This window comes from Melanotaenia boesemani, chromosome 2 (genome assembly GCF_017639745.1).
Source record: "Melanotaenia boesemani isolate fMelBoe1 chromosome 2, fMelBoe1.pri, whole genome shotgun sequence".
NCBI lineage: Eukaryota > Metazoa > Chordata > Actinopteri > Atheriniformes > Melanotaeniidae > Melanotaenia > Melanotaenia boesemani.
The window spans coordinates 40,430,345-40,500,833 of NC_055683.1; the positions used below are offsets into that span (position 1 = coordinate 40,430,345).

The 70,489-nt window shown below is 48.1% G+C and overlaps 4 protein-coding genes and 1 long non-coding RNA gene across 9 annotated transcripts in view; 2 read left to right on the forward strand and 3 right to left on the reverse strand.

The window, feature by feature from the left end:
- Window positions 1-354: 354 nt before the first annotated feature.
- On the reverse strand, window positions 355-20,616 carry si:dkey-89b17.4 (zinc finger protein 646). 3 transcript variants are annotated; one of them, XM_042003291.1, is made up of 5 exons: window positions 20,482-20,616; window positions 8,365-11,141; window positions 5,082-6,191; window positions 4,899-4,994; window positions 3,334-3,466 (listed from the first exon to the last, which is right to left on the reverse strand). In XM_042003291.1, the coding sequence occupies exons 2-4, from the start codon at window positions 10,932-10,934 to the stop codon at window positions 4,916-4,918; spliced, it is 3,759 nt and encodes a 1,252-aa protein (XP_041859225.1). In that variant the 5' UTR covers window positions 10,935-11,141; window positions 20,482-20,616; the 3' UTR covers window positions 3,334-3,466; window positions 4,899-4,915. The 3 variants fall into 3 exon arrangements, with proteins under 3 accessions (XP_041859210.1, XP_041859217.1, XP_041859225.1); XM_042003276.1 differs by lacking the exon at window positions 4,899-4,994 and having other exon boundaries at window positions 355-3,464; XM_042003283.1 differs by lacking the exons at window positions 4,899-4,994; window positions 20,482-20,616 and adding an exon at window positions 13,704-13,735 and having other exon boundaries at window positions 355-3,464.
- Window positions 20,617-22,865: 2,249 nt separating this feature from the next.
- On the forward strand, window positions 22,866-29,739 carry thoc6 (THO complex 6). Its single transcript, XM_042003835.1, has 13 exons — window positions 22,866-23,011; window positions 26,191-26,282; window positions 26,360-26,424; window positions 26,514-26,617; window positions 27,145-27,182; window positions 27,254-27,302; window positions 27,377-27,448; window positions 27,547-27,649; window positions 27,732-27,781; window positions 27,852-27,914; window positions 28,138-28,248; window positions 28,324-28,452; window positions 29,620-29,739. The coding sequence occupies exons 1-13, from the start codon at window positions 22,997-22,999 to the stop codon at window positions 29,698-29,700; spliced, it is 972 nt and encodes a 323-aa protein (XP_041859769.1). The 5' UTR covers window positions 22,866-22,996; the 3' UTR covers window positions 29,701-29,739.
- A 3,007-nt stretch (window positions 29,740-32,746) lies between these two features.
- On the reverse strand, window positions 32,747-61,430 carry LOC121651343 (mediator of RNA polymerase II transcription subunit 15-like). The gene is given in 20 exon segments (XM_042003466.1): window positions 32,747-33,212; window positions 34,003-34,101; window positions 34,326-34,492; window positions 34,567-34,724; window positions 34,939-35,005; window positions 35,652-35,715; window positions 37,028-37,162; window positions 39,749-39,876; window positions 42,125-42,240; window positions 42,536-42,634; window positions 46,215-46,304; window positions 47,347-47,802; window positions 51,073-51,239; window positions 51,427-51,591; window positions 51,710-51,733; window positions 53,296-53,347; window positions 57,651-57,735; window positions 60,818-60,843; window positions 60,845-61,158; window positions 61,296-61,430. Coding segments are annotated over 19 exon segments (2,277 nt in total). The 5' UTR covers window positions 60,887-61,158; window positions 61,296-61,430; the 3' UTR covers window positions 32,747-33,075.
- On the reverse strand, window positions 35,945-36,934 carry LOC121651749. Of its 3 annotated transcripts, none has more exons than XR_006012472.1 (5): window positions 36,839-36,934; window positions 36,534-36,788; window positions 36,392-36,472; window positions 36,045-36,218; window positions 35,945-35,973 (listed from the first exon to the last, which is right to left on the reverse strand). It is a non-coding gene; the product is annotated as an uncharacterized LOC121651749 (long non-coding RNA). The 3 variants fall into 3 exon arrangements; XR_006012471.1 differs by having other exon boundaries at window positions 36,045-36,248; window positions 36,371-36,472; XR_006012470.1 differs by having other exon boundaries at window positions 36,045-36,269; window positions 36,524-36,788.
- A 4,525-nt stretch (window positions 61,431-65,955) lies between the features above and the next one.
- LOC121628368 (nuclear receptor subfamily 1 group D member 1-like) overlaps window positions 65,956-70,489 on the forward strand; it is a 13,773-nt gene continuing 9,239 nt past the window's right edge. The window contains 1 exon segment of the mRNA XM_041967410.1: window positions 65,956-66,261. Coding sequence (XP_041823344.1) covers window positions 66,228-66,261 — 34 coding nt within the window. The 5' untranslated portion in view covers window positions 65,956-66,227.

The following is a 70,489-nucleotide window of genomic DNA, read 5'->3' on the forward strand; positions in this document are numbered from 1 at the left end:
AAAAATAAATAAAGTTCTGAGAAAAAAGTCAGAATTCTAACTTTAATCTCAGATTTCTAATACTCTTCCATACTTTTCTTTAACAAAAGCAGAAATGAAGGCTTTTATGAAGATAAACGACCAACATACAGCCAGTCATCAGGGTTAAATGAGGTCTGAACGATAAACAAGCTGAATGTTTCACTTCTCTTCTTCTGTGGTGGTGAATAAGCTTCAGGTTTAGGAAAAAGTCTGAAAAGTTCAGCTTCTGTGTTTAATGCAGATCCAAACACAATCTACACAAATTCCAGACTTTCCAGGACTCCTTCCAGGATTTTCCAGCCTTCTGTCCATCAATCAGACTGAAACTCAGACTTTTCTCAGCTATTTATTTTCAGTACTCAGCAGTAAGGTTATAGTATATGGACAAGTTTTCTGTTAAGAAATGAATTATCAAAACATAGTTTATAAAAGTGTATAGTAAGCATTACATATATATATGAATGGAAACAGAACGTTAGAGCTTCAAATAAAAAGGGTTATAGTTGCTCCAAACCTTCTTCTTCTTCTCTAATCTACTTGAAATGCAGGCAGGAAGTGTCCAAACAAACGGAGGTGGAGGAAGAAGACGGCGAATGTACAGTTAATATTTCTGTGTTCTAGATCACACGGACTCCTACAGCACTTAACGGTCACTGCACAGCTTTCACTTTTTTACTTTTTCTTTTTTAAACTAGCACCGGTGCTCCTGAACACGCTGACAGACACACAGAGGCTTCCAACAACCTCGTTAAATAATCCCAAGGAAAGAAACACCAATAAATACGACAGGTGGAAGGAGCCGAGTGCGCCCCGGCGTCCCTTTAACTCGGCCAGGAGATAAATATGGAAGAAGAGAGGGATGATGGGAAGGCTCGGCACGACGTCACGCAGTGAAGAAGGCAGAAGAAGACATCCCGCGTGGTTGGGTCCTCGTGGAGTCTGGATCAGTCCGTCAGCTCCAGGGGGGGCGGTTCACATCGACACAGCTCTAAACTCACACAGCCTACACACTACCGCTGTCCAGTACACGTTAATAATATCATCATCATCAGATAAATAAATGTGTTACTACGTCTTCTGTCCTCTTAGAAAACTGCATTACAACAATTACAATACACAGAGGCTCCACCCCCACAGTGCTCACCTGTGTGGGTTCGGATCAGGTCCATCAGATGTTCCCCGGCTCACACACCTGGACTCGGTCGCTTCGTGTCGCACAGCAGACGGTTTCCCATCAGCTCAATGTGCGTTTCTGTTTTATGGTTTTCTGTCAACACTCACAGTGAAACGTTCTGATTGGCCCATCAGGCAACAGTGAAATGTTCTGATTGGCCCATCAGGCCACAGTGAAACGTTCTGATTGGCCCATCAGGCAACAGTGAAATGTTCTGATTGGCCCATCAGGCCACAGTGAAACGTTCTGATTGGCCCATCAGGCCACAGTTCTGATTGGCCCATCAGGCCAAAGTAAAATGTTCTGATTGGACCAGGAGAGTTTCTGAGGTCTGACTAAGCTAACGGTTCATTATAGTCTGTTAACACATCAAGAAAACCTAAACTAACGAACCATCGCTGCTCGTATCCATCGATCCAGATGTTACACGATCAGCCGTGACGGATCACACGACCGGTCATGTGATCAATTAATTGATCGGTCATGTTATGAGCCAAGTGATCGGTTAATTGATCGACAGAGCCTGAAATTCATTTTTTATAACCCCCCCCCCCCCCCCCTTCACATGGGGGGGTTCCTCTTCTTCCTTTTAGTTTTAGGCTCTGATGCAAACCTTTGCTGCACTTATAGCACATCGCTGTATGCAGGAATTTCCCAAACTGTAAGAGCTGGGTTTGCAGAAATGGATCCCATTTTGGTGATTCCTGCGGTGAACTTCAGGCCCTGGTGATCGGTCATGTGACCAGTCACATGATCAACACGTTCTTTTTGTCTGTACTAACAGATGAAACACTGGTAAATGCTGCAGGAAAAACCTGAAACATCAGAGCCAATCTGTCAGCTCCGTTTGTGGAAACCTCGGGTAACGGGTCAGAGTTCTCAGCGTGCTGGTGTCAGGATAATTCAGATCTTCTGAAATGGGTCAGTTTACAGGACCCGGTGAAATCGGGACACTTTAACCATGGCGGTCTGTAACGGACTGTTCGTACCAGGTCCAGGTGTGTGAGCACCATGTCAGGAACACCCTCACATTTAAAGCAGCTCCTCAGTCTCAGTCCTCAGAGTTCCCAGAAGTCTTTGCTGCTCCAGAAAGAGAACGTAAAAAAGGGGAGCACCGCTCTCATCACATGACCCACAACTGCTGACGAAGGCCACCAGAACGTTTCATCCACACACACCAAAGAGCAACTCCATGTGAACCCTTAAACCCCCAACAGTCTCCACCAGGACCCAAGTGTCTCTCAGAACTAGTCCAGGTCCGGCTCAGGGGGCGGGGCCACAGTCAGAGGAGGCAGCATGCAGCAGAGGGGAGGCTGCAGCCGGTCGTATATATGTGTGAGGAAGAGGAAGGTTGGGCTACGTTTTGGCATCTAACCCCTCCTCAGCCTAAATGAAGGGCCCCCCAGGCATGCCCAGGTAGTTGGGAACAGCCACGGGCTGCGGGGGGGCGGAGCTGCTCCAGTGGACCTTCATGTGGTGCCTCAGGTTGGACTTGGAGGAGAAGCGCTTGTCGCACTGCTGGCAGGAGAACGGCTTCTCCTTGGTGTGGATCCGCCGGTGGCAGATCAGTTGCGTAGAAACCCGGAACGACTTCCCGCAGTCGGGACACTGGTAGCGTTTTGGCTCGGTGTGGATCCGCCGGTGGTTCTTCAGGGACATCAGGTTGGGGAACTCCTTCTGGCAGGAGGAGCAGAAGTACGTCCCGGTCTTGTGGCTGTTCTTGTGGTTGAGCAGGGAGCTGGCATGCCGGTAGGACCGCCCACACTGGTCGCACACATGGGGCTTGGCAACCTCACCGTCGCCTTCCCGGGCACGGGCCTTGGCCAAGCTACTGGGGTGAAGTCCTTGTTCCTGCATGAGTGTGAGGTCCAGGCCAGACCCCCAGCCCAGCTCCTGGGAGCCCCCCGGGCGCGGCTGCTGGGGTCTGGGCTGGCGGGGCTGCGGCGCCTGGCCATGGGTGATCTCCATGTGGAGCCTGAAGCTGGCCTGGGTGGGGAAGGCCCGCTGGCAGGACCGGCAGGTCAGCTCCCGCTGCTTCTGGTGGACACGGCGGTGGTTGTAGAGCTGCGAAGACACTCGGAAGGCTTTCCCGCAGTCGTGGCAGCGGTGGCGCCGCGTCTCGGAGTGGATGCGGCGGTGGTTCTTCAGGGCGAGCAGGTTGGAGTAGGTCTTGAGGCACACGGCGCAGTGGTAGATGCCAACGGTGTGGGTGTTCTTGTGGTTGAGGAGGGAACTGGCGTGGCGGTAGGACCGGCCGCACTGATCACATCTGTGCAGAGACAAACAGGGAGGGGGGGCAGATTAGCGACGGAAGGTGGAGGTGCAACATTTAGCTCGCTCATGTTAAACATACAGGTATATGATCTGAAATCCGGCTCAGAGCTTCTAAAAGCTGTGTACCATTTATCGTTGCTACACAGGTCACTGAGGGGGGAGTTCTGGGTGGGTGGGTGGGTGAGGGAGGGGGGACATGGACAAACAGCTGTGAGGAAGGTGGGAGGTATCTGCTGCTTCCTGCACTGCACAACTCACCAGCGTCCACCTCCTAACGTCTAAAAGCTGAAGGAATCCTGAGGCGAGTCTGCAGTGCAGCTAGCTGCAAATCCTCCTTATCTTCCCGGTCACGCTTCTACTCGCTAACTGACCATGAGAACAAAGACAAAGCCCCGTTTCCACCAAGGAGTCTGCATTCTGATCGGTTACGTTTCCACAGCAACCGCACCCTTACTTGGTTGGCGGGAGCCAGCCAGAAAGCGATAGATGTGTTAGCTACATAACAGCATTACAGCTTCCTGTCTGTACATAAATAGGGTCCATTTCAAACATCACGCCCCTCATACTCCCATGAGTCCTTTACGTTAGCATGGCTATTAGCCAGTACATCCGCAGAGTCCTGACGTCGTTTTCAGACAATAACAACCACGGTGACAGTGGAGGAGATCGTAATCATGGTCTGTGCAACCAGTTAACTTATAGCAGCGTCTTCTTTGTTCCTTTCACTAGCTGCATATCAGCTTCACTGCTCAACACTGCCACCACACGCTTACGGGGGTATTGTTTCGTTTGCTGCATCAATCTTTAGGTTTGAGTTGTTTTCCAACAGACTGTTGTCAAAATCTGCCCAAAGACTTGTTCATTTTAGTCAGGTGTGATGAAGTAGGAAACATCTAAAACCTGCAGAACAGCGGCCCTCCAGGACCAGAGACTGACATCCTTGGCATAGAATCTAAATGGGCGTTTAGCGGTGCCACACCTTCCTAGGATTACAAGGAAGAAAAACGCGACCCAGAAACAAAGAGGGAGAATAGTGGACATCGAACAGTCTGTTTCCTTTTTGGCATGTTCTTTTTGTAGAGTCACACAGGAAGGGACGATTCTCTCAACTAATCAACGGATTGCAGGGTTGGATGGCTAAGACTGGGTCCCAAACACCAGGGTCTCCAGAAGTAGGACGGTTCGTATGTTCTGGTACCCTTCCCGTATTCTGACTGTGGAAACAAAAGAATGCACCCTGAGTGGGACCGGTTGGTGGAAATGGTGCTGAACAGACCACAGCAGGTGGAGAACAGAAGGAAAACAACAACATCAACAGAATTCTGCGTCAGAGAAGAAAACAGCATGAACAAACATGACATGGTTGAAGGCAGCCTACAAACTACAGTGTGTGAGATATGCTAACTGAAAGCAAACGGGGGTGACTTATCTGGTCTCTCCACTAATTCAATCTGTCCAAACTTCAGAAAAATCCGAATTCCGGCACGCGTATGGTCCCAAGGAAGCCGGATTGGAGATCATATACCTGTAATAGACATGTAGAGACCTAAATTTATCTTCACTATTTGTTTGTTGAACTTCGAAGAATCACAAACAACTGACGAGAACTCACGTGTACCGACACTCTTCTCCCTCTCCCGTGGGTGCAGTGGCCTTCCTCCTGACTTCCATGCCTACCTGGTTGTCCCCGCAGCGGTGCCGAGCCAGACCGGACCTCCCCTGGAAGCTCTTCCCACAGGTGGGGCAGCCGAAGGGGGTGGCGCCCTCCTCGTGCACCTTCTGGTGGTTTCGGAGGAACCGGGCCAGCCGGAAGGCTTTCCCACAGGTGTGGCAGATGTGCTTCTTGCGCTGCGTGTGGATGCGCATGTGGTTGCGCAGCGCCATGTAGTTGGTGTAGGGCTTGTCGCAGAAGTTGCAGCGGAAGTTTCCGGTCTTGTGCGTATGCTTGTGGTTGAGCAGGGAGCTGGCGTGTTTGTAGGTGCAGCTGCAGAGGTCGCAGGCATACGGCCGCTCATCCGAGTCCATGTCCACTGAGTTCCTCTCCATGCTGACGCTGGTGGAGCTAGTGGTGGAGGACGACGAAGGCAGGTGCTGCGCCGGGCAGTTGTGAGCCGCCAACTCGTCGGCCGTGGCGAAGCCTTCGCAGCAGCCGTCGCACTCAAAATCCATCTGGGCCCCGGGGCCCTGTGGGCCCTTGCACAGGCCAGCTGTAGTGTGGGTGGCGAGCTGCCGCTGGGTCCGGAAGCCTTTGCCGCATTCCTGGCAGTTGTGCTTCTTCTGGGCGAAGTGCAGGCGGAGGTGGTTCTTCATGGCCAGCCGGTTGGGGTAGGTGGAGTTGCAGACGTTACAGTGGTACTCCCCGATCTTGTGGAGGTTTTTGTGGTTGGCCAGGCTGCCAGCGTGCCGGTACGTCTTCCCGCATTCCTCGCAGGCGAAAGGCCGCCGGCCGCTTTCTGCCGGGTCAAACTTTTGGGGCCTGGAGGTGCCAGCCGAGGAGTAGGGCTTTTTGAAGCCTTGATGGCTGTACTTGACCCCCATCACCTGGCCCTTCGAAGACTCCCCTCTCATAGTCTGCATCTGAGATGGGCCCGGCTGCTGGAAACGGGAACCGTTGGGGCCGGTCCGGACCAGGCCTTTGGCCCGGTGCTCCTCATGCAGACGGAGGTGGTTGATCAGCTGCTTCTGGATCTTGAAGGCTTTGCCACATTCCTCACACTTGTGTCTGCAGGAGGAACAGAAGTGAAGGAGACAAACAGGAAGTTAACAAATTTCAGTGGATCATGTGACCCTCGCAGGCCAAAGTTGTCCTGGTTTGGAGTTACCGGTCGCGGAAAGTCTGGATGGTTCATAGACAGGAAGCCTCTCATCAAACACAGCTGACGGATCTGTACGCTGACCCGTCGTCATATGACACGGGCAGCTCCTCCTCCGTTTTGTTACCATGGTGACGTATCTGCTCACTGGTTATCTGATTAGCAGAGTCCAGACACCCGAAGAGACATGAGCCCTGTCCACATGTACGGCTCCAGCAGATTTTTATCTACGTTTGCGCCTTTCATCCTCATCCAAACTCTTCGGTCGACATGCAGACGTCAAACTATAAACCAGCTTTTAAATTGCGTTGATAAACCAGACTTGGGCCGATACGGATACTAGCATCTGAAATACTCGCCGATCCTGACGCGGGTCACGCCTACTGTGTACTGCTCAGGGCAGATCGAGGCAGTGATTTTCAGGAAAATCCCGTATAAAAGAGAGAATTAGTTTAACTTCAGCAGAACAAGCACAGATTTCAATCAGGGTTGGTACAGTCTTGGTTTCGGGTTATTTCGGGTTTACATCGCTAGTGTGGGGCTCTGTCGTTAGCACCATCTCTCTACAACCAGTCGAGGCCATGAGTTAAATACATCTGATACCATGGAAATGGGATCAGGATTCCTTTCCCTGCCCAACACCACCACACAGACACGGGAAGCGACTGTTTTTGGTTGGTAAGCAGAGAAGCATCTACACGAGTCACTGCTAACATTTAGCATTAGCGTTATGTCTGCATTTTGCTGTTACTACTCACTAGCAGAACAGCGACCTGCCTCGTATGCAGGGCTGAAGCTTCCAGAGGCGGGACCAGTGCTGCCAGATTTACCACATGGGTGGTTTACAGCATGGGAATCCGTATCAGCAGATACCTAAACCCCAGGAATCGGAACTGAACTGAAAAAATGGTATTGGAAAATTCCTAAGTGAAACCAGAGTCATGATAAAACTGTATGTTACCGTCTCGTTTGGAGCTAGAAGAAACAGTAAAAACGAGTGAGGGCGCCGTTAACCTTTCCGAGAGCGACTCCCGACACGGCTCAAGCAAGTCCCACTTGGGATAGACTATAAAGTTTTTTCCTTCTTTCTTTTCTTTTTTCTTTTCTTTTTAGGAGGAAGAAGAAAAATCCTAGAAGACCCCTAACAACCCCACACCACCACAGCCTATCCCAGGTGTCGTCAGGTTCTGGGAGCCTTTTTCCCCATGCTCCTCACATGTGGAACAAATTCCCAGTAACCTGCAGGTCTACTGACTCAGCAGTTTTACATCAGGGTTAAAACTTTTCTATTTGTTGCCTTTTATCCGAGCAGCTGTCAATTCCCCACACTGGAACGTTACTTCTGGCTTTTATCTGGTTTATTTTAGCTTTTTTCTGTTTTTATTTAATTCCTTTTACTTGTTTTAAAGTTGGTTTTTAATGTGCTTGTTACTGCTTCCTGCAGCCGCTGTGATGCTGCGAATGTAAAGCACTTTGGCTTGTCTTCTACGTGAAATGTGACGTACAGATAAACCTGCCTTTATCTGCCTGGTGTGGTGTATGATTACATTTCCTCATGGACACACAACCAGCCACCTTGTTGAATCTGTCGCATCAGTGGAAAAGCAGATGTTAGAACTTTACGCATTAACCACGCCCACTGCAGATTTCTAACCAATCACACAATTATTCACGAAGGTCAAAAAGTTCAGCCCGGATGACGTGTTGAGAAGAAGCTGCAAGAACTCCCAAACCAGGAAGTTTCTCGCCACCTCGAGATTAGGAATGAATTCTCCGTTCTAGTGGAACACATATCTGCCTTAAGGGTTAGGCTAACCACACGAGTACGTCCCACCAATCAGAGCTCTTCAGCACCCCAAGGATTCAGGGGATTCTGGGAAGTCCTACTCCTCTACTCTGTTACTCCTCTACTCTGTACTTTTTAGGGGAGGTTTTTTGTTTTATTCCTGTAATGTTGGTGAAAATGCACAGAGGTTTTATAAAACTGTGAGTAAATGAAAAAAGTTCCTGCAGTGGAAATTGCAGAGTAGTTGATCTCTGAGACAGGAGTAGAAGCACATAAAAAGGCGGACATGAGCGTACCTCTTCAGGTCGAAGTGGGTCCTTTGGTGGTTCTTCAGGGCCAGCAGGTTGTAGTAGCGCTTCTGGCACACCAGGCAGCGGAACACGCCGGTTTTGTGGGACTTCTTGTGGTTGAGAAGTGAGCAGGGGTGTCGGTATCCCCTTCCACACTGGTCGCACTTGTGGGGTTTGTCGCTTTGATCAATCAGCGGCCTGCGCCCATCGGCTCCGACGTCACGGCTTCCTCCAGCCACACCACCACCGTCCCCACCCGACATGCCTTTGGCTCCATTCAGACCTGGCTTGTTCATGGAGCTGGACTGATTTTTTCCAGGGCACAAATGGGTGATCAGATGGTGGCGGTCCGCAAAAAACATGCCGCAGTCTACACAGATGTGGTTGCGGCCGTCCATCTTGCTGCCGTTGGCCGAGCTACTGGCGATACCTTGCTGCTGGCTGTCCTGCCTCTGGGGGCCGTGGATTAACTGGTGATTCAGGAGGTCCTGCTTCCTGGAGAAGCTCTGGCCGCATGTTGAGCAGATCATCCTCCAGTCCTGGTCCAGGTTGGAAGGTCCTGGTCCTGTTGGGTTATTGGCGTGGCTGCGCAGGTGGCTCCTGAGGGCTCTGAGGCTTGCGTAGTGGTTGCCGCACACCGAGCACTGATACACCTCCCCATCGTCATCATCCTCCTTGTCGTTGCTCCCCATCCTCTTCCCTCCGCTCTGGGAGAACTGTCTCTGGCTGCTGCCTTCTTTCATGCTGTTGGAGCTTCCGGATGGCAGCGAGGTCCCACCGGAGCCGTGGTAGGACATGTTCCCCATGAAGCCGTTGGACATGTTACCCTGCTGCTGTGGCGGCTGCTGCTGGCCGCGGCGAGGACACATGTGGGACTTAATGCCCGAAACGTCGCCGTACATCTCGCCGCAGTCGGCACATACGTGTCTGTCGGCTTGCCGGTGAGCCGAGCTGCTCTGGGACAGCGAGCTGCCGTCAAAACGATCGTGAAACTCCAGAGAGTCCAGCCCGCTGCTGTGGCCGCCGTCCGGCACAAGGTGGGTGGCGTCCCCGAGGTTTCCTAGTAGTGAGATTGGAGTGGTGGCGCCGCTGCCCTCCTGGACGTAGCTCTGCTGGGAGTCCAGCGTGAGCGGTTCTGGGGACAGCCAGTCGCTGCTGTCGCTGTTGATTGGCTGGTTGGTGGGACGGCCCTTGTGGCTCCGCAGGTGGCTGTGCAGGGCCGCCAGGTGAGGGTACTGCTTACAACAGATGGTGCACTGGTAGTGGCCGGTCTGATGGCAGCGTTTGTGGTTGACCAGACTTCCTGCATGTCGGTAACTTTTACCGCACTCCCCACACTTGAAGCGCCGCTCTTCATCATCCGGAGAGTTGGCCTGAGGCACGCGGCCTCCGGAGGGCGACGCCACCGAGCCCTGCGAGCCAGAACTGAGAGTGTCCGAGTTCAGGATGGAGCTGTCCTGACTGTGGGATGGCGGGTGGGGATCGTGGGTGAGATAGTGGACTTTCAAAGTCTCCAGGTCCGGGTGGCCTGCCCCACAGTATGCACATGTGTAGATGGGGTTATTTACCGGAGGGCCCATTATAGGGTCATAAGGGCCTCTTTTGTCAGAGGGGAGAGGTGGTAAGGGCAGAGGGTCTCCCAGGGCTGGGGTGTACGCCGGGGACCGGACGGCACTCAGGTTGTGAGGCATGATGCCAGGGAAGCTGCGCGGCAGTCCGAGGGAAGGCGAGGCCGTGTTGTGCAGCAGAATGTGCTCCTGAAAGTCGGCCTTGTTTGGCAGCGCGATCTGGCACAGGTGGCAGAAACACGAGGTGGCGTCATCGCTCTGGGATGACTGCGAGCCGGCGCCGCGCTCCGAGTCATGGAGGCTGCTGCTGCTACTACTGCTGCTCACCATGGAGGCCCCCGGCGTCTTGAACTTCGAATGAGTTCTCTCGTGGCTGTTTAGGGCAGCCAGGTTGCTGAACTGTTTGAAACACACAGAACACTTAAAAGTTCCTTGTTGGTGACACTTCTTGTGGTTCACCAGACTCCCGTGATGTCGGTAAGTCCTGTCGCACTGGTCACACTTGAACGGCCTATCCCAGGCGTCGTCAGATTCTGGGGAGCCTTTTTTCCCGTGGTCGTCTGTCTCGTGGCCTTGCAGGACACTATGTCCCATACCACTATTGTTCAAATGGGAGCGTCCAAACCCGTCCGAGAGGTCCTGGGCGAGGCCGTAGTCCCTCTCCTCCTGCCCGGGCTCCTCGGGCACCTCCTCGCTCTCCTCCTCTGCGTGGGCGCTGCTTGGGGACAGAGTATGAATCCGGAGGTGGTTCTTCAAAGCCACCGCGTTGGGCAGCGTACGTGTGCAAACCGGACACTGGAAGGATCCGACTTCGTGGGACTTCTTGTGATTGGCGAGGCTAGCTGCGTGCTTGTAAATCCTTCCACACTGTTCACACTCGAAACGGCCGTTCTCTTCCTGCTGATAATGTGCTTTCATATGCTCTAGAAGACTTGGTGTACTCGGGCAGACCATATCACATTCTTTACAGGGGAAACCCTTGGCTCGACTCATATCATGCATTGCCATAGTACTCTACAGCAAGGCAGTTGGAGGGAATCACGGTTCACAACACAGCAATGAACAGTGATGTCAGGGGAGGGGGGAGGAAACTGTGATGGTTAGTTGAGGGTGTCACCCATTCTTCCTGCCAGCCAAGGTCCAGCCAATCAGGGCCCGCCTAAGGAGGTGGCGGGCCTGTTGGAGGGTGGGGTCACGCCAGCCAATGAGGTCTTACTGTGGAAACAAGAAAAAGAAGAAGGAGAGAATTACTGACAAAGTTTAAACCCTTGAGTCGGCCTACCGTGGTTTCATCATTTCTGAGGTTTTTACTGGCCGGACTGAAAACTGAATGTAAACTCTTGAAGCCGACGTTTCACATACACACACCTCACTAGCATGTTTACATGAGTATGTTTCTCCAATCAGGTCCAGATCAAGTTCTGATCGTGATGAGTTTACAAGCATCATGGCTGCTTTTCATTCTAACACGCCTTTTCAGAAACAGCAGAAGAAGAAATGCTGATTCCTTGTGTAAACAAACACGCTACGCTTCTCCTCCTCCACCCTTTTAAGGTCCTTTCAGATCTAAAACAACGTGTCTGCATCCCGAACGGACCGGTTCGGTTTCTGTCCACCACGTCTTCCACCAGACGCCATGTTTTGTTTTTTTAAATTAACTTTATTGAGTGAAACAAAGAGTGTGAAATCCCGCGTAGACCTACTGCTGATGTAAGAGACATGGGATCGATCGCAATTCAACTTTGACCCGATCGAGTCTGATTAGATCAGAATTTTCCGATTGGAATGTTTACATGAAGCATTACATTACATTACAGGTTTGTAATCTGAATACTGGTATCCATGGAAACATGACTGATGTTCAGATTGGTACCTGGATTCAGGACTTATATAGTCTCCTGTGCCAGGACTGTATGCACCGCTGGGTGGGCATGGTCTGAATTTTTACCTTTATCACGGTAAGGTGGCGGCTCAGGGAGGAGGTGGCGACTTAGGGAGGAGGTGGGGGATCAGGGAGGAGGTGGCGACTTAGGGAGGAGGTGGGGGATCAGGGAGGAGGTGGGGGATCAGGAAGGAGGTGGCGGCTCAGGGAGGAGGCACACTAATGTGACCCACCCCGATGACTGACTCCACCGAGCACCACGACACGTACGCCCCCTCATCGACATTTATAAAATATATTAAACTCATTTTATTTGTTAAGCTTTAAAAAACCAGAATGTTGCATTTACATCAGAGAAGACATTTTTTTATTTATTCTAAAAATAAAACAGCAAAGGTTTCCTCCAGGTGTGGTATTACTCCAGCTTCTCTTACTCTGTTTACCAGTAATCAGATTACTTCCTACAGGATGTGGCAGATTAAACCGGGTCAGCTTTAACAGGCTGATCTGGACAGCCGATCATCTCGTTACAAACTCCAGGATTTACACACCCTCCTCACAAACAAGGACTTCCAATGACCCAAGGTTTCCCATCCAACCATGGATCAGAACCTGGAGGGGCTGAACACCTGAGCCAGACCATCATCATCATCGTCATCCTGGTTTAAGTTCTGCTGCAGCCAACCCAACATCCACCGAGACACCAAATCTTCCTCAGAACAACTCAAACATCCACCAGTTAAAACTCTAAAACGTGATGAAGTGATGATTAAAGATGAAAGCATGGTGAGCTTCCTCTCCTCATATTTATTTCCACTAATTAAAAGTCCCGTAAGCAGGAACAGGAGCAAGGCTAGAAGCCGTTTCCCAGACCAGGTAGCAGGATTAGCGCTGCCCTGGCGCCGGTGAGGGTGGCGGGTGGAGTTGGGCATTGGGGTGAATGTACAGTGAATGTTCTGCGTGTGGTCGGCTACGGCGTAGCGGCGTCTACGTGTGGTCGGCTACATCGTAGCGCCGTCTTCGCACAGTCAGCTACGGCGTAGCGGCTACGGCGTAGCGGCTTCTGCGTGCGGACGGTCAGGGCATAGCGGCTTTTGCGTGCTGTCGGCTACATCGTAGCGGCGTCTTCGCACAGTCAGCTAAGGCGTAGCAGCTTCTGCGTGCGGACGGTCAGGGCGTAGCGGCTTCTGCGTGTGGTCGGCTACGGCGTAGCAGCTTCTGCGTGCGGACGGTCAGGGCGTAGCGGCTTCTGCGTGTGGTCGGCTACGGCGTAGCAGTCTACTGCGTGCGGACGGTCAGGGCGTAGCGGCTTTTGCGTGCTGTCGGCTACATCGTAGCGGCGTCTTCGCACAGTCAGCTAAGGCGTAGCAGCTTCTGCGTGCGGACGGTCAGGGTGTAGCGGCTTCTGCGTGTGGTCGGCTACGGCGTAGCAGCTTCTGCGTGCGGACGGTCAGGGCGTAGCGGCTTTTGCGTGCTGTCGGCTACATCGTAGCGGCGTCTTCGCACAGTCAGCTAAGGCGTAGCAGCTTCTGCGTGCGGACGGTCAGGGCGTAGCGGTGTCTGCGTGTGGTCGGCTACATCATAGCGGCGTCTTCGCGCAGTCACCTACGGCGTAGCAGCTTCTGCGTGTGGTCGGCTACGGCGTAGCAGCTTCTGCGTGCGGACGGTCTGGGCGTAGCGGTGTCTGTGTGTGGTCGGCTACTGCGTAGCGGCTTCTGTGTGCGGTCGGCTACATCGTAGCGGCGTCTGCGTACAGACGGTCAGGGCGTAGCTGACGCTGGTGAGTTTGCTCTCGCACTCGAGGGTAAGAGGAACACGTCGTTTTGATGTTGTGTTGCAGTTTCTCCTCCTAACCTGAAGGTGGCAGCAGGGGTGGTATCGGCCGGTAAACTCACCAGGTCGGAGGTCTTTTGATGGTTTACTTCAGTTCGGTGGTATTTCCTGTTTTAAAACAACAATAGTGTCCAGTATATTTCAGTGTCTTTATTAGCTTGTGGAAGAAATAATTCGATCAGCCTCTCATCAACTCGATTCACTGGTTATTGTTTTTAAAAATGGTGGTTACCACACAAATTCAGCAAGAAGATCCAAATATCCAGCAACACGTGATCCCAAACTGACCAATCACAACCGTCTGCGTAGCAGGGATGGACGTCAGGTCTGGAAGAGGTGCACGTCGAGCCTCTGCGAAGCTACGCAGCACCCATGGTGGTGAGGTAGACGTCGTGCGACCATAAATCCGCCTTTAGCTTAATATTTTATAAAATCTAGAACAGTGGCTCCCAACCGGTTTTCCTTGGGGACCCCCTGCCCCACCCCGGGCTGAAACCATGCTGGTTTCATGCTTTCAAAAGTCTGATTCACACCATAAATACTGTATTCTGGCCGAGTCCTTTCCTTCCATCAAGCCAAAGTTAAATGAACAACATATGGCCCCCATTAGAACTTTTCTAGGCCCGCCCCTGCACATCTGAAGCATAAATCCTTTCTACCCCCTGTGTCTAGGGAAGAGTCCTGACAAAAAATGTACTTTGGGGTAAATCTGTGCCGGTGTGGACCATGGACCTCTGCTTTCCTCCTTATCTGCTGTACCATGAACACAACCAGAGCAACTGAAAGCCGATCGGCTGATCACAGACAGCTGGAAACTCAGATACTCATACTCAGATCCCTCCACAGAGCCGCCCCCCGCTGTCATGACAGAAATGACAGACTTGTCATGCCGCACATGCTTTCACAGTTAAATTAGTTAGCGCTGTTAACGCATTATTTTTGACAGCCTTCATTTTTTATTTCAAAATGGCAGTCTGGGGGCGAAGTCGGTGGTGCTGCGCCACTCGTTGGTCTATGTGTGGGAAACTCTGGAAAAGTAACTGGTATAACCAGAAACACCTGAAGGATCATTCCACAACTAATCAGGTTAACTGGCAGCTGCAGGGCGGCGTGTCCTGCAGACTAAAGAGGAGAGGGAGCATCCAGCTTGTTATCAGTGGACAGGTGAAAAGCTGCATCTCTGATGGGATGGGGCTGCATTAGTGTCTATGGCGTGGGCAGCTTCCACATCTGTGAAGCTCCATCAATGCTGAAAAGTACATGGAGGCTTTAGAGCAACATCTGCTCCCATCCAGACAACGTCTCTTTCAGGGAAGACCTTGCAGGTTTCAGCAAGACGATGCTGAACCACATCCTGCATCCATCACAGCAGCATGGCTTCACAGGAGAAGAGTCCGGCTGCTGAACTGGCCTGCCTGCAGTCCAGACCTTTCACCAGTACACAACATCTGGAGCATCATGGAAGCAGAAATCCAGCAACCAAGGTCCAGGACTGTAGAGCAGCTAGAATCCTGCATCAGACCAGAATGGGACAACATTCCTCTCCTAAAACTCCAGCAACTGGTCTCCTCACTTCCCAGATGTTTCCAGACATGTTAGAAGAAGAGATGCTACACCATGCTGAACACCACCCTGGAACTACTTTTTACACCATGCTGAACACCACCCTGGAACTACTTTTTACACCATGCTGAACACCACCCTGGAACTACTTTTTACACTATGCTGAACATCACCCTGGAACTACTTTTTACACCATGCTGAACACCACCCTGGAACTACTTTTTACACCGTGCTGAACATCACCCTGGAACTACTTTTTACACCGTGCTGAACACCACCCTGGAACTACTTTTTACACCATGCTGAACATCACCCTGGAACTACTTTTTACACCATGCTGAACACCACCCTGGAACTACTTTTTACACCGTGCTGAACACCACCCTGGAACTACTTTTACACCGTGCCGAACGTCACCCTGGAACCAGTCTGTAGCAACCAAAGCTTTAATCCCAGTATAAACCAGTCTGTACCAGTTTTTAATCCCAGTATAAACCAGTCTGTAGCAGCTTTTAATCCCAGTATAAACCAGTCTGTAACAGCTTTTAATCCCAGTATAAACCAGTCTGTAGCAGCTTTTAATCCCAGTATAAACCAGTCTGTAGCAGCTTTTAATCCCAGTATAAACCAGTCTGTAGCAGTTTTTAATCCCAGTATAAACCAGTCTGTAACAGCTTTTAATCCCAGTATAAACCAGTCTGTAGCAGCTTTTAATCCCAGTATAAACCAGTCTGTAGCAGCTTTTAATCCCAGTATAAACCAGTCTGTAGCAGCTTTTACTCCCAGTATAAACCAGTCTGTAACAGCTTTTAATTCCAGTATAAACCAGTCTGTAGCAGCTTTTAATCCCAGTATAAACCAGTCTGTAGCTGCTTTTAATCCCAGTATAAACCAGTCTGTAGCAGCTTTTAATCCCAGTATAAACCAGTCTGTAGCAGCTTTTAATCCCAGTATAAACCAGTCTGTAGAAGTTTATAATCCCAGTATAAACCAGTCTGTAACAGTTTATAATCCCAGTATTAACCAGTCTGTAACAGCATATAATCCCAGTATAAACCAGTCTGTAGCAGCTTTTAATCCCAGTATAAACCAGTGTGTAGCAGCTTTTAATCCCAGTATAAACCAGTCTGTAGCAGCTTTAATCCCAGTATAAACCAGTCTGAAGCAGCTTTTAATCCCAGTATAAACCACTGTGTAGCAGCTTTTAATCCCAGTATAAACCAGTCTGTAGCAGCTTTAATCCCAGTATAAACCAGTCTGAAGCAGCTGTTAATCCCAGTATAAACCAGTCTGTAGCAGCTTTTAATCCCAGTATAAACCAGTCTGTAGCTGCTTTTAATCCCAGTATAAACCAGTCTGTAGCAGCTTTTAATCCCAGTATAAACCAGTCTGTAACAGCTTTTAATCCCAGTATAAACCAGTCTGTAACAGCTTTTAATCCCAGTATAAACCAGTCTGTAGCAGCTTTAATCCCAGTATAAACCAGTCTGAAGCAGTAGCAGCTTCATAAAAACGAGTCATATTTGTGGAAGCTAGTCCGATTCATGGAAACGAGTCATGTACGTGGAAGCTAGTCCGATTCATGGAAACAAGTCGTAACCGTGGAAGCTAGTCCGATTCATAAAAACGAGTCGTATTTGTGGAAGCTAGTCCGATTCATGGAAACGAGTCATGTACGTGGAAGCTAGTCCGATTCATGGAAACAAGTTGTAGCTTTTAATCCCAGTATAAACCAGTCTGTAGCAGCTTTTAATCCCAGTATAAACCAGTCTGTAACAGCTTTTAATCCCAGTATAAACCAGTCTGTAGCTGCTTTTAATCCCACTATAAACCAGTCTGTAGCAGCTTTTAATCCCAGTATAAACCGGTCTGTAACAGCTTTTAATCCCAGTATAAACCAGTCTGTAGCAGCTTTTAATCCCAGTATAAACCAGTCTGTAGCAGCTTTAATCCCAGTATAAACCAGTCTGAAGCAGCTGTTAATCCCAGTATAAACCAGTGTGTAGCGGCTTTTAATCCCAGTATAAACCAGTCTGTAGCTGCTTTTAATCCCAGTATAAACCAGTCTGTAGCAGCTTTTAATCCCAGTATAAACCAGTCTGTAACAGCTTTCAATCCCAGTATAAACCAGTCTGTAGCAGCTTTTAATCCCAGTATAAACCAGTCTGTAGCAGCTTTTAATCCCATTATAAGCCAGTCTGTAACAGCTTTTAATCCCAGTATAAACCAGTCTGTAGCAGCTTTTAATCCCAGTATAAACCAGTCTGTAACACCTTTTAATCCCAGTATAAACCAGTCTGTAGCAGCTTTTAATCCCAGTATAAACCAGTTTGTAGCAGCTTTTAATCCCAGTATAAACCAGTCTGTAGCAGCTTTAATCCCAGTATAAACCAGTCTGAAGCAGCTTTTAATCCCAGTATAAACCAGTGTGTAGCAGCTTTTAATCCCAGTATAAACCAGTCTGTAGCAGCTTTTAATCCCAGTATAAACCAGTCTGTAGCAGCTTTTACTCCCAGTATAAACCAGTCTGTAACAGCTTTTAATCCCAGTATAAACCAGTCTGTAGCAGCTTTTACTCCCACTATAAACCAGTCTGTAGCTGCTTTTAATCCCAGTATAAACCAGTCTGTAGCAGCTTTTAATCCCAGTATAAACCAGTCTGTAGCAGCTTTAATCCCAGTATAAACCAGTCTGAAGCAGCTTTTAATCCCAGTATAAACCAGTGTGTAGCAGCTTTTAATCCCAGTATAAACCAGTCTGTAGCAGCTTTTAATCCCAGTATAAACCAGTCTGAAGCAGTAGCAGCTTCATAAAAACGAGTCATATTTGTGGAAGCTAGTCCGATTCATGGAAACGAGTCGTATTCAGGGAAGCTAGTCCGATTCATGGAAACAAGTCATGTACGTGGAAGCTAGTCCGATTCATGGAAACGAGTCGTAACCGTGGAAGCTAGTCCGATTCATAAAAACGAGTCGTATTTGTGGAAGCTAGTCCGATTCATAAAAACGAGTCGTATTCAGGGAAGCTAGTCCAATTCATGGAAACGAGTCATGTACGTGGAAGCTAGTCCGATTCATGGAAACAAGTTGTAGCTTTTAATCCCAGTATAAACCAGTCTGTAGCAGCTTTTAATCCCAGTATAAACCAGTCTGTAGCAGTTTCATAAAAACGAGTCGTATTTGTGGAAGCTAGTCCGATTCATGGAAACGAGTCGTATCCGTAGAAGCTAGTCCAATTCATAAAAACGAGTTGTATTCAGGGAAGCTAGTCCAATTCATGGAAACGAGTCATGTACGTGGAAGCTAGTCCGATTCATGGAAACAAGTCGTACCAGTGGAAGATAGTCCAATTCATAAAAATGAGTCGTAATTGTGGAAGCTAGTCCGATTCATAAAAATGAGTCGTATTCAGGGAAGCTAGTCCGATTCATGGAAACAAGTCGTATCCGTGGAAGTCCGATTCATAAAAACAAGTCGTATCCGTGAAAGCTAGTATGATTCATGGAAACGAGCCATATCCGTGGAAACAATCCAGATTTAAGGAAAATATTTTCATCAAACCGATTCAGATTCATGGAAGAAATCTGAATCACGAAAACAGGTCAGATTCATGTAAACAAGTCCGATTCATGGAAACGAGTCGAAACCATGGAAACGAGTCGGGTCCGTGAAAACGAGTTGGATTCTCTAAAGAGAGTCAGAACCACAAAAGTGAGTCGGATTCATGGATACGAGTCGGATTTGTAACAGTGAGTCAGGTTTATGGAAGCGAGCCGGATTCTTGCTAATGAGTCAGATTGACGGAAAATAGTTGGATTCATGGAATCGGGTGAAATAAGGGAACGAGTGGGCCTGATGTTTCTGATTGGCAGCTTTTCACCAGAAGCCGAGTGTAGACGGAAACCATCGTCCAGCACCAAGCTAAAAGACGTGAAGTTACTGATCAATAAAAATAGTTTTCAGGTAAACTCATTCCTTCTACGTCACACTGAATCAACCAATCAGCATTAATGATCAGGAAAAACATATATCTGCATCTTTTCTTTCGTCTGAAGCAGGTTCCAGTCCAGGCTCAGGACCTTCTGTTTGTATAGTGTCTAATCTGCCTTCCAGACGGGGTGCAGTATTCCTGCAGTCCGTGAAGTGTCCTCGGTGATCCGGATCAGACTGAAGCCGTGAAGCATCTCAAGTCAGATCTGAATCTGAGCTGCAGCCAATCACAACTTTTTCTTCACTTCTTCATGTAAACAAACCCTGCCGGAGCTTTTTACTACATTTCAGCCACAACACGGCCATCGCAGGCCGCGAGCACGCACGAGCAGAGGCACACACGCACGCATGCACTCTCCAACACACACACCTTGTTTTTATTCAACTATTCGGTAGTAAAAGAAGAATGAAATAAAATCCTCAGATTAAAGCAGCGTTCTCCTCCGCGGTGGAGGCGGGCTGGCCGCTCGCGGCCGCCGCGGGGCACCCTGACCTTGGCCCGTCTCCTCTCGGCAGGAATGAGTCGGGACAAAGCGGGGCATCCTCACCGAGGCTCGGCCGACATTTCCTGCCCAAGATTCCCCCACTTTTATCCGGGGTAGCGCCGCTCGAGCCCGGACAGCCAGGGGCCAGAGGAGAGGGCTGGCTGCGAAGCAGTCTCTGTTTTCAGCCGTGTTCCCGACATGATGCCCCCTCCCAGCAGGGCAGGATACCACCTGCAGCCATCAGCCCACTTTCACTGAGACCCCACTAACATCGGAAAATGGCTTTCCAGCAGCAACGAGCCATTTTCTCCAAGCTAACGGAGTCAGCTCGCTCTGCAACCCGAAAACACGCCCCGCAGCGAGGCTCCGGTCAGGTACCGGGCAGAGTCCACCGCCTGAACCGGGATGCTAGACCCCACCGAGGTCTACCGGGAACATTTCAGCCTGGAAACACCGAGCATTAGGCGGAGATCGCAGGCTGGTGCACGGCCGAGCTAACGGCAGCCTTAGCGCCTGGCTAACGGTTAGCAGCCCCCCTTCGCGATGACAGCGAGGGGGGAGGACGGAAGTTCAAAACATCCAAATGAAAAACAAAACACACAAACAGCGCTGCACGCGCACCCCCGCAGCTGCATTATGTTCACACCTAACATATTTTCAGGTGAAATCAGCCTATGCTGCAGCAGCTCTCCGAGGCTAGCATCCCAGCTAGCCCGGAGCTACACAAAGATCTCGACAAACACACCGCGGCCCCCCTTTGATGGAAAACCTCGGTTTTGCTCCGTTTTTCGCCCCACACTTACCCCCCAGTTGGCCTCTGTGCCCACACGGAGGAGTATGCACGGCGTGGAAGCGCGGAATGTGCGCGTTTCACGGCTTGGACATGGTTATTTTCCCTCCTGTTCAACACCGACTTTTGGTTCTTGGCTCTGTCCCCCCACCGCCGCTTCAGCAGCACACTTCCTGCCGCTGCTAGCCGAGCGGAGCGACGCGGCGCGGCGCGGTCACACGCGCGTCATCGGGCGCAGGACAAGACTTCCACGGCGGCAGCGCGACTCCCTGTCTGTCCCCCCTGGTTCACGTGTCAGCCTGTCCGCCGCTACAGAACCGAACCGAGCCAGGCTGAATGACAGTCTGAGGTCACCTGATGAGCCCATTGCGCTCCTGGACGTCCTGGGGGACAGACGGATGTCCACAGCGTCCAACAATCATCATCGACTCCTTTTAGTTTAATTTATCAGCCCCGCTAATGATCTGGTCCAGGGTGGCCCCTAAGAGGCCAGTTTTACCAGCCTAATACCAACCTTTACCTGCCGAGGGACCCCAGACCCCAATGACAACATCCTTCAGGAACTTGCTGCTGGTCCCCGGGGCCTATAAGGGCCTCTGTGTCTGTGTTCATATTTATGATGTATCATAAACAAAAACAAACATTTATTCATCGCGTGGTTTTCAGGTGTTTCTGTTCAACAGGAGAGACATCAATACATCCAGATCCATGAAAAAGACCCGCAGGTCAACTCTACGGAGACACAACCTCATCTCAGAGACAAGCAAAGGTCCACGAATGAGATTCAGAGGAACAAAGAGACAAAATATCACCACTTTTCTTCCAAATGAAAGGCTGAAATTACAGCACTAATAGATTTAAACTGTAATGACTGGGAGGTTAAAATATAGTTTTAATGGAAGTCAATGGGACATTTTTGTCCACAAAGGGCCCCAGTGGGAGTATCTGATACTACAGAAAAATATGACATCAAACCAGTTTTTGACACATCCAAGACTGTAATCTTGGGCAGACAAAGAGGATGGGAGGCTGGTGGGAGCTCCTCTGGCCCAGCTTTAAATCGCGTTTCATATCATAAATCAGATTTCATGGGTTACAGGACATTTTACTGTTGGGGACTAGATTTAATTCATCCTTGTCTTAACTGTTCTGCTGCTGTGGATGGTTGTTTTATACTGTAACTCATTCTGTATGTCAGTAACCCTGCCGACCACGTTTATTTGTGTATCTCTATTTGTTCTAACAATGTGGAAAATAAATAAAGATGTAAAATTGTGAGCCGGCTGCAGGTGGTTCAGAAAGCAGCTGCAGGCTGAAAGATCCAGTCTGGTTTTCAGCAGCAGTCAGGTCCATAGTTTAAAGTTCTAGTTCTTGTTTTCAGAGCCTTGCAGGGTCCGTGTACTGTTTCTGTCAAAGCTCTGCAGCAGCCCGACACCAGCAGCAGGACTCTGAGCTCGTCTGGTTGGTCCCTTTTCTCAGCATCTCAGGTTGAACCTCCCCCGGTGGATTTTACATCTCTGAGCTCCATGGACACGTTTAAAAAGCAGCTTAAGACCCATTTATTTAAACTGTCGTTTTTATTATCGTTATTATAAAAATAATTAAACATGTAAAAGGAAATAATTAAACAGACAATAATAAAAAATGAATATGATAATTCAAGATAACTGTTTACTTTGGATAATAAAGTTGATGAGCTAATCAGAACAGGGTGGTCCTGCAGCTCCAGGATGTAAAACATAAACCAGACGGGGGTCTGAGATCTTCAGCTGCTGGAACCTGGAGTCCAAGGACGGAAATGATCAGAAATCATCTGGCATATTTTCATTTGTATGGTCCCTTTTTCAGAAAAAACTCCACTTAAAGCAGATGAAAATGTTTTAAGCTGCAGGTGGATGATAAATACACCTGCAGATGTTTGGAGACTCAAACTGGAAACAGTTTTCTTCCTCCTCTGGCTCATCATCATCATCATCCTGACTGTTGATCAGCATAACATTCTTACATTTTATTCCAATGTGATGCACACATTTTATTACCATTCTTTCAGTGCATTGCTATTCTCTTAATGTAGTTTTCATTTGCCTCAGTAATTTTTTTTATTGTCCTCATGTACATAAGGTAGCTACTATAATATATATATATATATATATATATATATATATATATATATATATATATATATATATATATATATATATATATAAAGAGTAATGAAAATTTTAATTCACTAAATGATTATTATTGACTTTTTTAACATTAATTTTAAAATTGAAAGATCATATTTATACAGATTTATTAATTTATAAAATATTCTAACTGAGAACAACTGATCAGATCAAAAGCTAAAATATGACTTTTTTCTCTACTTCATGTCCCAGAATGCTTTGCGACCATGTGACGTCATATTCCTTCGACTCGCTCCGTGTCTTCCCCGCTGAGGCGCGCTCGGCTCTTCTCCGCTGGGTTTGGACTTGTTGGTGGTTTTCTTGCGGTCCCGGTGGTTCTGGAGGATTCCTGAGACCAGGATGGGTCCAGTGGAGGTGAACCTGGTTCCTTTCGTGTCTCTCGCGCTTCTGGCGGGCAATGAGAAACATCAAAGCGCTCGTTTGTTCTTAAATTCATGACTTATGTTAATTCCTCACATCCTGTTTGCTAAGAAAACTTTAACATAGCAAAACCCAGATAGTGTTTATGTTTTTACTCCTGTAGATTCCAAGCATCAGACCGTTTAATTAGAAAAAGACTTGAACCAAACTGCGTTTCAAATTAAGCTAATTTTAAATATTCTTCCTTATTAATCAAAGGAAACGTCAAATAACAAGTTTTAAAACACTATGAAAGTAAAGTGAATCGTCTCTTAAATTCCGGGTGGACCTTAGAGCAGTTTGGAGCTGATTTTACTCATAGATCTGTCTGGTTGGAGGAGACCAGCCTCCTACGGCTCTTTGTCTCGGTGGGGTCACGTGACCTGAGCTGACGTCAAAGGCTACGTTTACGCTGCAGGTTTTAATACTTAAACTTGACATCATCCTTTCCCTGCGACCCTCATCTCGTTGAAATGTGAACGGTGTGCGGCTCTGAAGTAACACGCATGCGCAGAGGACAACACGTAGTGTTTTTGGACGTACTGGATGCCTCACGTCTGTCCAGTGTGGACGTTCTTGCTGTCTGAACCGATAATTAAGGCCAACTGATGAAAGAAAGGAGGACAGCAGGTGTGAACCGTGGCCTTTGGTGGCGCAGTGGGGCCTTCTCCTGTACATAGGCATGAACAGCTAATGCAGCCCAGCTGGTCTGCAGAGTCCTGCACGGGTCCAGTTTTACCAGCCCGCACCCGTTAGGATGATCACCAAACCCGACCCGCACGCTAACGCATGCTAACTGTAAATACACCGCCCCTCTTTCACTGCTTTACTTCACTGGTTCAGATATTTACGGCCCTGCTGGCGTTTAGTCGTTCTCATTTCCAATCACGAAGGAAAAGACAACAACACAGGAAATATGGTGAAACGCAGAATTGTGACGTATCTCTGTGACGTCAGAGTTAGATGAAATGCGACATGACGGTTCAGACTGACGTCGCTTCCAGGATCCCATCTAGGACCACATAGGAAAGCGGTCTGGGTCGGACTGTAAAAACAAAAAATGGGGGGGATTTGCGTTCAGACTGTTGTTAAAAATGCGAAGTGAGTCACATGGACAAAAACATCGGAACCGAGCTGCAGAGCCGGAGTCTTCCGCTGAAAATGACTCGGATTTGTGCTACATTAATAATTTCCCTCCAGGAGTATGATGCTAACCAGATACAAGCATGCTAACCACATATAACCATGCTAGCCAGATATAACCATGCTAACTACATGTTAGCCAGATATATCCATGCTAACTACATATAACCAAGCTAGCCAGTTATAACCATGCTAACCACATACAAGCATGCTAACCAGATATAACCGTGCTAATCAGATATAACCATGCTAACCACATATAACCATGCTAGCCAGATATAACCATGCTAGCCAGATATAACCATGCTAACCACATATAACCATGCTAGCCAGATATAACCATGCTAACTACATGTTAGCCAGATATATCCATGCTAACTACATATAACCAAGCTAGCCAGTTATAACCATGCTAACCACATACAAGCATGCTAACCAGATATAACCTTGCTAATCAGATATAACCATGCTAACTACATATAACCATGCTAGCCAGATATAACCATGCTAACCACATATAACCATGCTAGCCAGATATAACCATGCTAACTACATGTTAGCCAGATATATCCATGCTAACTACATATAACCAAGCTAGCCAGTTATAACCATGCTAACCACATACAAGCATGCTAACCAGATATAACCGTGCTAATCAGATATAACCATGCTAACCACATATAACCATGCTAGCCAGATATAACCATGCTAACTACATGTTAGCCAGATATATCCATGCTAACTACATATAACCAAGCTAGCCAGTTATAACCATGCTAACCACATACAAGCATGCTAACCAGATATAACCATGCTAACCACATATAACCATGCTAACCACATATAACCATGCTAGCCAGATATAACCATGCTAACCACATATAACCACGCTAACCACATATAACCATGCTAACCACATATAACCACGCTAACCACATATAACCATGCTAGCCACATATAACCATGCTAACCACATATAACCATGCTAGCCAGATATAACCATGCTAACCACATATAACCACGCTAACCACATATAACCATGCTAACCACATATAACCACGTTAACCACATATAACCATGCTAGCCACATATAACCACGCTAACCAAATATAACCATGCTAGCCAGATATAACCATGCTAACTACATGTTAGCCAGATATATCCATGCTAACTACATATAACCAAGCTAGCCAGTTATAACCATGCTAACCACATACAAGCATGCTAACCAGATATAACCGTGCTAATCAGATATAACCATGCTAACCACATATAACCATGCTAACCACATATAACCATGCTAACCACATATAACCACGCTAACCACATATAACCATGCTTACCACATATAACCATGCTAGCAGGACGTTAGCATCCACAACTGATCAGATGTGTGACGTCATCCTGATGGCGCTGAAATGGACGTCTGTCGTATCTCATAGATATAAACATGTATGTTTCCTGTGCCTAAATAACAGATCCATTCCTCTTATTGGCTTTTTCCTGAATTCATACATTTTCTGCTTCATAAGGAAAAAAAGACTTCTGAGCCGGTTTTACTAGGTCGGAGGCTGCTGCTGTAGGATCAAGCCGGAGTCTCGGATCCTCGGATGGGTTGGTGCTGACCTCCACCACACAAATCCAGTCCGCTACCACTTAGTCTCTTAGTCTGTCGGAGGTGCTGTGCTCCGTGACGGTGCAGCATGGTTTCTAATGAGTACACCGTCCAGAAGGACTCGATCAAAGATCCAAACTTTACACGACGTTTACAGGAGTTCCGTTATCTCTGCCGGCGGCTGTGTCTGCATCACTCACCGCTTCCCTCCGAGCGCTGAGACAGGCAGCCTCGTAAAAGTTGTCTACATATTTATTACCGTTGTTCCAGTGCGTTGTTTTAAAGTGTTTATAAATAAAGCTGGGTTGAACCAACAATAAACCATAATAAAGATAAAAAACAAGGATAACGAACAGTGTGGACGTCTCGTCTGCAGCTCCTCCACATGTCGGTGTTCTCCCAGAGTTTCTCTCCCTGCGGCCGCTTCCTGGCAGCTGGAAACAACTACGGAGAGATCGCCCTGTTCAGGTGAGACGAAACAAGCGCACCCGATCAGACTCACCTGTCACTCCTCTGAAGCTCACCTGTGTGATGTTGTGTTTCAGCCTAACAGCAGCTTTGAGCCCCGACGCCACCGCTGCCCACTACAAACCAGTTCTGACCTTCACAGGTGAGTCCAGCACACCTGTGGGGTGCGTTTGATTTGAGTCCTGGCTGCTCTGGGAGTTGATTGCTGATAAGTCATGTGATCATCTCCAGCTCACGAAGGTCCGGTCTTCAGTCTTCTGTCCTCGGACGGCGTCCTGCTGAGCGCAGGTAACGGGGAAATCAGCGCCTGGAGTTGGACCGAGCTCATCAAGAAGGTGATGAGGACGTGGCCGGACCGGCTGAAACCGGTCTGGTCCACATGATGGTCTGGAGTCTGTGGCAGCTAGAACATTCTGATGTTAGAAAACCAGCGTTCCTCTACTCTGGAACCGTTTCCAGGATGGTGTCATGAAACATGTCCGACCCGTTGAGACATTATTACTAATTTAATGTTATTTCATTATATTCTCCTTTAATTATTTATTTATATCATTATTTTATCCTTGAAATTATTATTTCCATCAGTTTGTCTTTAATCATCTGAATAAACAAAGAGATCTCAGATAAAGGATGAACCAGTTAATGAATTACTTCCTGAACCAGGATAAATGTTACCTAACCGGTTAGTTTGCATTTTATTATCTTCATTTTTGTGGCTCACCGCTGCGTTTCCTCCGGCAGGTGGCGCCCTAGGCCGCCGCCCGCGTGGCTTAGAGCGGCGCCTCCTCTGGCAGGTGGCGCCCGTGTGGGTTAGCAAACAGGTGTGTCAGGTGTGTGTGACGTGGACGTTTTGTCTCCTCAGAATGTGAAACCTCTGTGGACGAAGAGACCCAGCTACAGGTGAGGAAGACTCCACTTCCTGTTAGTGATGAAGACACCGCCATCACTCACATGTCTGTCTGTCTCTGCAGGTCCAGTCTGGAGATCCCGGAAATTAACTCCATGGCCCTCAGCCCCAGGGTGAGAGCGCACACACACACACACACTCACACACACACACACACCAGCTGACGTTTACTGCATGTGTGTGTCAGGACAACAGTCTGGTGGTCGGAGCCGGAGACAACAACGTGCACATCCTGGACCTGGAACACGGAACTTTTAAGGTGCGTCCCCTTCGCCACCTGTGCTGTTGCCATGGTGACCAAACTACCCTCCCAAGGCTTGGGTTTTGTTGTCATAGCAACAGTGTGTGTGTCCTCAGGCGATCCTTCAGGGTCACACGGACTACGTGCACTGTGTGTGCGTGAGGGAGCGGGAGGCGGAGCTTCTGTCAGGTGGCGAGGACGGAGCCGTGAGGATGTGGGGTGAGTGACGGCGGCCATGTTGGATCTTCGTCAGCAGGCGCATGACGATGGTGATGATGATGATGATGATGATGCTTTGCAGACAGCCGGACGGGTCGGTGCGTTCACTGCCTGGAGATCTACAAGTACGAGGTGAGACTCCCACGATCAGCTGATGGATCAATAACGCGATCAGAGTGATGACGAGTCTGCCGTGTTTCAGGACTGCGCTCGGCCTCAGTTCGGGAAGTGGATCGGCTGTCTGACCACGGACTCTGATTGGATGGTGAGCAGGCATGATGCGTTCGGGTGCTGTTGAGTGGTGAATCCAGGTAGTTCCTTATCAGTCCTCAGGTTCCAGATGTTAGGCTGGAACGTTTCCCTCAGACATGAAACTGTAGATGAGTCCAGGTTCTGCTGGTATCAGTAATCAGCCCGGACTGGTCTGGTCGCTGCCTGCGGCCTCACCTGTGCAGGTGACGGTTCTGACCTGTGTCCTGTTGCTGCAGCTCTGTGGAGGAGGTCCGTCTCTGTCTCTGTGGCACCTCCGCTCCCTGTCGCCCACCTCCATCTTCCGTCTGAGGGGCTGCCAGCGTCAGGCCGCCTTCCATCAGGACATGGTGAGAAACTGGTTCCGATACAGAGTCCAGGAAAAATCTAGTATCCAACGACGACAATGCTGTGTGTGTGTGCAGATCCTGGCAGCGGGGGAGGGTCCGTTTGTGTCCCACTGTCTGCTGGGTGGAGATGTCAAAGCTCAGATCCCGTGCACACCTCAGAGCCTCAACACGCTGCAGTTCAACACCAACAGCTCAGAGCACCGGGTGAGTCCCTGAACGCAGCACGTACACCTCATCTGAGAGCAGCTAGAGCAGAATCATGCCGACGGGTAAATGCCTGTCTGTCTTTACCCGACGGGTAAATGCCTGTCTGTCTTTACCCGATGGGTAAAGGCTTGTCTGTCCATGGGGCCGACGGGTAAAGGCGTGTCTGTCTTTACCCGATGGGTAAAGGCGTGTCTATCGTTTGGGCCGACGGGTAAATGCCTGTCTGTCTTTACCCGATGGGTAAAGGCGTGTCTATCGTTTGGGCTGACGGGTAAATGCTTGTCTGTCTTTACCCGATGGGTAAAGGCGTGTCTATCGTTTGGGCTGACGGGTAAATGCCTGTCTGTCTTTACCCGATGGGTAAAGGCGTGTCTATTGTTCGGGCCGACGGGTAAATGCCTGTCTGTCTTTACCCGATGGGTAAAGGCGTGTCTATCGTTCGGGCCGACGGGTAAATGCCTGTCTGTCTTTACCCGATGGGTAAAGGTGTGTCTATCGTCCGGGCCGACGGGTAAATGCCTGTCTGTCTTTACCCGATGGGTAAAGGCGTGTCTATCGTTCGGGCCGACGGGTAAATGCCTGTCTGTCTTTACCCGATGGGTAAAGGCGTGTCTATCGTTCGGGCCGACGGGTAAATGCCTGTCTGTCTTTACCCGATGGGTAAAGGTGTGTCTATCGTCCGGGCCGACGGGTAAATGCCTGTCTGTCTTTACCCGATGGGTAAAGGTGTGTCTATCGTCCGGGCCGACGGGTAAATGCCTGTCTGTCTTTACCCGATGGGTAAAGGTGTGTCTATCGTCCGGGCCGACGGGTAAATGCCTGTCTGTCTTTACCCGATGGGTAAAGGCGTGTCTATTGTTCGGGCCGACGGGTAAATGCCTGTCTGTCTTTACCCGATGGGTAAAGGTGTGTCTATTGTTCGGGCCGACGGGTAAATGCCTGTCTGTCTTTACCCGATGGGTAAAGGTGTGTCTATCGTCCGGGCCGACGGGTAAATGCTTGTCTGTCTTTACCCGATGGGTAAAGGTGTGTCTATTGTTCGGGCCGACGGGTAAATGCTTGTCTGTCTTTACCCGATGGGTAAAGGTGTGTCTATCGTCCGGGCCGACGGGTAAATGCTTGTCTGTCCATCTAGTCGACGGATAAACTGTGTCTGTGTTTCAGGTGCTGACGGTGGGAGGCAGCAGCAGCCGCATTGACGTCTTCACCAACACGTCCTACAGGGCGTTCTCTCTCAGCTTCTAATGTTTCTACTAAAACCCAATAAAAACCTTTTTTATCTAACCTGTGTCATTTTTTTTTTACTGAAAACTAAACCAGGACCCCATTCAGGCTTAACCTGGAACACATTCAGAGACCAAAACACCAGAAAAAAGAAGAGAAACGTGGTGTTTCCACATGGAGAGTAAAGTTCGGTGCATCATGGGACGTCCCCCGGCAGTCTAGGCCTCTAGCTACGGGACGAAAGGATGGATCAGGGTCACCAAGCCAGACCTGCTATAAGATCTATCAGGAAGATGATCTGAAGGTGGAGAGGGTCTGGTTCCTGAAGCCAGACTGGGAGCCGGTTCCACAGAGAGGGTCCGATAGCTGGAGGTTCTGGTTCCTGGAGCCGGTTCCACAGAGAGGGTCCAATAGCTGGAGGTTCTGGTTCCCATTCTATTTGAGAACCTGTAGGAACCTCCAGTAAACCTGCAGTCTGAGTGAAGCTCTGATGGGAAAATGTGGAACGCTGAGATCCAGTGGAATTTTGTCAAGAGTCACAGTACCAGGGACCTGATGTCGAAACCTGAGCAAAGGGTCATAGTGGAATGTGCACAAATGTTTCACATTTCTCATCATTTCCTTGATTTTATTCTGGACCGTTGGGTGTCGCAGTTTTCCCAGATTCTGTGTGTACACCTGGGTCAGAGCAGCGTGGAGGTAGGAACATTCTCCCAATAAGTTTGGTTTTCATGAATTCCAGAGGCCGACGGATTGGCGTATGCTGGTTTTTGCTCCTATGCCAGCTTGATAAATGAGGCCCCTGGTCCTGGTCCAGAATAAGTCCAGGTTGCTCACTGTAGAACTGGAAGACGAGGTGAAGGCATCTGGTTCTCCTGGGACGTTCAGATCTGAAGAGTCTCCGTCTGTCTGAGGCTGGAGGAAACGTCCAGGTTTTTATGCTCAAGTTGATTAGAAACTGAATACTGATGAAAACCTCGTCTGGTAAAACTCCGCCCCCTGGTGGTCAACACCAAGGTTCCAACATGCACCGTTACCTGGTCTGGATGTAAAACCTGGAGGATCCGTTTGATTTGTGAGAACTTCTCTCCCAGTACAGCCGAAGTCGGCATTTTAACTGCACGTAAACTGGGCATCCTCTTTCCTCCTGTTTGGAATCACCATGGCAACATGGTGCTGGATGTTCTGTAGCATCGAGGCCTTTCGTTTAGTCCCGTTTTAAACTTTATTTCCACCAGTTTCTGACTTTAGTTCTGTCCTGAAGATTAAACACGTAACCAGCTGGAAGCAGAAGATGCTGGACGGACGATGGAACGTTCTCCCAAAGAAAACCACTCTGGTTTTTCTGAATTTACATTTTTCCTTCTCTTTACAGATTCCATATTTTTTTAAACCAACAGAATTTTACAGAAATCAGATCGATGGAGAAGCATCGATCGTTTTCATCAATGAGATGAAAGAAAAAAGTTCCACCTCATTTTCTCACATTAAGAAGTTAAAACCAAATAAACCAGGTCTGCAAATCCAGTCCCCGGTCGACATGGAAGAAATCTGGAGACATGACCAGGACATAATGAGGACATGGATACATGACCAGGACATAATGGAAGTCTGAGGGATAGACATGACGAGGACATGACGGATACATGACGAAAACATGATGGAGACATGACCAGGACATAATGAGGACATGGATACATGACCAGGACATAATGGAAGTCTGAGGGATAGACATGACGAGGACATGACGAGGACATGACGGATACATGACGAAAACATGATGGAGACATGACCAGGACATAATGAGGACATGGATACATGACGAGGACATAATGGAAGTCTGGGGGATAGACATGACGAGGACATGACGAAAACATGATGGAGACATGACCAGGACATAATGAGGACATGGATGCATGACGAGGACATGATGGAGACATGACCAGGACATAATGAGGACATGGATACATGACGAGGACATGATGGAGACATGACCAGGACATAATGAGGACATGGATACATGACGAGGACATGATGGAAGTCTGGGGGATAGATATGACGAGGACATGATGGAGACATGACCAGGACATAATGAGGACATGGATACATGACGAGGACATGATGGAGACATGACCAGGACATAATGAGGACATGGATACATGACGAGGACATAATGGAAGCCTGGGGGATAGATATGACGAGGACATGACGAAAACATGATGGAGACATGACCAGGACATAATGAGGACATGGATACATGACGAGGACATAATGGAAGCCTGGGGGATAGATATGACGAGGACATGACAAAAACATGATGGAGACATGACCAGGACATAATGAGGACATGGATACATGACGAGGACATAATGGAAGTCTGGGGGATAGATATGACGAGGACATGACGAAAACATGATGGAGACATGACCAGGACATAATGAGGACATGGATACATGACGAGGACATAATGGAAGTCTGGGGGATAGATATGACGAGGACATGACGAGGACATGACGAAAACATGATGGAGACATGACCAGGACATAATGAGGACATGGATACATGACGAGGACATGATGGAGACATGACCAGGACATAATGAGGACATGGATACATGACGAGGACATGATGGAGACATGACCAGGACATAATGAGGACATGGATACATGATGAGGACATGATGGAAGTCTGGGGGATAGATATGACGAGGACATGATGGAGACATGACCAGGACATAATGAGGACATGGATACATGACGAGGACATGATGGAGACATGACCAGGACATAATGGAAGTCTGGGGGATAGATATGACGAGGACATGACGGATACATGACGAAAACATGATGGAGACATGACCAGGACATAATGAGGACATGGATACATGACGAGGACATGATGGAGACATAATGAAAAAGATAGAATATGAAGACGAGCTATCGAGAAAATTTGACATTTTTTTTTTGTCATTAAAAAAAGTAAGACGACTTAAGTGAAAACAGGATGATCCAGAACCCTGATGGACCCTGAAGTTGATTCAAGACGATGAAGAACTGACGAGTGAAAGTGAGGAACAGGTTTTATTTGTAAAAGACAATCAGGGCAGTAGCTTCGCCGTAGCTTAGCTATAGCTTAGATGTAGCTTCACTGTAGCTACCGTCTTCTCCATCATATACAACTATACAGTGATGCATTCAGGGAACAGAAGACAAACTCAGCACACTAACTGGTTGCTGATTGGTCAGTGTGAGCAGTGCATCATTCACCCTGGAAACAAAGTCAAGGCTTTGGTGGGCCTGTGCTATCCATGGAAACAGAGGGTTCACCGAGGCAGGTTGGGCCACCCAGGTGGGTGGGGCCATCCAGGCAGGCGGGGCCACCCAGGTGGGCGGGGCTTCAGGCAGCGGACAGGCAGGCCTGGCGGACGCTCTGAGCCCAGGTGTTAAGCAGCTCCGTCACAGAGTGTTTGTCTGGCAGCTGCAGCAGTTTGGACGTCATGTTTCTGTGGACCGTCTGAAGGAAGTTGTTTGCACCTGGAAGACAAAGAGACGTCAACACAAAGCAGAAAAATCTGGTTCAGGCCGGTCTGAGGTTCGTCATCTGAAGATCAAAAGACCGCAGGAAAACTGACAGAGTTAACAACAAACCACCAGATGTAAACACCATGAAACTAGTATCTAAGGTCACTGACGACCTCTGGTTTTGGTGGACCTTAGCGATGGGTCTAAGGTGGTGGTTCTGGTGTTACACAGGGTTCTGAACTAGGACTCCTTCTGTTGTACAATGAAACTCAGGGGTCCTGAAGCAAAGACCTGGACCACATGGTCCCCGGCAGGTTAACAGACTTCATGTTTCCATAGCAGGGGCAGGTCAACACCGTCACCAGTTTCACACCAGAGATGGAGAGATTCCCTGTTACCGGTACCATGTGGACCCGATTCTGACAGAGCTGAACTCTGATTGGTTGGAGTAAACAGCAACATCCATGAAGCAGAAGGTTTATCAGCTGAGCCGCCACGGAGCAGGGACTCGGTTCTGACCTGGTTTCATTCCTTATTATTCTTTTATACCCAGGACTTCCTTATTTATCATCATTATTTCACTTTGTTATTTGAATACAGTGTTACGGTTTCTAAATTTTAGAATCAATAATGTAAAAAGCAAATCAGTTTTATCTTAAAAATGAATGTTTTTAACTAATTTTCTCTTTTTTTAAAAAAGAGAAAAACTGTCAAAGTGTTCAGGCTTTTGTTCTGTTTAAATAAAGTTGAGCGACGGTGACCATGGGTTCGTCCTGAACCCGGCTGGTTCTGATGGGCTCACCGTACTGCTCGCCGTCGTTGGCCCAGTGCGGGCTCTGATCCGGATAATCGGCAGGAACGCTGAGCTGCAGGGGAGGAACGCTGGGAAGATTCTTATCATCTGAGAGAAAACAAACAATGTCAGGGGTGAAAACTCAATTCACAGTAAACAGGAAGTGACATCACAGCTGTTAGAAATCTGACATGAAGAAAGAAGCAGAAGTTTTTCCCCCTGCATCCATGGAAACGATGGACACAGCCAAAGATCCTCTCCTGTAACAGGATGCCTCACTACAAACTGAAATGATGGTCTAAAACCCGATCTGAGCGCCGTGGTTGTCTCACCGAGCTTGCAGACGAGGTGGACGGTGCCGTTGTTGCTGCAGAAGGACGGGTCCAGGTTGACCAGGAACTTGACGTCCAGCCGAGCTACCTCTCCCTGCAGTATGTTGGGGATGGTCTGACGCTCTTCATCCTCGTGCTTCCTCTTCCTCCCGGAGACGTTGGGGCCCCTGAGGAGCAGAGAATGGGGTCAGACAGGTCGGGTAATGCAGAGCGTGGCGTTGGTGTCTGCGGCGACGCCTACGTGATGGGCGGTCCGTGGATGGCAGTCATGGCGGGGGCGAAGGTCCGGTACAGAGAGTGGTTGATGACCGGGGAGCGGATGTTGGCCATGACGGCATCGAGCAGCGGCTGACACAGGTACTGCTGCTTGGTGGCGACTGGTGGGGGAGGGGGCGTCGGCTAAAACACACAAAACAAGTAAACAACATGTTTGTAAACAACGTTAGTCTGGAGGTTTTTAATGACGTCATTTTCAGCTCGGGTTTGTTTTTTCCTGTTGAACACTCATGATGCATTTAGAGTCCATTTCTCCTCAGGAAATTTAAGTGATGATGATCCACCACAGTTTTTCTCTGGTAGCTGGTGGTCATCGCAGACACAGGAAGCTTCTCACCACAGCCATGTCGTTCTTCAACTTCTCCAAAGCGATCTCACATTTCTGCAGCGTCTTCAGAGGACACCTGCAGGTCACATGACACAACAATCACATGAGGTCACCAGTGACTTCTGACATCAGAGGACAGATGGAGGTGCTCATCTAACAAAAATATTTACTGCATATCAAACGTCTTCAGCTGAGGACCAAGTACTGGAACAATTCAAGGTACGCAGCAGTAGAGAAGGCTCGCAACTTTAAGTTTGGTTTTTAAATTATTTGTTATTTCAAGTCATCTAGGATGCAACCTCTTGTTAATAAGGTCTGTTTTACTGCCTTCGGTCTGAAAGGACATACCCCCCAAAAAATATATATCTACACAAGTACTGTATGTATTTACTACAAGGGCCCCATGTATAATCTTGGTCTCTAGGAAAGAGTGAGGTAATCCTTGGAATGAGTAAAGTAATCCTAAGAATGAGTAAAGTAGTCCTATGAATGAGTAAAGTAATCCTAAGAATGAGTAAAGTAGTCCTAGGAATGAGTCAAGAAGTCCTAGGAATTAGTAAAGTAATCCTGGAAATGACTAAAGTAATCCTAGGGAATGAGTAAAGTAATCCTAGGAATGAGTAAAGTAGTCCTAGGAATGAGTAAAGTAGTCCTAGGAATGAGTAAAGTAGTCCTTGGAATGAGTAAAGTAGTGCAGGGAGGAGGAGGAGGAGGAAGGTTACCTGGTGTTTGGATCAGTGAGGATGTTCAGCAGACTCTTCATCTTACTCAGGTCCTTCTTTCTGTCTGATGTCACACAGAGACAAACATCGATGACAAAACATCCACTTCCTGTTTATCTTTAACCCAGCTGTTAATGTCAACAATAAAGACAATCTTTACCATGCTCACCATTTCCATGGAAACCAGACACTCAACTAACCTGGACCAACCTGGACCAACATGGAAACAACCTGGACCACCCAGGACTAACCTGGATTAACCTGGACCTACCTGGACCAACACAGAAACAACCTGGACCACTCAGGTCTAACCTGGATTAACCTGGAATTACCTGGACCAACATGGAAACAACCTGGACCACCCAGGACTAACCTGGATTAACCTGGACCTACCTGGACCAACATAGAAACAACCTGGACCAGCCAGGACTAACCTGGATTAACCTGGACCAACATAGAAACAACCTGGACCACCCAGGACTAACCTGGATTAACCTGGACCAACATAGAAACAACCTGGACCACCTAGGACTAACCTGGATTAACCTGGACCAACATGGAAACAACCTGGACCACTCAGGTCTAACCTGGATTAACCTGGACCAACATAGAAACAACCTGGATCACTCAGGTCTAACCTGGATTAAACTGGAATTACCTGGACCAACATGGAAACAACCTGGACTACCCAGGACTAACCTGGATTAACCTGGACCTACCTGGACCAACATAGAAACAACCTGGACCACCCAGGTCTAACCTGGATTAACCTGGACCAACATGGAAACAACCTGGACCACCCAGGTCTAACCTGGATTAACCTGGACCAACACGGAAACAACCTGGACCAACCAAGACTAACCTGGATTAACCTGGACCTACCTGGACCAACATAGAAACAACCTGGACCACCCAGGTCTAACCTGGATTAACCTGGACCAACATAGAAACAACCTGGACCACCCAGGTCTAACCTGGATTAACCTGGACCAACATGGAAACAACCTGGACCACCCAGGACTAACTTGGATTAACCTGGACCAACATGGAAACAACATGGACCACCCAGGACTAACCTGGATTAACCTGGACCTACATGGAAACAACCTGGACCACCCAGGTCTAACCTGGATTAACCTGGACTTACCTGGACCAACATGGAACAACCTGGACCACCCAGGACTAACCTGGACCTACATGGAAACAACCTGGACCACCCAGGACTAACCTGGATTAACCTGGTCCAACATGGAAACAACCTGGACCACCCAGGTCTAACCTGGATTAACCTGGACTTACCTGGACCAACATGGAAACAACCTGGACCACCCAGGACTAACCTGGAGGTGGAAGCGCACCTGGACTCAGCAGCTCACCTTCGTTCTTGTCGATCTTGTTGATCATCCGGCGCAGCGGCTCGATGTATTTGGAGAGCTGTTTCAGTTTCTCCATGTACTGCTGGTCCTCCAGAGACGTGGCTCCGGCCGGACTCATCACCGAGCTGGGGTTACCTAGCAACAGGAGAGGACATGGAGCCTGGCTTAGTTCTTCACCTGACCAGCCTTGGCGGGTCCTCTGGATCAGAAACAGAGGCTCAACTAATAATAGCTGCTCCATGATTGAGGTGCACAGGTGGAGAAGGCCCCGTCCCCTTCTCTCAGAGCTGGGGGCGACCGGAGCAGCTGATCCGCTGACCTGAGGGACTGGAGCACTGGAGAAGCTTTATCATCATCTGCATCCCGCTGATCAACTCTGCCAATCTAATCCCAGAAAAACAGAAGATCCGGTCTCCATCTCCCACCTCCTACAATTTCCAGCCTCCCCCAAATCCTACTTCTTCAGTTTCCAAAGATATACAAGAGGAATGTTCAACCGGAGGGATCCAGAAACCGGAGGTATCCAGAAACCAGAGGGATCCAGAAACCAGAGGGATCCAGAAAGCCTTCTCTGTGGAACCAGCTCCCAGTTTGACTTCAGGAAGCAGAACCTTTTCTACCTTCAGATCCTCTTCAAGATAAATATACATACATATACACACACATATGTGTGTGTATACAGGTTCCAACATGCACCTTATACAGGTGCTCGTCATAAAGTTAGAATATCATGAAAAAGTTGATTTATTTCAGTAATTCCATTCAAAAACTGAAACTTGTTGACATTTGCTCCTCACAGACTGACATATTTCAAATGTTTATTTCTTTTAATTTTGATGATAATAACTGACAACTAATGAAAACCCCAAATTCAATATCCCAGAAAATTAGAATATTGTGAAAAGATTCTATATTTAAAAGGCACCTGGTGCCACACTCTGATCAGATAATTAACTCAAAACACCTGCAAAGGCCTTTAAATGGTCTCAGTCTAGTTCTGTTGGCTACACAACCATGGGGACGACTGCTGACCTGACGGTTGTCCAAAAGACGACCATTGACACCTTAAACAAGGAGGGAAGACACAAAAGGTCGATGCTAAAGAGGCTGGATGTTCACAGAGCTCTACGTCCAACACATTAATAGAGGCGAAGGGAAGGAAAAGATGTGTAGAAAAAAGTGCACAAGCACTAGGGATAACCGCACCCTGGAGTTGTTCATACTTTTCATGTTCGTACTTTCCATGTTCGTACTTTCCATGTTCGTACTTTCCATGCTCGTACTTTTCCATGTTCGTACTTTTCATGTTCGTACTTTTCATGTTCGTACTTTTCCATGTTCGTACTTTCCATGTTCGTACTTTTCATGTTCGTACTTTCCATGTTCGTACTTTTCATGTTCGTACTTTTCATGTTCGTACTTTTCCAAGTTCGTACTTTTCCATGTTCGTACTTTTCCATGTTCGTACTTTTCATGTTCGTACTTTCCATGTTCGTACTTTCCATGTTCGTACTTTCCATGTTCGTACTTTTCATGTTCGTACTTTCCATGCTCGTACTTTTCCATGTTCGTACTTTTCATGTTCGTACTTTCCATGTTCGTACTTTTCATGTTCGTACTTTTCATGTTCGTACTTTTCCAAGTTCGTACTTTTCCATGTTCGTACTTTTCATGTTCGTACTTTTCCATGTTCGTACTTTTCCATGTTCGTACTTTTCATGTTCGTACTTTCCATGTTCGTACTTTTCATGTTCGTACTTTTCATGTTCGTACTTTTCATGTTCGTACTTTTCATGTTCGTACTTTCCATGTTCGTACTTTTCATGTTCGTACTTTTCATGTTCGTACTTTCCATGTTCGTACTTTTCATGTTCGTACTTTTCATGTTCGTACTTTTCCAAGTTCGTACTTTTCCAAGTTCGTACTTTCCATGTTCGTACTTTTCCATGTTCGTACTTTTCCATGTTCGTACTTTCCATGTTCGTACTTTTCATGTTCGTACTTTTCCAAGTTCGTACTTTTCCATGTTCGTACTTTTCATGTTCGTACTTTTCAGCTGGCCAGAAATCCTTGTTTTGTGTCAGTCTTAAGTAATAATCTAATTTTCTGGGATATTCAATTTGGGGTTTTCATTAGTTGTCAGATATGATCATCAATATTAAAAAATAAACATTTGAAATATGAATGTCAACATTATACAAGTTTCACTTGTAATCGAATAGAATTACTGAAATAAATAAACTTTTACATCATATTCTGATTTTATGACGAGCGTCTGTGTGTGTGTGTGTGTGTGTGAGTGTGTGTACATATATAGTAGAGAATCTTGTGATTCTCTACTTGTTGTGTGATTCCTGACGGGACTGATGTGGATCATCTGATGGACATCATCCTGGACTGAACTGGACTGAGTCTGGACAAGCGCCTTGAGAGACCTGTGTGTGAACTGACACGAGTAAAGCTGAACCGAATGGAACACAAAGCTGCAGAACAAAATGGACGTTCCTCGGTTTTCCACGGCCACCTGGTCAGAAAGTTCCTGCTTCTATAAACTGAGCGCTCCACGACGCTGAAAGCTCAGAACAGTCAGAAATTACTCTGATGACACAACAAACAAAAATCAATAACAACCAACAGTAAAATTCTTTCTTCAGGAGGCACACCAGTCCGGATCCAGAGCGTTTCCAGGTCCAGCCTGGATGAAGCAGATGATGCTGTTACCTGGAGTGTTGAGTGGTCCTGGTGAGGGGACTCCATAGTTCTGGGGGGTTCTGGAGGTGGCAGGGCTGGGGGAGGGCTGAGGAGACGGGCTGGGCTGGAAGCTGCCTGGAGATGGAGTAGGACCAGAGCTGAAGAGAGGAGGCAGAGTTCAACTCAGATCCATGATAACATCATTTTTTATCACATGTCACCATAAAAACATCACCATCACTACTATGTTGCTAAGAGACCTCTATTTAGACCTGGACATGATGATGAAGCCACTTCCTGTCAGACTTTCCACCAATCAGAGAGCTTAGATTGACGATAACGTCCAATCAGGAGCAGCCAAAGATCAACCAGTGAGCAGAAAGTTCTATGTGTATGTGAAAAGAAGAAAAAAAAAGTCGCAAGCGACATCCATCGGGTCCGAGCGTCCTGGACCCCGGCACCCGTCTCATACACCTTTTCCTAGCATGTTAGCTAACGTGCTAACATGCTAGGCCATATGGGAAAATGGCTAGCTGAGAACCTGAAATGTTTATTTTCCTAGTTAGCATTTTTTGCTAATATGCTAGCATGCTAGCTAACGTGCTAACATGCTAGGCCATATGTTAAAAAGTCTAGCTGACAAGCTAAAATATTTATTTAACTAGTTAGCATTTTTCGCTAGCATTCTAATGTGCTAGCATGCTAGCTAATGTGCTAACATGCTAGGCCATATGGTAAAATGGCTAGCTGAGAAACTGAAATTTTAATATACCTAGTTGGCATTTTTTGCTAGTATGCTAAAATGCTAGCTAACATGCTATGTGATGTGCTTATTTAACTACCTGGCATTCTGGCTTGTTGATGGACGTAGTTAGCATTTGGCGCTATACAGACATTTCTCCATTCTAGTGATTGTAGTGTGTAATGGACCTAACAAGTATTAATGCTGTTAGTTTAGGTGCAGTTCCCGTGTATTCCTAAGGAGATATGAGCAAACCGTGTTTCATGGCGAGAAGGCTTTTTTTCCGTCGGTTGCCACGGTTACACGTTTTTCCTATTAGAAAGATTTTAGGAGCGTTTGGTCCCCAACTTGTCAGGAAGCTTCCGACAAAGTTTGGAGTCACTGGCACGAATCCCCTCAGACTAGTTCGTTCAAATACGATGTGTGTAAAGTGAAAAAAAATGGGCAAAAAATGGACGTACACGCCAAGATGGCGGGCGCCCCGTTGCCATGGCAACAGGTGTTTGACTTTTTTGCTTGACTCGGGGTGTTAGACGTGTGTGCCGAGTTTTGTGTTCCTACGTCGAAGTAGACTTTTGGGACGCCGTTCATTTGGGAATTTTTTTTGTGTCTAGGTGGCGCTGTTGAGCCAATTTTGTATTAAAGTGTATACAGACCTTAGAATATCGAAATTTTCGCCGGACTTGACGTGTGTGCCAAGTTTCACAACTTTTCATGGGTGTTTAGGGGGTCGAATTTGGCGTCGAAATGCTTAGAAAAATAATAAACATTTCGACCACAATGGGGTCCTTCCATACTTCGTATGGCTCGGACCCTAATAATGCTCCTCTATGGCTGGAATATACCCAAGAAGACGTTTCTGATGCACGGTGGCACCACAAAGCAGCTGAGCTGGAGTTGGTTTAGTGAGGATAGCAGGTAAATAGTAGCAGGAATAACTGGAAATGAGGAAAAAGTGAAAACATGGAAATACTGGGATTGAAAGCTGTTACACACTGGTTTCTACTGAGATTAAAAGCTGCTACAGACTGGTTTATACTGGGATTAAAAGCTGCTACAGACTGGTTTATACTGGGATTAAAAGCTGCTACACACTGGTTTCTACTGAGATTAAAAGCTGCTACAGACTGGTTTATACTGGGATTAAAAGCTGCTACAGACTGGTTTATACTGGGATTAAAAGCTGCTACAGGCTGGTTTATGCTGGGATTAAAAGCTGCTACAGACTGGTTTATACTGGGATTAAAAGCTGTTACAGACTGGTTTATACTGGGATTAAAAGCTGTTACAGACTGGTTTATACTGGGATTAAAAGCTGTTACAGACTGGTTTATACTGGGATTAAAAGCTGCTACAGACTGGTTTATACTGGGATTAAAAGCTGTTACAGACTGGTTTATACTGGGATTAAAAGCTGTTACAGACTGGTTTATACTGGGATTAAAAGCTGCTACAGACTGGTTTATACTGGGATTAAAAACTGTTACAGACTGGTTTATACTGGGATTAAAAACTGCTACAGACTGGTTTATACTGGGATTAAAAAACTGCTACGGACTGGTTTATACTGGGATTAAAAGCTGTTACAGACTGGTTTATACTGGGATTAAAAGCTGCTACGGACTGGTTTATACTGGGATTAAAAGAGTGAAAACCCGTTGTACCTGGCAGAGTTGGGCTGTGAGGTGGGGGGCTGAGGTGACGGCTGGGGAGGAGGCGGCATCTGTGGCGTGGGGACCTGTACAGGTGAGGGCGATGACATCATGGTGTGCTGCTGCACCTGTGGAGGACAGTGAAAGGATAGATGATCACCTTCATCTCTCTTGTTCCAGTTGTCACATCTGTCTGTGGTATCTTTGTTCGGTCATTCAGTGCTTGTTGCTTTTGGCTTCGTTTCGGTCACTGAATCCTTAGAGCGACTTTTAAAAAAGACTTTCATGTTTCAGTCCTGAGTCAGTTTGTGTGTCTTTATAAAAAATAGTACAAACAGAAGAAAAATAACGTGAACGTGGATATGTGAACTGGTTTCCATGGAGAACAAACTGCACTGAGGGGATGAACTGTTGGCTCAGTACCTGCTGCGTCATCGCCGGTCCTGTAGCCATAGAAACGGCGGGAGCATTCGGAGCAGCTCGAGGCATCCGGGCCAGATTCTGCATCCCAGGACGAACCAGCTTCAAAAGTAAACACACACATCAGAATTACTTCAACTATCCAGTTCCTCAGGAATTATATAGATTAAGGACCAACCGATTTATCAACGGGCCGATTAAATCAGCCGATATCAGCCCTTTTCAAAATGGTTGATATCGGCCGTTGTTTTGCTGATTAAACGCTGATTTATTCTTACTTCCTCATAAACAGGAAATGCTGTTACGTGTCGGAGTCGTGCAGAATGGTGTCCTTGCAGTGTTTGTCCACTAGATGGAGCTCTGACTCCATTCAATCCTACAGTCGTCCCCCTGGGGTAGCTAGTAGCTGCAGCCAGGTTACATTACAGCAGTGGGCTGAGTGGAGCTCCCCGATGGGTAAGTTTATAATAACGTGAAAGCAATGACTCAGCATGTCTCCAGTTTCAGTATATCGCTGTGGTTATCCCAACCTAGCATAGCATTAGCTAAGTAGCCAGTAACAGCAGAAATAACCTAAGTGTATAAAATATCTGAGCATCCAGAACGAGCGTCCATCACTCCGTCAGCTGCAGGTTGAGGCGTATTTTAGGAGGAGAGATGTGGATGCAGAGCAGAGGAGGTTTTATTCACTGCAGCACTGAAAACTTATTATTAATATTACAGCCTGTCTTCACCTCCGTCATGACGTCATGTCTTAGTTTTACTTTGTCAGAAGATACTAGCATGAGCGGCTGTAACAGCGACTCTGTGTTACAGTTAGTGCCTGACCATGGTGACCACAACGCTATCAAAGATGACGTCTTTCTGACATTTGAGGAAAGCATATCCGGTTTTTATTTTGGTTCATATATGATATATGGGGCGGCATGGCTCAGTGGGTAGAGTGGTTGTCCTGTAGACTGAGGGTTGCCGGTTAGGATCCCGGCCCGGACAGCTCATGAGCAAGACACCGAACCCCTACTTGCTCCTGATGGGTAAAGGTTGAGCGCCTTGCATGGCAGCGTCCACCATCAGTGTGTGAATGTGTGTGTGAATGGGTGAATGTGACATACATGTAAAGCGCTTTATAAGTACAGACCATTTATACAGACGATATTTACCATGATATTCTATTCTATTCTATTCTACAGTCATTTAGCAGACGCTTTTATCCAAAGCGACTTACATTTGAGAGTAAGAACAACACAAGCATGAATTCAAACAAGATGGACGTCCTAATTAAGTGTTAGTCAGACTGCTGGAGTCCAGTCGGACCAGGTGCTGTCATGTAGTGCTAGAGGCAGTGCATAAATTTATTTATTTATTTATTTTTTTTAAGTCATTTTATTTAAATACAAGATCACGATTTCATCACACAATATCATCTTGGTCATAAGTGCACACAGCTTCTTCAGTACCTGGTTGAGCCAAAGAGCTGGACAAATCTTTCTAACTCATTTAGTTAAGCTAAATGTGGAAATGCTCCTTAAACAACTGAGTCTTTAGCTTGCTTTTAAAAGTGGATAAGGACTCTGCGGATCGGACAGAGTTTGGTAGATGGTTCCACCACCGGGGAACAACAGAGGAGAAGAGTCTAGCTACTGATGTGGCGCCACCTTGTGGTGGGAGCACTAGGCGTCTTCCACTGGCAGAGCGTAACTGTGGAGAGGGAGTGTAGCTCTGGATTAAGGAGTGGAGGTAGACAGGAGCCGTTTGGGTTATTGTTTTGTAAGCCAGAAGCAGAGCTTTGAATCTGATGCGCTGCAACTGGAAGCCAGTGGAGAGCGATTAGCAGCGGAGTGACATGAGCTCTTTTGGGCTGGTTGAAGACCAGACGTGCTGCTGCGTTCTGGATCATCTGCAGAGGTTTAACTGAGCATGCAGGCAGGCTAGCCAGTAAGGAGTTGCAGTAGTCAATGCGTGAAATGACCAGAGCCTGGACCAGGAGCTGGGCCGTGTGTTCAGTCAGGTAGGGTCTGATCCTCCTGATGTTGTAGAGAGCAAATCGGCAAACGAGGCAACATGGTCCTTAAAGGTCAGCTGGTTGTCTACCATGACACCAAGATTCCTGGTTGAAGACGTAGACACAAGCGTGATGGATTCAAGCTGCACGCTTATCTGTGGCGGTAAGGAAGGATTGGCTGGAAAGACAATAAGCTCGGTCTTGGACAGATTTAGCTGAAGGTGGCGATCCTTCATCCATGCGGAGATATCAGCAACATGCTGATATTCACATTGAGACGTTGTGTCGTCAGGTGGGAAAGAAAGGAAAAGCTGAGTGTCATCTGCATAGCAGTGGTAGGAGAAACCATGAGAGCTAATGATGCACCGAGTGAGGAGGTGTATAGTGAAAAGAGAAGAGGACCAAGCACCGAGCCCTGAGGCACCCCTGTTGTCAGCCCATGTGATCTGGACAAGCCCCCTCACCAAGATACTTTGAAAGATCTTCCTGTGAGGTAGGACGTAAACCACGAGAGGACAGATCCTGAGATGCCAAGCTCCAAGAGTTTGGAGAACAGTATATGATGGTGGACCGTGTCAAAGGCAGCAGACAGGCCCAGCAGTATAAGGACTGAGGATTGACCAGCGGATCTGGCGACCCGTAGGGAATCAGTAACTGACAGGAGAGCAGTTTCAGTAGAGCGGGCTTGTCTATAGCCAGACTGATATGGATCTAACAGGTTGTTGTCTTGGAGGAACTGTGAGACCTGACTGAAGACGGCACGCTCTAGTAGTTTAGACATGAATGGAAGCAGTGAGACCGGCCGGTAGTTTTCAGGGCAAAGAAAATATTGGAGAAAAGAAAAATTTAACATTAAAGCATCAGCAAGAAGTACAATAAAAATGTATTTAATTCATCATTCATTTACACGGTTCATTTATAGATGGACTTTTTGAAGTTATTTAAAGCTTTGTTGCATGTTTTTGGAAATTTTTCGGTTGTAAAGTTAAACGTTTACTAAAGGACAAGATATTGTGAAACAGTAAAATGTTCCTTATGTAACTCATATTTTTGTTGGTGTAAGTATTAAGGAACCAAAAATTAAGGTAATTATTCGTTACATATTTTTTAAATTGATCGGCCGATTAATCAGTTATCGGAAATTTTTTCTGGCAAATATCGGAATCTGCCTCAAAAAAAATCCATGTTGGTCAGCCCGAGTTCTGGGCTCTTGGGGCTCGGGGCCTTTAGCTCTGGCCATCCTAGATGGCCGGTGCCTGGCGGGGCCCACCGGGGCCAAGAGGGGGCTCTGTCTCGGCCCTTCCTCTGCTGCCCTCTGGGTGGGCCTGGGGTGGTCTTTATGGTGGGGTGGCTTGGGTTGGTGCTCCAGGATTGCTGCTGATAACCCGGGTCTTGCTTTTGTCGTGGGCAGTGATGTTTTTCTGTCCGCCAATCAATGGACAAAATACACACAAATAAATTTCAGGTGCTTTTGCAAGGGGTAAAAAACCTAAAAATCAAACGTTTTTTGCAACTGTTCTAAAAAAGCTGCTGCAAAATGAGGAATTTTAAGCTGAAACAACCAGAAAAAATGCTGTGAAATTTCAGAGGGACTGGTTAACAAACATCTGCTGTGCGTAAGAGGCTGAAGAGGGCCCAGTGAAGGTTCAGCCCCTGAGCCTGTGGAGGCAGCGCTGTTACCTGTCCAGGTGCGGTGGCGGCGGCGTTGAGCTGTGCCTGGGCCTGCTGGGCTGCCTGCTGCTGCTGCTGCTGCTGGAGGGTTGCACGGGCCTGCTTTCACACATAGAGAGGCAGAGGAAGGGATGAAGATGGCTGCTCCAACAGTTTCCCACCTTTAATTAGAAAAGCTGGATTTATACGGGCGCGGCGTTACAAGGCCGGTTACAGCGCTGGTGGTATGTGCTCTCCAACCCGAGCATGGGGTAAAGGTCCATTTATGCTGGATGCAGAAGACAGATATGCAGACGGTTGGGCAGTTTCGTCCGTCTTCTGCATCGGTTACGTACTTGACGCAGAAAAAGGATCAATACCACCAGAAACCACGGGGGCAGTGCTGAGCAGATTAGCTGCCACGCGACCAAGGGAAGGGAGCAAAAGAGCAGAAGAAGCAGGAAGACGAGCACAACTGTAGAAATTGTGCGAGCTTTTGGATAAAGACAATGTGCGAGTGTTTAGGGCATGCTGAGCGGTTGGAAACAACTTCATGGCGATGCATTACTGCCGCTAACCGGTGTCTGAAACTGATGTAAGCTCGAGGCAGAGAAGTCTGAACTCAGCACTGCCACCTAGTGGAGGAACTGACTTAACATCCATGGCAGGTTGTCTTTGCTACTGTTATTACACCACATACGTACATTTTAGTACCAACATGCTAGTTAGCATACTGGTTTTTCTAGTCTTTCTTGCATTCTGGGACCTCCAAACCGAGGACTCCGGGAATCTCCTTCCATGAATTTCAGCTCATCTTTTTAGTGCCCAGAGGTGGCATCGTACAGATGCCCATATTTTCTAACCTCATGATCAGTCTCTCATCAACTTGATCCATTGTGTGTTTTAAAAATGGCAGATAATACACAAATTCAGCAAAAAAGCTCCAGAAATCCAAAAACATGTCATCACAAACTGACCAATCACAAGGGAGAACCTCTGTGTAACCACACTGCATAGTAGGGGTGCACGGCAGGTCTGGAAGAGGTGCGGGTCGAGTCTCAGCGGCCATACGTGGAACATATGGCGGTGACTCAGTAACCGGCCTTACAAAGATGCTGCGCGAGTATAAATCCAGCTACAGGCTGGGGATCTGAACACTCACCTGGAAGGCCTGCATCTTGAGCTGCTGCTGCTGCTGTTGGCTCAGAGAGTTGATGGGAACATGCTGAGCTGGGTTCATCTGTCCTGCCAGAGACTGAGAGACCATGCCGGACTGTTGCTGCTGAGCATGTGGAGGCATCTGTCCTGGCTGAGGCGGAACCTGCTGCTGGACCATATGTTGAATGGCCTGAACCTGGACCTGGGCTTGAGCTTGAGCTCGGGCTTGAGCTTGTGCTTGAGCTTGGGCTTGAGCTTGGGCTTGAGCTTGAGCTTGAGCTTGGGCTTGGGCTTGGGCTTGGGCTTGGGCTTGGGCTTGAGCTTGGGCTTGAGCTTGGGCTTGAGCGTGGGCTTGAGCTTGAGCTTGAGCTTGGGCTTGAGCTTGGGCTTGAGCTTGGGCCTGGGCCTGGGCCTGGAGCTGCAGCATCTGCTGTTGGTGCTGCATCTGTGTCGGGTGCATCTGGTGAAACCAACAGAACACAGATCATATGAGGGTACACGTAATCCAACAGATGACCCAAATCAGATACTGCCTATCAGCCGGGCGTTAATATCCAGTTTGGTGACGTGCTCACGAAGCGGAGGCAGATCTTTTTTACATTAAGGGAAGCTGGATGTAAACCTGTTTTAGGAGAGCCAAGTCTCTGGAAAAGGACTCTGACCAGAGAACTGGCGAGACCAAGACTTCCCTCCACCCTCCTTGATCACCGAGCTTCTCACCCTATCTCTAAGGGAGAACCCGGCCACCCTGCAGAGGAAACTCATTTCGGCCGCTTGTATTCGCAATCTCGTTCTTTCGGTCATTACCCACAGCTCATGACCATAGGTGAGGGTAGGAACGTAGATCGACCGGTAAATCGAGAGCTTTGTCTTTTGGCTCAGCTCCTTCTTCACCACGACAGACCGATGCAGAGTCCGCATCACTGCAGACGCCGCACCGATCCACCTGTCGATCTCCCGCTCCATCCTTCCCTCATTCCTGAACAAGACCCCGAGATACGTGAACTCCTCCACTTTGGGGCAGGACCCTATTGCAGACCCGGAGAGAGCACTCCACCCTTTTCCTGGCTGAGGACCATGGTCTCAGATTTGGAGGTGCTGATTCTCATCCCAGCTGCTTCACACTCGGCTGCGAATCGCTCCAGGGAGAGCTGAAGATCACGTCCCGATGAAGCCAACAGAACCACATCATCTGCAAAGAGCAGAGACCCAATCCTGAGGCCATCGAACCGGATCCCCTCAACACCTCGGCTGCACCTAGAAATTCTGTCCATAAAAGTTATGAACAAAATCGGTGACAAAGGGCAGCCTTGGTGGAGTCCAACCCTCACTGGAAACGATTCTGATTTACTGCCGGCAATGTGGATCAAGCTCTGACACCGGTCGTACAGGGACCAGACAGCTCGTACGAGGGGGTCCGGCACTCCATACTCCCAGAGATACATCCCCAGAGCAAGCTTTTGAGAGGTTAGTCAGTTTTATTATCTACTCTCCAGGACAGGAATGGGGAGAGTTGTTCCTCAAGGATGATTTGGATGTTTCCTTCTTGGAGCACACCTCAATCAGATTAAAGGGTCAACATGCTTGGGCAGAATTTATCAATAAGCTGTTGAGGAGAGACATTTAATGTAAAACTGGTTTGTTGGAACAGGGAAACATCTAAAACCTACAGGATTGCATTTTAGCAAAGCCCTGTTTCCACCAATGGAACAGGTCAGAAGGGGATCAGTTGATACGCATTGTTTCCATTTTCACAGGTAAAAAGTGGGAAGGACCCAGAAAATCTGAACTCAGTTTTACCGAACTGGATCTGGACACACTGCAATCCTGATCGGTGGAAAGAATCATCACTAGAGTACTGGTGCAACTCCGCACTAAGAACGAAAACAGCTCCATGTTGGACAAAGCCAACCTGCTGGATGTCCACCATTCTCCGCCTTTGTTTCTGCGTCATCCGGCTATTTACTGTTCAAGGATGTTCATTGTAATTATTGATCCAACTTTTCATCAATCAAATCATCATAAAATCAAAATGTATAGAGCCCTTTTCATGCAGAGAGCAACAAAGTGCTTTACATAATAAAAACAAATTCTACATATTAAAAACAAAACGTAAAAGCCTTCACGCACCAGATTATGTAACAGGAAATTAAAAAGCACCTCATAGTATCTCTTTTACACACACACACATAAACAAAGCACATGTACACAACCTGCTGGTTGGCTTCTTTCTTCCTGTTTTCTGGCTTCAAACAACAATTAATGCACCGTATAATCCCCCACCCTCCCCTTTCTGTACCAACATGACCTCCATCCGTAGCTACTGTGTCTTAGCTGAATGTAAGGCCCAATCCCATTTCACCCCTTGGCCCTACCCCTTAAAACGGAGCTAGAAGGGGTAGGGCTGAAAAGTCAACCCCTACGAATTGGGACACCCCTTCAACAGTCACATACGTCATCAGTAGTCACTAAAGAACATTTTACACAGGAACTAAAACGATTAAAACCTGATCAGTTAAAAGGCAGCTGCAGATTTCATGCAGAGACAATCAGAACAGAAATGTTTAACCTGGATTTAAAGAAAGTTTCATCTCCAACGCAGCATGACAGCTAAATGCTGCTGCTCCATGTTTAGTCTGGACTCTGGCCTATTCTGTGACTGACTGGAAACCAGTATAAACTGGAAATAATGCTGACCCTCTTCTCTTTCCACCAAACAGAATAATCTCAGTTTTGTCTTCATTTAATTGTAGAAAATTCTCCTTCATCCAGGTGTTTTATTTGCTCCAGACTCTGACACAGTAAGTCTGCTGGACTGCAGTCATCTGGTGACAGAGACATAAAGTTGTGTATCATCTGCATAACTTTGATAATTAATGCTATAGCTCTGTAATATTTGACCCAAAGGGAGCAGATACAAGTTAAACAGAAGAGGTCCAAGAACTGACCCCTGGGGGACTCCACAAGTCATGGCCACTCGTTTGGATTCATAGCTGCCGATCGTAACAAAATAACTCCGGCCTTCTAAATAGGACCTGGACCAGCTAAGAACCGCTCCAGAAGGTCCAACCCAGTTTTCCAGCCTGAAAAAAGGATTCTGTGATCTACAGTACAGATCTGATACCAGACCAGAACCAGGACTGATACTAGACCAGAACTAGGACTGAGACTAGACCAGAACCAGTCCTTTACCACTGTGACCAGAGCTGGTTCAGGGCTGTGATGAGGTCAGAAGTCGGACTGAAATTTATCCAGATTTCCACTTTGACTTAAAAAGTCATGATGCTGGTGAAATACAACTTTCTTAGTAATCTGGATCTAAAAGAGGTCCGAGACCGGTCTATAGTTGGTCATTACAGAGGCGTCTAGGGGAGGAGCTTAATGAAAGCCATCTTTAGAGCCTCATGCCAGCGAGCTGTTAACTATCAGTTTCTACTGAGGTAAAAACTGCTTTTAAAGTTGGATGGGATCATGTCCAGAGGGCATGTTGCTGGTTTCAGATGTTAAACTATTTCCTGTAGGAGTTTTAAATCGACCATATTAAACTGTGATATAAAGATAAAGATGGTGAGACAACCTGGACACCAGCAGGGTTCACATTCTTGTTGGAACAGTTTGAGGTTGCCATAACCAGTGATGATAGTAGCTGTACCGGTGTTAACCAGCAGGTGGCAGCAGCAGAAGCTGAGGGACAGGAGGCAGCTTCCTATGCTGGTTCTGGCAGGTGTACCTGGTTCTGCTGCTGCTGGTTCTGGGCCTGTTGCTGGTTCTGGTGCTGCTGCATCTGCCTCATCTGCTGTAACTGCTGCTGCTGCTGCTGCTGCTGCTGCTGCTGGGCCTGCTGGAACTGCTGGAACTGCACCATCTGCTGCATGGGCATCTGACCCGGACCTCCGACTGCAGGAAGAGGGAGAGGGAGGTGAGGGACCGGCTCGGCCTGCGGCTCAGACTGAAGACAGCAGTGGAAGCTCAAACACAAAACGTGCCGAGGCGGAGACTGAAAAGGAGCAACGCAGCTCTGACGGCGTTGGCCCGCAGCCGGCAGACGCATTCACAGCAAACATCACACGGAGGAAACACTCACTGGCTTGTGGGTTTCCAGCCACCCCAGCCATGGCATGCTGGCCTATCTGCATTGGCCCCATGGCCCCCATGCCACCCACTGGAGCGCCGGCAGGGCGAGGCCCCATGCCGATGGCGCCTGGGCCCCCTCCAACCCCTGTCAGGTTAGTCAGGGCATTCATGGGATCTAGCAGAAGGGTAGACAACAGACAACATTAGGCAGCTCCAACATGCACAGCAGAAACCATCCAGCAGAGGACAGAACACAGCAAAGAAACCCACACAGGAAGAACCAGTCCACTTACCTGGACCTCCCAGAGCCTTCTTATCTGTAGGAGAGTCATCAGAAAACCGGGTTAGTTCTCACATACAGTCACACATCATCATCATTATCATCAACATCAACATCATCATAATCAACATCATTATCATCATCATCATACAGGTTCACACTGGGCCGACTGTTCCAGCAGAAAGGCCCAACTAGCTGAGCCACCATCATCACAGCTTAATAACTAAACCAAGTTATCAGCTAAACCAGGTCAGATCCAGGACGTGATCCACTGAGGCCAGCACAGAGACGAGGGCTGGGCGATTAATCAAATTCTAATCACAATGATGATCTGGGTTTTCAACCATCATGAAAATGAAATGATCTGATTTTTATCTTTCACAGTTTCCTCTTGTGCCGTTTTCAGTTGCACATCGAGCGCCACTGCCATTCCAGCGCTCTGCTGCAGACTCCTCCCTCTGCTGCAGACTCCTCCCTCTGCTGCAGACTCCTCCCGCTGCTGCAGACTCCTCCCTCTGCTGCAGACTCCTCCCTCTGCTGCAGACTCCTCCCTCTGCCTGCAGACTCCTCCCGCTGCTGCAGACTCCTCCCTCTGCTGCAGACTCCTCCCCTCTGCTGCAGACTCCTCCCCTCTGCTGCCAGACTCCTCCCGCTGCTGCAGACTCCTCCCGCTGCCTGCAGACTCCTCCCGCTGCTTCATACTCCTCCCACAGCCACCGCCGCTTTGCTTTTATTTAACTCAAGTTGCCAAACACCTCGCCAGTTAAGGGCTGGACACACCGAGGCAACGTCACCTTCTCCATCATTTTCTATAGAACCTGCACGATGAGGCCGAAAATGGCCGCCCTTCTCCAGCAGCAGGAACCGCCCTGCTGAGAACTGGGGTGAACCGTGGAAAGAAAGCTGCCCTGTGGCGCTTACCAGCCGGATACTAGGACCTACTGCCACCTTCAGATGGGTTACAGAAACTTCAATGTGACGCGCGTAACCCTAACGCTCCGGCGCCACGGCACATTTCATCATGGTCAGCCACGCTGGTCCTGGGCTATAACCCAGCTTTAGTCAACTCTCCATCGTGGTCTCTCAGGTCTACAGGACTTCATTATTCAGACTGTCCTTTAAAAGGATTTGGGACCACTTTCATTTGCTTATCGTATAACTCGTTCTCCATAACTGTCTGTACAGGCTAGTGGCTAACTGAACGTCTTATTTAGCTATTAAAATTTGATAAATGACACATTACCGCCACCAAGTGGTGGGAAGCTGTATTACAACTTAGCGTCTCAGATAATCTCCAGATAATCTGTATAATCTGCAGATCTTTGCGTTTGCATCTCCTGGCCCTCGGGTACGAAAGTGAAAGTGTTTTGTGGCCAACGAGGTGGCGCTCGAGGCCCAAACATGGGCTGCAACCCTGGGGTTTGGAATCGCTGCTGTAAAGCGTCCGTGATGACTAGACCACCTCTGCATCCTCCATGCTTCTAGACCAGTTTGAAGTTCCTGCTGTGCTGCTGTGTGGGAGCTGCTGATTGTTGAACTGGGACCCTGAACACATCTTTAACTGATGTCATGATTAAACTGGGGGAATGTGACACTTACGGATGTCTCTGAAATGTATGATCAGCCTTGCCACCAGGGATAAATACTCCTCCTGGAAGAAACAGCACGTCAGCATGAGAAACATCAGGAATTAACCTCTTAGACATCCAAGCAAACAGTCATAAAGTACAGGAGATTTGCAGGAGATGCTGCAGAGTTTTGGAGGAGCTGCAGTTTCTGGAGGGATTTATTGGGGAGACCAAAGAGAAGAGAGTTGCTAAGTTAATCCAGGAGGTATACAAGATTGGATGAGGATGGCAGTGGTGTGGGGGGTGAGAGAGGGACGGAGACGAGAAATGTTTCTCAAGTGAAAATATGCAGACCGGGTGATACTGTAAATGTGGGAGTGGAAGGAAAGAGTGCTGTCGAGGACGACACCCAGACTCTTACCTGAGGGGAGGAAAGGACAGTTGAATTGTTTATGGAAATGGGAAAACTGTTGGATTTGGAGAGAGTGGGGGGCGTGGCTACCAGGAGGACTTCTGTTTTAGAACTGTTTGAGGAAGTTGGATGAAAACCAAGAATGAATTTCTTGTAGACAGGTGGTGAGGGAGGCTGGTGGAAGTGAAGAGGATGGTTTGGTAGAGAGGTAGAGCTGGGTGTCGTCCGCGTGACAATGAAAATTAATATTGTGTCTGCCAAGGATGTAACCAAGTGGAAGAATATAGATAATGAAAAGGAGGGGCCCCAGGACTGAGCCCTGGGGCACACCAGCAGAGACAGGAAAGAGTTTGATTAATGGGATTTTAGTCGAATGAATTGTGTGCGGCCAGAAAGGTGAGAAGTGAACCAGGTGAGAGGGATGTGAGTGATGCCGATGGATGATAGTCTGTCAAGGAGAATGCTGTGAGAGATGGTGTCGAATGCTGCGGTGAGGTCAAGAAGGATGAGAATGGATAGTAAACCTGAATCTGAAGCTATGAGAAGGTCGTTGAGGAGTTGAGGAGTGCTGTTTCAGTACTGTGAAGGGGACGGAAACCGGATTGAAACTGCTCATAAATATTGTCGGTGATAAGATGGTTATGAAGTTGAGAAAGCAACAGACTTTTCGAGGATTTTGGAAATGAAGGGTAAATTGCAAATCGGACGAAGGTTATTGAAATTAGTGGGGTCCAAGCCAGGTTTTTTCAGGATAGGTGTAACGGTAGCGGTTTTGAGTGCAAGAGGGACGGTTCCAGAGATTAGGGAGGAGTGAATAATGTTGGTGATGAGGGGAAAAAGTGAGGAGAGGCAGGTTTTAACAAGAGCTGTAGGGACTGGATTGAGCTGACTGGTAGAGGGTTTGGATTTGAGGATAAAATCAGAGATGGCTTGGATGGAGGGGAGGATAAAACTGGAGAATGTGGTTATGGGTGATGAGTAGGGGCGGTGAAGTCCACTCCAGAGACTACAGCTCTCCACGAGGCCAGATGTTGGTGAATGTCAGAGATTTTAGAGACTAAGAGTGAGTTACAGAAGTCAGTGGATTGCATGTGGTGGGAAGAGAGTCAGGCAGCTTTGTAATGTTGGTAAGGAGAGAAGAGAGTTCTGGAGATGTGCTGATTGACTGAAATGACACCAGAGTAATAAGCAGATTTTGCTAAGGAGAGACTGTCCTTGTATAGCATACATGGTTATTGTACAGTTCTTTGTGTATAGTGGGTCAGGTTTTGTTATAGAGTCGTTCCAGTTGTCATCTTTGGGATTTGAGTCGACGGGAGGGCAGGAGTGAACCAGGGAGCTGAGCGGGTGAAGGAGACGGATCTGGTTTTAAGTGGAGCATGAGTATTCAGAAGAGTATGGAGATTGTTGTTGTAGTGGGAAACCAGGTCATCAGGTGAGCAGTTGGCATGTGACTGGGAAATTTGATAATATGAGAAGAAAAAGTCTCAATGTTGATGTCCTTAACACTACGGGATGAGACGGTCCGGGGGAGAATGATTCTGGACAGAAGGAGGTTGACATTGAAAGTAATGAGTCTATGGTCAGTGTAAGGCAGCGTATGAGGTTTACAGTCGATGGAGGTGATACCAGAACAGCAGACTAAATCCAAGACATGACCTTTTACAGCGAGCTGGAAATTAACTTTTTAGACAAGATGATAAGTTTTTGGAGAGAGCATTACTGTATTACTGTCCATATGATCATTAAAGTGACCGAGAATAATTGTGTTTGAAGTCAGAGATGAGAAAAGTGTCAGGAGGTTGGAGAAGTTATTTAAAAAGTCCTTGTTGTGTTTTGGAGGACGGTAGATGGTAGCAACAATTGTAGGAGAGGGTCCAGGCAGCAGTGAGGCAGAGTTGCTGGAAGGAGGAAGACACGGGAGCAGCAGGCACACCGACTTTCCAACGCCGCGGTGTAACATAGCGAGACCCTCCGCCCGGCCCACGCCGAGGCACGTGGCGAGACCTCCGCTCCGGCCCACGACGAGGCATGCGGTGAGACCTCCGCCCGGCCCACGCCGAGGCCACATGGCGAGACCTCCGCCCGGCCCACGCCGAGGCACATGGCGAGAACTCCACCCGGCCCACGCTGAGGCACATGGCAAGAACTTGGTCGCAGAGTTATCCGACCTCGGCCAGGCTGGCCAGGACACTGTGCATTAACACCGCAGCCTGCAGTACGGCGATGACGGCGAGTAGTGGACCAAGTTGATTTTATGGAGTAAGAGTTATTTTAATGGAGCTTACCGCATAATCCACGGTGAATGTATCTCCGACGGGGCTGAAAGGCGATTGTCCGGGTGGATGTCAAGACCAGGAGCTGGCTGGTCTTGCAGGTGTGGCGCCAAAGTTTTAAATGTTCAGCAGCAGAATACTGGAGGACGTTCACTTGCTTGCAGGTGCGACAAGAGACACGAGGAGCCAGCCGACTGCAAACCAGCCATTTGGCGTCTGGAGAATCCACATCGCTTTTAGGAAGGAAAACAAGCAAGCCAGAGGTCCAGGGTAAGAATTCGTTGAAAATTAGCCAAAAGTAGGGTTGCCTACAGAAAGCCAGCGTAGGTGTCTCTTGAAGACTTTTAATTCCACAGCTTTTCTTGTAAATGATGCTTAACAGGAGCTAAAACAGCTAAATCTGAACACACTGTTGATGTTCCACCATTCATTCCACCATAAGTTAAAGTTTATAATTCTGATGTCTTCTTCTGGCTGAGATACACCGGGTGCGTGTGCGGCACGTTATGGCTGCTATCCGCGGCCTCCGCTGCTTCTGCTGTCTCCGCTGCCGTTTTAGTCAAAGGTTTGGTTTCCACCGGGTGCGTCGCAGCACGTATCAGAAGCGCCTTGTCGTGGCGCTCCGCTAAATTTACGCAGTGAGTCTATTTTTTGATGCTCTACGCACCAAGAATGCGTCAATTTCCGCAGTTCAGACAAGGACAGACAGGATGTCAGACACGGGAACAGTGTAAAAGCCCCCGGTATTTTTCAAAATAAAAGCTGCCGTGCAGATTCCGTGCTGCTGCAACCATGAAAACAGTCTTGAACCCGGTCCAGGGAGTCTCAGTGAGTTTTTTGTCATCACAGACGACAAGACGTTTATCCTGGAAGTGGAGAATCACAAGAGTCTCCACTTCTCCTGTGATCTCCCGGATCCTGTTAAGTGGACTGAACTCGTGGGCGCCCCACACCTGACTCGCTCCCCGGTATAAAACGCCGAGCCACGCAGGTCGCAACAAAACCTTGGTGCACCGCATCCAGTGTAATTCCGGCGTAAAGACTCAGCTTCTTACGTACTCCTACCCGAGAAGCCAGAACTTTATGAACACGGTGTAGCAGCCTCTAGTAGCGGACGAGTTAGAGGCCATGTTTGTGAAAGCTGCTAAACATAAAAACCGTCTCTAAATGTTAAACACACAGAAGCAGTCCAGACCTACTGGACCCTGGACTTCTTCAGCCCGGAAGTCTACTGCTGGAAGGGTAGACGCTCGTGCCTCTGAGGTTTCTGGACATGAGAACTTTTAGGGTCAAAGACGGGTGGAAAGACCGGGATCGCCGTATGAGCACCGTAGACTCTGCGAACAGGTCTTTGGTTTTTAATATATGCACTTTCATGGCTTTTTCTATCTTTGTTTTTTATAGTATGGACAACTGAGTCTAATTCATGCAATTACATTGTGTGTGTGTGTGTGTGTTTGCAGAAGTGTGAAATTTTGGACTGCTTGTGTTGTACAACAAAAACTATTTGGAAAAATGAATGAAATGTCTTTCTGAATAAATAGGTATATGGATAAATCTTTATCTGGAAATCCGTTAATCCTACAGATGGAAGGGTAGGACGTCCTCGCAGCGCTGCAGACTGGTGAATGGCAGCGAATGAACACCAGGCAGGTAAAAGGCGGAGCCTATCCACCTGTTCTTGGCTGCAGTACTCACTCTGGTTTTGGCTTTGACGTAAACGTGGTTCTCCATCTCAGAGCTGGACTTGTTCACAGTTCCTGCTTTTCTCATGGCGTCTTCACTGCAGAGAGACACAAACCGTTATCCCGGTCCAAGGGTCCTCCACGGCTGTTCAGGTAGAAACGCTCTCAAAACAGCCATAGAAACCCGAGTTCTACCGTAGAACCCGAGTTCAGCCATAGAACCCAGGTTCTACAGTAGAACCCCAGTTCAGCCGTAGAACCAGAGTTTCAGTCGTAGAACCCGAGTTCAGCAGTAGAACCCGAGTTCAGCCGTAGAACCCAAGTTCTACAGTAGAACCCGAGTTCAGCCGTAGAACCCGAGTTCAGCCGCAGAACCAGAGTTCAGCAGTAGAACCCGAGTTCAGCAGTAGAACCCGAGTTCAGCCGTAGAACCCAAGTTCTACAGTAGAACCCGAGTTCAGCCGTAGAACCCGAGTTCAGCCATAGAACCAGAGTTCAGCAGTAGAACCCCGAGTTCAGCCGCAGAACCAGAGTTCAGCAGTAGAACCCGAGTTCAGCAGTAGAACCCGAGTTCAAGCCGTAGAACCCAAGTTCTACAGTAGAACCCGAGTTCAGCCGTAGAACCCGAGTTCAGCCATAGAACCAGAGTTCAGCAGTAGAACCCGAGTTCAGCCGTAGAACCCGAGTTCAGCCGTAGAACCCGAGTTCAGCCGTAGAACCCGAGTTCAGCCGTAGAACCCAAGTTCTACAGTAGAACCCGAGTTCAGTCGTAGAACCCGAGTTCAGTCGTAGAACCCGAGTTCAGTCGTAGAACCAGAGTTCAGTCGTAGAACCAGAGTTCAGCAGTAGAACCCAAGTTCAGCAGTAGAACCCGAGTTCAGCCGTAGAACCCGAGTTCTACAGTAGAACCCGAGTTCTACAGTAGAACCCGAGTTCAGCCGTAGAACTAGAGTTCAGCCGTAGAACCCGAGTTCTACAGTAGAACCCGAGTTCTACAGTAGAACCAGAGTTCAGCAGTAGAACCCGAGTTCAACAGTAGAACCCGAGTTCAGCAGTAGAACCCGAGTTCAGCAGTAGAACCCGAGTTCAGCCGTAGAACCAAAGTTCTACAGTAGAACCCGAGTTCAGTCGTAGAACCCGAGTTCAGCCGTAGAACCAAAGTTCTACAGTAGAAACCCGAGTTCAGTCGTAGAACCCGAGTTCAGCAGTAGAACCCGAGTTCAGCCGTAGAACCCAAGTTCTACAGTAGAACCCGAGTTCAGCCGTAGAACCCGAGTTCAGCCGTAGAACCCGAGTTCAGCCATAGAACCAGAGTTCAGCAGTAGAACCCGAGTTCAGCCGTAGAACCCGAGTTCAGCCGTAGAAACCCGAGTTCAGCCGTAGAACCCAAGTTCTACAGTAGAACCCGAGTTCAGTCGTAGAACCCCGAGTTCAGTCGTAGAACCAGAGTTCAGTCGTAGAACCAGAGTTCAGCAGTAGAACCCAAGTTCAGCAGTAGAACCAGAGTTCACAGCCGTAGAACCCGAGTTCTACAGTAGAACCCGAGTTCCAGTCGTAGAACCCGAGTTCAGCCGTAGAACTAGAGTTCAGCCGTAGAACCCGAGTTCTACAGTAGAACCCGAGTTCTACAGTAGAACCAGAGTTCAGCAGTAGAACCCGAGTTCAACAGTAGAACCCGAGTTCAGCAGTAGAACCCGAGTTCAGCAGTAGAACCCGAGTTCAACAGTAGAAACCCGAGTTCAGCAGTAGAACCCGAGTTCAGCAGTAGAACCCGAGTTCAGCCGTAGAACCAAAGTTCTACAGTAGAACCCGAGTTCAGGTCGTTAGAACCCGAGTTCAGCCGTTAGAACCAAAGTTCTACAGTAGAACCCGAGTTTCAGTCGTAGAACCCGAGTTCAGTTGTAGAACCAAAGTTCTACAGTAGAACCCGAGTTCAGTCGTAGAAACCCGAGTTCAGCAGTAGAACCCGAGTTCAGAGCCGTAGAACCAAAGTTCTACAGTAGAACCCGAGTTCAGCCGTAGAAGCCGAGTTCTACGGCTGTTTTTTCTTCCATCTGATCACCCATCGCTCCTCTCAGATGTTTTTCAGACTTCAGTGTTCATGTAAATTGTTCTAAAATGACTTCACGGGTTAAATTGAAGGTTTTATTTATTTTGAGACGGTGATATTTTTTGCGTTACAAACCTCTGACGTGATTATTTCATGATCAGAATACTTGACATGCTTTCTGCTCATCAAACAGCTCAAATTAAATTCCTAAAGTCAACTATAGATGGTCAAATACATAAAACAATGTCCAGTAACATGAAAAAAACTCAAATTAATCACAGTTTTAATTATATTAATTAAAATAAAGCTTTTTGTCGATGATGATGTATTATAATTATTGATTAAAACACATCAACATGTTAGTTGAATATTAAAAAGGCTAATTTCTTTGTATTGCACATTTCATGTACAAGACAATTCAAAGTGCTTTACACAAATCCTTACAGCAGGGGTGCAGAAGAAAGCTTTACAAGTGCATTAAATAAAATAAATATTATTATAATATTACATTAGCTGCTTGTATTGACTGTCTTATCATACACCAAACCATGAAGCATAGTTTGTTTGTTATTATTTATTAATTAAAGATAAAGACTACAGATAATTCATCAGGTTCAAACTAATGAAATTTAATGTTATAAAGGATGTTTTAAAGCGAATAACTGTCAAATATTACCCACAAAGCCTTTATTATCAGTATTACACAGTTATCTGCAGCGTTTTTTACCTGGATGTGAGTGAAAGATTATTAGTTTAGTTGTTAAAACTGGTTTAAATGTGTGAAATGTTCATATCAGGCTGTAACAGATGCTAACAGCTGTAACTGCGGTATTAACTGTTTAGCTTTAGCAGCTAAAAACACATGAAGTGGACAGAAATCCTGTGGTGATGATTCTGGATCATCTACTCTACGCCGAAATAAAAGAACGGATGCCAGACATGTTAGCTGTATTCCCATCGTGTTCTCCAACCCACGTTATATGTAAACATCTCCTCTTTATTTCTTAATTTGCTGTTTGTTTCTCTACGTTCAGTCAGACGTGATGCTTCCCTAGCCGAGCTAACGCTAGCTTAGCTCATGTGGCTAAGCTAGCGGAGTTAAAACCGCAACCAAAAGCAAAGTTTCTCACATCTGAGCCACGACTTTCTGCCGGAACTGCGGGCTTCCTCCAGTCACTATCCGCTCCGGGGACGTCCATGGTGAAACGGATCTGTTTGTCTCTGCGGAGCGTTAATGAAACAGTGGAAGAAATGTTTTCCCTCTTCTCTGAAGATAATTACGGTTGCTGTTTTCCTGTAAAGAGACGCTGCTGACGCCTGCTGGACAGATCAGGAAACTGCACTGAACAGATACCGTGGAGGGTTCTGGTTCTGTCTTCGGGATGGGGGATAACTCTGGTTTCTGGTTCTGAGTCAGTCTGAGGCTTCGTCAGGTCCAACGTAAGATACCGGAGATCATTCCTGCAGCAGCCTGCAGAACAGGTTCTTATCTTCAGATTAATTAATAAAAGTAAAAAAAGAAAAGACTTCTCCTAACTTTGCTATTTTCCTCTGTGATGAATAAAGTATTTTTATTTTAATTTTCATTTCATGACATTTGGAGCTTACTTTGATGAAACCAGGTGAACCACTGGCTCTGATGCTCTCACCACCATCGCTGTATGGACTCACTGGCCTGACTGGTAGCTCTCCACAGATGATGCTGGTACAGCATCACTTACCAAGCTGGCTGGAACACGTGACATGGACGCTTTAGAAGAACCTGCTGGACAAAAAATGGTTGAGTAGAATGAAACAGAGCGTTGTCTACCAGGCCTCCATCGTGGGAAGGTAACTGCTCACAATATGATGACTGAAGTGGTGGCAGATGGAAGCTCTTCAGCAGCTTCAGCAGAGGACATGTCCACTGCAGACCAGAGTCCAAGACATGGCACATTTTAGGCTACTGAAAGGTGCTTTAGAAGTGGAGGAGGAATAATAATAATAATAATAATAATAATACACTTACTCTTTGGAGATGATCCGGGAATCTGAAGACAGATGGGATAACTCCATCTTTAAGTCTAATGATCTAAAGTGCTGTATCACCAGCAGGCTGCAGACTCAGGTCTTCTTCCTCATCTCTGGAGACTTCAATCACGCCTCTCCATCATCTGTTCTGCCAACATACACACAGTACGTAACCGTCCCACCAGAGACAATAAAATGCTGGACTTGTTTCATGTCAACACCAAGGAGGCGTATTCTGCATCTCCCTCCCTCCTCCAGGGAGAAGCGGATCACCGTGTTCTACATCTCCAGCCTGGGTATAAACCAGTTACAGGGAGGAGGTGGACAGCTGAGGGACTGCTTCAGCACCACTGTGTGGACGGAGCTCTGCGACCCGCATGGGGAGGGACATCACAGACTAGAAGATGTTCCCTCCAGGGCGGTGCCGTGCTTCGCTAACAACAAACTGTGGATTAGCCCTGATATTAAAGCTCTCCTGGAGGAGAAGAAGAGAGCTTCAATATCAGGGAACAAGGGGGACCTGAAGACTGTACAGAAGAAAGACCAGAGAGGGGAGGCCAGTTACCAGAAGATGGAGAAGCCTGAAAACTATCTCAGGCTTCATGATGTGCCACTCCCAGGCTAAGGGGACCTGAACTGGGTCAACAATCTGAATCTGGATTTCAATAGGTTTGATCAAGCATCCACTCCTCCCCCCACGCTGCTGCATTCAAACACCTTGACACCTGGACTCATTCTGCCATGCACTCCACATGTAAACCTGGAGGTTTACTTTTATAAATGAAAGATGAGCTGATTCAGTTTCAAACTTCCTCCGTTCATTAAACTGACGTGCTGCTGTTCACATTGTCACCAGCAGAGGGAGACAAATCACCATCAATGTCCTCTTCCTCCACTCACGTCTCTTCCAGTAGAGCTGAACTGAACATGGATCAATATCATTGATCAGAACAGACTCATCGGTGATTATCCAGAATGATGTCAGAGACCAGCTGATCGTGTGTCAGGTCATTAAATATGATTGACAGCCCTAAAACCACGTGATGATTCATGACATCATTCAATCCTGCTTCAGGTGTTTATGCTGGTCAGTGATTGGACGGAAGGCTTCCCTGCAGGTGAAGGTAGGAGGTCTCTGGGAGCAGCCAGGTCACGTGATCCATGGTGGCTTATTGGAGCAGCTGTGACTGCATCTGACTGGATCATCAGATACACACCTGGAGTGGTTAAAAGCAACCAATCCAGGTGTTTTTATAGAGCTGGAAGACCTGCTAGTTCAGCTGATTTAACCCGGATTACTTTTCTAACGTCCTGGTTTTGTGTCCTCCGAGTTCTTACCGGGTTTCTGAGTGAACCATGTTCTAACAAAGATTAGATTAGACTTTATTAATCTCACAGTGGAGAAATTTACTCGTTACAGCGGCTCTTGTTACAGAATAAAGTGCAGAAAGCAGACAGAATAAGGTGAACATGCATCACAACAAGAAGGTGCAATATAAATTATTTACAAGAAAAGAAGTCTAAGAAAAAGAAAAAAGAAATATGTAGCATTATAAATATAAAAAAGTATATATATACTATATATATAAAATATATACATATATATATAATTGACAGTGCAAGAAAACAACCTCACAGACTATATACATATTTACATGGTGATGGTGGATATGAAGAATATGATGATAGTGATAAATGGGGGTATTACACAGTAAAATATAAATAAATACTACACAGTAAAATATAAATAAATACTACACAGTAAAATATAAATAAATACTACACAGTAAAATATAAATAAATATTACACAGTAAAATATAAATAAATACTACACAGTATTATGACTATACAGATAAGTTGTACAGTCTGACAGCAGTGGGGATGAAGGACCTGCGGTAGCTCCTTCCTACACTGACGGTGTCTCAGTCTGCTGCTGAAGGAGCTGCTCAGCCCCCCCCACAGTGTGGTGCAGCGGGTGAGAGGTGGTTGTCCATGATGGATGTGAGCTTGTCCAACATCCTCCTCTCACCCACCTCCTCCACAGAGTCCAGCGGGCGCTCCAGGACAGAGCTGGTCCTCCTGTCCAGCTTGTTCAGTCTCTTCCTGTCCCGGTCAGTGCTGCTCGCTCCCCAGCAGACAACAGAGGACAGCAGAGGCTACCACAGAGACATAAAATGTCCTTAGCAGAGGCTACCACAGAGACATAAAATGTCCTTAGCAGAGGCTACCACAGAGTCATAAAATGTCCTTAGCAGAGACTACCACAGAGACTTAAAATGTCCTTAGCAGAGGCTACCTCAGAGACATAAAATGTCCTTAGCAGAGACTACCACAGAGTCATAAAATGTCCTTAGCAGAGACTACCACAGAGACTTAAAATGTCCTTAGCAGAGGCTACCTCAGAGACATAAAATGTCCTTAGCAGAGGCTACCACAGAGACATAAAATGTCCTTAGCAGAGGCTACCACAGAGACATAAAATGTCCTTAGCAGAGACTACCACAGAGACATAAAATGTCCTTAGCAGAGACTACCACAGAGACTTAAAATGTCCTTAGCAGAGAATACCACAGAGTCATAAAATGTCCTTAGCAGAGGCTACCACAGAGACATAAAATGTCCTTAGCAGAGGCTACCACAGAGACATAAAATGTCCTTAGCAGAGACTACCACAGAGACTTAAAATGTCCTTAGCAGAGGCTACCACAGAGACATAAAATGTCCTTAGCAGAGGCTACCACAGAGTCATAAAATGTCCTTAGCAGAGGCTACCACAGAGACATAAAATGTCCTTAGCAGAGGCTACCACAGAGACATAAAATGTCCTTAGCAGAGGCTACCACAGAGTCATAAAATGTCCTTAGCAGAGGCTACCACAGAGACATAAAATGTCCTTAGCAGAGGCTACCACAGAGACATAAAATGTCCTTAGCAGAGGCTACTACAGAGACATAAAATGTCCTTAGCAGAGGCTACCACAGAGACATAAAATGTCCTTAGCAGAGGCTACCACAGAGACATAAAATGTCCTTAGCAGAGAATACCACAGAGTCATAAAATGTCCTTAGCAGAGGCTACCACAGAGACATAAAATGTCCTTAGCAGAGGCTACCACAGAGTCATAAAATGTCCTTAGCAGAGGCTACCACAGAGACATAAAATGTCCTTAGCAGAGGCTACCACAGAGACATAAAATGTCCTTAGCAGAGGCTACCACAGAGACATAAAATGTCCTTAGCAGAGGCTACCACAGAGACATAAAATGTCCTTAGCAGAGGCTACCACAGAGACATAAAATGTCCTTAGCAGAGGCCTGCATACTCCAAAGGACAGGGGCAGGACAGAGCGCCAGTAAAAGCCACCCGCTGCCCGGCAGGTTTTAGCTCTATGCTGCTCAGGCCGGAGTGATGCCGACTCCAAAGCTCAGCCTCAAAGTCTGCATCCGGATCAGCAGACGGACTGGGCTCGGTTCTGATGCTGGCAGCACACCTGGGTCACCTGTCTGTCGACCAGCCTGGAAAATGATGACCATTTCTCATGTGTACAAGTAGATGTACACCCCCACCCTGGAGAACCCCAAGGTTCGGTGTTTGGACCTCTCCTCTTTATTCATTCCCTCTCAGGGATGTTTCTGTAAGGCTCACGTCCAGCGCTTCCTGTCCACGAAGCCCGCCTCCCTCACCGGGTATCTACCGGAAGTCAGAGCCTTTTCTCCCATCACCTTCTTCATGTTCTACGCTGTAGACGGAGGATTTTCAGTCTGAGGAACATTTTTCTGAAATTGTTCCACAGTTTTAGATCCAGTTTGTCTCAGATTGGTGAAGCTCTGATCTTTCCATCTGAGAGACTCTGCCTCTCTGAAATGCTCCTTTTATACCAGTCATGTTACTGACCTGCCTGCCAGGTAACCTGGTTAGTTTTTAACTAACCTGACCTGTTGCCAGGTAACCTGGTTAGTTGTCCAATGCTCCTGCAGGTGTTTCTGGTTTGTACCAGGTACTTTTTGTTGCTCCTGTTCCAGCTTTTTCTTTTGTCTCCGTTTTCAGAACGAGGCCGTTTAGTTTCCTGTTTCTGAAAGGCATTTATACATTTTACATAATTATTTAGGTTTTTATTTTAATTTAGAACATCAGCACTGGTTGGTTTGTGTTCGTCACGAGGAAAAAAACCCGCCTCCATTTCCCACAATCCCCTGCGAAGAACTGCGGCCGCTCCACGTGATTTAAAGCGGATCTGTACAGAGGAGGGGCTAGAAAGTGTGTCACTGGGGCACGAGGCGCCTCCCGTTTTCTGCCGCGTGCGAACACGGCGGCCCCCGTACATCATCATCGTCATCATCATCCTCGTCCGCTGTTTGAAAAAAGTAGAGCCAGAAGCTGGGAGCGCGTGCAGCAGCTGACAGGCTCCTCGTGCGACGGACGCCAACCTGACTTCTTCTGTGGTGTTTCTGATGTTCTACTGTAACGATGCATCCAGTGTACGGGACTTTTAACGTGCAGTCGCGTGCGTGACTCTACCCGGAGCTCGGGATGACGACGGCCATGGACACAAACAACATCTCAGGTAAACATCGGTGCGCGCGGCTCCTTGAATCGGACTTTTACCGAGCGGAACTGTGAGTTTGTGTGCGCGCGTGTATCGGTGCAGAGATCGGGGGAAACCGGAGGGGTGCTGTGGCTCGCGCCCTGTGAAAACGGGTCAGGAGTCCCGCAGGTGAGCGCTCAGAAATACCGGCTCAGACTGGTCCAACAGACCTGGACCCGCAGACCTGGACAGGTCCAACAGACCCGGACCTGCAGACCTGGACAGGTCCAACAGACCCGGACCCGCAGGTCCATGCTGAACCCCCATCATTTACAGTGACGTGTTTCAGACTGCAGGTCCAGCAGCTCGCGCACGATGTCAGACCCAGGTCGTCACGGGGACTCCCCATGTTTCAGGGAACTGGGTCACAATGACAGCGCGCGCTCGGATCGGTCGGTGTCTGGTGGACAGGTCCGCGTGTGTACGTGTATGTGCGCGTGCTTGCGCCACCAGTCCGGCTGATGCCGGTTCACATGGAGCCGCGAACCGAGCCATGTGCGCTTTGTTTTCACGGAGCTCCTCGCGCGCTGATTGGCTGCTGCTCAGACTGAGCTCATTACATAATTGTTCTGCTCCTCCTGCTCCTCCTCCTCCTCCTGCTCTTCCTCTTCCTCCTGCTCCTCCTGCTCTTCCTCCTCCTCCTGGTCGATTCTGCTCCACTGTTTTCATGGAAAGCAGCAGATCAATAATCGTCCACCGACCTGATCACCTGTGTGTAGGACACACACACATGTCCTGGTGATGATGATGCCTGGCAGGAGCACACACACACACACACACACCGGCTGAAGCTTCTCAGCCAATCAGAAGCCTCAGAGCTCCACATGTTGAATGTCCTATTTGTGGACGGGTGTAAACAGCGTGGTCACGTGACTCAAACAGTGAACTAAAGACCTGTGGTTGTTTTGACATGTGACTGAGCAGGAAGTCACATGATCCTGGTTCACTCCACTCTGAGCTGAAGCTGTAACACGCACACGCACGGACACGCAGCGGCTTGGAGGATGATGTCACACCTTCATCCTGCAGAGCAGCGTTCAGGTTCACCTGAGTTCACACCTGCAGCTTCCAGAGGAACATCAAGTCACTTCCTTCCATCCATCCCTCCCTCCATCTCTCCATCTATCCGTCCATCCGTCCATCCGTCCGTACATCAATCTGTCCATCCATCCATCCGTCCGTCCATCCGTCCATCCATCCATCCATCCTTCTGTCCGTCCATCCATCCATCCATCCATCCATCCATCCTTCTGTCCGTCCATCCATCCATCCACCCACCCGTCCATCCATCCATCCATCCATCCATCCATCCGTCCATCCACCCGTCCATCCATCCGTCCGTCCATCCTTCTGTCCGTCCGTCCATCCATCCATCCATCCATCCATCCATCCATCCATCCATCCATCCATCCATCCATCCATCCATCCTTCTGTCCGTCCATCCATCCTTCCATCCATCCTTCTGTCCGTCCATCCATCCATCCATCCATCCATCCACCCGTCCATCCTTCCGTCCCTCCATCCGTCCATCCATCCGTCCATCCTTCTGTCCGTCCCTCCCTCCATCCATCCATCCGTCCATTTGTCCGTCCATCCATCCGTCCATCCATCCATCCATCCTTCTGTCCGTCCGTCCGTCCATCCATCCGTCCATCCATCCATCCATCCATCCTTCTGTCCGTCCATCCACCCGTCCATCCATCCATCCTTCTGTCCGTCCATCCACCCGTCCATCCATCCTTCCATCCATCCATCCATCCGTCCGTCCATCCATCCGTCCGTCCATCCTTCTATCCATCCATCCTTCTGTCCGTCCATCCATCCGTCCATCCATCCATCCGTCCGTCCATCCTTCTGTCCGTCCATCCATCCGTCCATCCATCCATCCATCCATCCATCCATCCATCCACCGTCCATCCACCCGTCCGTCCATCCACCCGTCCATCCGTCCGTCCATCCATCCATCCGTCCATCCAACCGTCCATCCATCCATCCGTCCATCCTTCTGTCCGTCCATCCATCCATCCGTCCGTCCATCCATCCATCCATCCGTCCGTCCATCCTTCTGTCCGTCCCATCCGTCCATCCCTTCTGTCTGTCCGTCCATCCATCCTTCTGTCCATCCATCCATCCATCCTTCTGTCCGTCCGTCCATCCATCCATCCGTCCGTCCATCCTTCTGTCCGTCCATCCATCCATCCGTCCGTCCATCCATCCATCCGTCCATCCATCCATCCATCCAATCCATCCGTCCATCCATCCTTCCGTCCCTCCATCCATCCATCCTTCTGTCCATCCATCCATCCATCCATCCATCCGTCCATCCATCCTTCTGTCCGTCCATCCAAACTGAACACTGATGTTATTGATCATTGATTGATTTAACAGGTGTGTGTGTGTGTGTGTGTGTATGTATGTTTACCAGAGATGAGTTTATGATTAATGTTGTTATAAAAGTCAACTTCCCATGAGCCTCAGCTGTCAGCCTGTCTCCATGGTTACTACCGCCTACTGATTCCAACTGCTAAAAAAGTGCATTAAGGTTCTGTTCAGCTTCTGCTTTCTGATTGGTTGTTTGTGAAAGGTATTGTGGGAGTCGTAGTTCTGTCCACGGGGTTGTAGTAGAGACTCTGGTGAGTCCTGTTTGCTGATAACGGGTGAAGGTCTCTGCAAACTACAGCACACACATGTTACTCTGAAAACACCTAGAAAATGCCTAGATAAGGCCACCTGGAACAGCCCTGGACGGGGTAAGATGAGGACGAGGAAGAGGACGGAGTGGGACGAGCACAGAGTGAAAATGAGGACGGGGTTGGGATGAAGACAGGGTGAAATTGAGGACGGGGTGGGATGAGGACAGAGTGAGACGAGGACTGAGTGGGACGAGGACGAAGTGGGACGAGGACAGAGTGAGGGAGTGGGACAATGGACAGAGTGACACGGGGAAGGGGTGAAACGTGGATGGAGTGAGATGAGGGAGTGGGACGAGGACAGGGTAAGACGAGGACTGGGTGGGACGAGACGAAGTGGGACAAGGACAGAGTAAGGGAGTGGGACGAGGACAGAGTGACACGAGGTCGGGGTGGGATGAGGACGGAGTAGGATGAGGACAAGGTGACATGCGAACGGAGTGAGACGAGGAATGGGGTTGGACTGGACGAAGTGGGACGAGGACGAGTGGGATGAAGACAGGATTGAAACGAGGACGGAGTGGGGACGAAGACAGGGGTGAAATGAGGACGGAGTGGGACGAAGACAGGATGAGACGAGGATGGAATGGGACGAGGACGGGGTGAGACGACGTAGTGGGACGAAGACAGGATGAGACGAGGACAGAATGGGACAAGACAGGGTAAAATGAGGACGGAGTGGGACGAAGACAGGATGAGACGAGGACAGAGTGAGATGAGGACGAAGTGGGACGAGGACAGGGTGAAATGAGACGGAGTGGGACGAAGACAGGGTGGGACAAGGACAGAGTTGGACGAGGACAGGGTGGGACGAGGACAGAGTTAGACGAGGACAGGGTAAAAATGAGGAGCAGGGTGGGACGAGGACAGGGTGGACGAGGACGGAGTGGGACGAGGACGGGGTGAGATGAGGACGAGTGGGACGAGGACAGGGTGGGATGAGGACGAGTGGGACGAGGACGGGGTGAGATGAGGACGAGTGGGACGAGGACAGGGTGGGATGAGGACGGAGCAGCTTGTGAACAAACAGAAAGAAGACTTTGGGCTGAAAGAAGAAAAAGTGCTGAGTCATTCAAGACGAAGCTGCAGGTTGTGACTGAGTGTGATGATGAAGGGCAGGAACGTGAGCTTAGGACAGGAGGTGTGAATGTGGGCGGAGCTTCCTGCAGCCAGTCTCGTTGTGGAGCTCGATGTGTGGAGGGGCACGTGGCTCGGGGGCGTGACGGCTGAGAGAGCACGAGGAGAAGGAGAAGGAGGAGGAGGAGGAGGAGGCGGTGTGTGGTCTCCATGGTGTGGGCTGTAGTGTTTCCTCCTTTCTCTTCTGACCCTGTTGCCGTGCCGACTAGAGTCCTGGCTGATTGTTGTGTAACTGCTCTGATGTCTGACTTGCGTGATGTCACATGCCAGGTTGTCCTCTCTGGTCCCGTCTGGGACGGATTCAAGCCACACATGAACTCTGGATCGGGACTACAGGCAAGGATGAGGCTCAGCAGGCCTGACCAGCCCTGCCTGGAGGT

Bases quoted from the DNA above. Each gene is read 5' to 3' on its own strand.
- si:dkey-89b17.4 (XM_042003276.1), bottom strand. From the start codon at position 10,934: ATGGCAATGCATGATATGAGTCGAGCCAAGGGTTTCCCCTGTAAAGAA. The intron at 6,192-8,364 runs GTACGCTCATGT...TTCCTCCTGCAG, and splicing joins ACCCACTTCGACCTGAAGAG to ACACAAGTGTGAGGAATGTG. The intron at 3,465-5,081 runs GTGAGTTCTCGT...GTCTCTGCACAG, and splicing joins GGAGAAGAGTGTCGGTACAC to ATGTGATCAGTGCGGCCGGT.
- thoc6 (XM_042003835.1), top strand. The intron at 26,425-26,513 runs GTGAGTCCAGCA...GATCATCTCCAG, and splicing joins ACCAGTTCTGACCTTCACAG to CTCACGAAGGTCCGGTCTTC. The intron at 28,249-28,323 runs GTGAGAAACTGG...GTGTGTGTGCAG, and splicing joins CCGCCTTCCATCAGGACATG to ATCCTGGCAGCGGGGGAGGG.